The sequence below is a fragment of the Muscardinus avellanarius genome (assembly GCF_963383645.1).
Source record: "Muscardinus avellanarius genome assembly, chromosome: 4".
Lineage (NCBI taxonomy): Eukaryota > Metazoa > Chordata > Mammalia > Rodentia > Gliridae > Muscardinus > Muscardinus avellanarius.
The window spans coordinates 70,658,447-70,730,535 of NC_137789.1; the positions used below are offsets into that span (position 1 = coordinate 70,658,447).

General features: G+C 37.0%; 1 protein-coding gene across 1 annotated transcript; it reads left to right on the forward strand.

Annotated features, from left to right (window-relative positions):
- Positions 1-4,393: 4,393 nt before the first annotated feature.
- Positions 4,394-56,041, forward strand: MYBL1 (MYB proto-oncogene like 1; the record flags this gene model as incomplete). Its single annotated transcript, XM_080693536.1, has 16 exons — positions 4,394-4,429; positions 17,648-17,749; positions 18,064-18,135; positions 22,290-22,382; positions 31,938-32,158; positions 34,673-34,847; positions 39,303-39,374; positions 39,967-40,071; positions 44,233-44,466; positions 45,754-46,122; positions 48,899-49,041; positions 49,805-49,919; positions 51,657-51,773; positions 51,858-51,962; positions 54,399-54,578; positions 55,913-56,041. The coding sequence occupies 16 exons, from the start codon at positions 4,394-4,396 to the stop codon at positions 56,039-56,041; spliced, it is 2,268 nt and encodes a 755-aa protein (XP_080549662.1).
- Positions 56,042-72,089: the final 16,048 nt, after the last annotated feature.

Consider the following 72,089-nt stretch of genomic DNA (forward strand, 5'->3'; position numbering starts at 1 on the left):
TCAGTAGTGCTGCCCTGGGGACCAACAAATGAGTCTTTGGAGGATAGTCCAGATCCAAACTGTAGTATTTACCATACAGTGGTATTTGCTTTTAGAATTTTTAGCTATTTTTGGAATTTAGCATAAACTCAATTTTTAAGTTAAAAATTAATATCTGAGCTATACCCTCCAGCCCTGTTTTTTATTCTTTATTTTGAACTCAGGTTTTCACTCAGTTCCAAAGTGCCTCATTAAGTAGCCGAGCTGTCCATGAACGGAGATTCTCCTGTCTCAGACTCCCAAATGCTGGGATTACAAGCGTGCACCTGCACGCCCTGCCTATTTTGGTATATATTATGTCAATATTATGGATTGACCAACAATGAATTATTTTTTGTAAAAAATCTAGTATAATCTCCTACCTCTTGCCCTGCCTTTCTCATTGCATTTGTCATTGGCTGGTCAATTGATTGCATAAACTTGCAACACAATTCTAAAACAGTCAGATTAGAAAAATGCAGTTAATTTTTCGGACTCTTTCTTGTTGACAAAACGTATGACCCTGGAAATTGCTTTATATTTTTATTATAAAAAATAAAAAAAGTTGCTTTACTGAAAAAATTAACATCTGAATTCATATTTTTTAAAAGTCAAATAATACAAAACATCTAGAGTACAATATTAAAGCCTGGGGCAGATGCACACACACAGACACCTTGAGTTTCTACTTATGTAAATGACATCATAGTAGGTACAGTTCCACTAATATCTCTGCACTATGTCTTATTTTCACTGTACTACACGTACATTCTATTTGTGGTTCAGTGCCCATAGATATCAAGCAGGAGAGTGAAAGCTTGCTTCTAATTCCAATCTTAGTTCTGCAAATGTATGCGCTTAGACAAATTAACCCTTTGATGCCCATTTCTCAATTTATAAAGTGGATGGAAATAATAATACCTTCCTCATTGAGTTGTTAGGATTATAGAATTTGTGAATATTACCTAAGACAAATGTATAGGAAGCATCTACAGAGTCCTAGCAGTGTAATAGTTAGTTAATGGTATTTCCTCAGTTTTATGCAATTTTTTTTACTGGGTATATAATTATTCTTTCATGTTGATGAGCCTTGTAAACTAGTATAAAAGTGTGCATGCTTCCGAATTGGGCTCTAATCCATTAGATGTTTATACTACTATAAACATTCAATTACATCTTTTTTGCTTCTATTGAATTTTTTTTTTACGGTAAAATATCAAAGCTATGCAATTATTTGTGGGTTTTGCTTACTATTGCTTTCTAAAAACTATGCTAGTTTTCAATACTACTCTTAAGGAATTATTCAAACCTTACTCTCAGAATTTAGAAAAATTATGTTGCCTTAATAGTCATAAAATGGTGTTTTGAATCTATTTTAATTTGTACTTGTATTGCACCTTTGGGAGAGTATTTATTCAAATGCTTGTTTGTTATTATCTTTTCCCATTTATTCTACATATTTATTGAGCATTTGGGTTATGTTTCAATGCTAGGAACTGGGAAACTAGCAGTAAATAAAACAAAAACACCTTTATGGAAATAGCTATATATACGCTTCTGGTAAAAGTATAGTGTCTTAGGTACTGTATTAACCAAAGCTTTTCAAAGGAGCATAAACAAAAACCTTTGTGAATATTTGGCCCTTCATTGTAGGAGAATGGGAATAGTAGGTACAGGAATGTGAGCATACTTTTTTAACAGTGAATTCAGGCTTTCATGCATTCTAAGCAGTTTACCACATAGCTATACCCCCAGCCCTATTAAGCATTTTAAATTATTATTTTTTGTTATTTATTTATTTATTTTGGTGGTACTGGGGTTCCTGGAAGCCCTTCTACCTCCGGGCTACACTCCCAGACCTATTTTTACATTTTTATTTGGAAACAGGGTCTCCTAAGCCAGCGCCCGCGGCTGGCTTCGAACCTGCGTCATCCTCCTGTCTCTGCCTCTCAAGCGCGGGGATTACAAGCGTGTGCCACCACGTCCGGCTTTTAAATTATTTTCACAATACAAATTTGAATATTTATCATAGAGTAGAAAAATAACTTTAAATACTTTTTTTGTGGAGGTACTGGGGATTGAATCCAGGGGTATTTTACTTCCGAGGTATACCCCCAGCTCTATTTTTTTGTTCTTTACTTTGTTTTTCTTATTTTTTTTAAGTTAATGGTCTTTTTATTGGAAAAATGGTTAGATGCCACGAAGTAGGTGGTAGTGCCTTAACTGTATGCGTGTTGTCAGGCCCGAGGGCCTCTTCCATCTTTGTCAAGGGGAGTGCTAACCTTCTCTCCTTTCATACACCACTTGTTCTTTATTTTGAAACAGGGTTCTTTATTTTGAAAAAGTAGATGAGGCTGACTTTGAACTTGGATCCTCCTGTCTCAGCCTTTCAAATACTGGGATTATAGGACTATGGCACCATAGGCCTTAATTTGTATTTTTCTAATTATTTAATGAGGTGGGGCATTTTTTCATATACTTGTCACTTGCATATCTTCTTTGGTGAAGTATCTGTTCAAATTTTCTGCCTACTTTTTTTGTGTATGTGGTTACTGGGTATTGGACCCAGGGATATTCTACTTCTGAGCCACACTTTCCAGCCCTATTTTATGTATTTATTTCATTTTGAAATAGGGTCTACGTTGCAGAGGGCCTTGCTAAATTGCTGAGGCTTTCTTTGAACCTGTGACTCTCCTGTCTCAACCTCCCAAGTACAGACCAATGCCACAGAAGGTCTACTTTCTGTTCTAATCTAAATGGAAACTGCATGGTCCAGGAATAAATAAGAAAATTTCAAATGACATTTGAAATCTAATGAAAATTTGAAACTAATTTCTAAATTAGTTTTTTTAAAAAGTGAATCAGCAACCCAGTCAAGGATAGATTTGAAAGAAAATCTGCTTCACTTTCCCCGAATATGTATGTCCTGAGAAAAAGGAACTATAAGAAGCAAGTGTTTGACAGTAACGCATGCACGCTCCTTTTAATGTATATTTGCACCTGCATCTCTGATTTGCAAAAGATGATGTGGTAAATTTCAAAATAGCAAAATGTCTGTTTATATATTAACGTGTGGTTCAGTGCTTTATGCAGCAGAGCATGTTGTCTTGCAAATTTAGATTCTTAACCGTGTCGAATCATTACTGTAGTTAATCTACTTTAATGCTACTTGGACCGAGCAGTTCGTAGTTATCAGATTTGGGATCTTTGGTAGCTGCATCTTCTTGAAGCTCCTCTGGAGCAGTGTTCCCGGCCTCCCACTCTGGGGCGGGGGGCGGTAACCTCGGATTCCCAGTCCACTCCGACCCTCCGCCGCGCACAGCAGTTATTTTCCTGTACAGCCAGGTACGCGATCTTGAGGGCCAGTCCCTGGCAGAGATTACGTCTCTTTCTCGCTACAAAAACGTCTCCGGCTAAAAACGTTTCTCACTCGTCACGCTTATTCTTGAGGAATACAAGTGATACTCAGTTTCCTGCCACGGCGTCTTTTCCACTTTCACAGCTAGGATGTCTTGGGTAAAAATAGCTCACATTTTTGCTTAAAATACAACGGCTTCGCAAATTTTATGATAAGATTTGTTTCGAATGCAAAGACCGCGCCTCGTAATCACTGAGGCAGGAAACACCCCAGAAGCGGGCGGGGAGCTGCGGGAGAGGAGACGCCGGGCCGCAGCCTCGGAGCCTCGGCGCCTCGGCGCGGCGGGACGCGGCGCAGGACTCGCTCTCCCGGCAGGCCCCGCGCCGGCGCCCGCCCTCGCCCGCAGTTCGCGGCGCGCCCGGCCCCCGTCACCGCGGCCCGCCACCCTGCCCGCAGCCCGGCCCCGGCGCTGCTCCCCGCCCCGCGCCCCGCGAGTCCCAGCCTCGGCTCCCAGCCCGGCCCCGCCCCCGGCCCCGCCCCGGCCCCGCCCCCCGCGCGGCCGCCGCAGCCAATGAGGCTCCGGGCCGCGTGCGCAGATTCAAACGGCGGCTCCTGAGGGAGGCTGGGCGCGAGATTCGGCGGTGCGGACAAAACCCTGCAGAGGGCTGCGAGCGCTGCAGAGCTGCTCGCTGCGGGGAGAGGGCGGGATCGGCGCCCGCGGCGGGGCAGCGCCGGGACCGCGGCGACCGGGCAGGGGCGGCCGAGGGGCCGGCGGAGGGCGGGAGCGCGCCCCCGGTCATGTCGGGGGCTTCGCTGACCGGGCCGGGCCGGGGCTAGGAGCGGCGCCCGGGCCGGGGCGGGTCGGTCCGCCCCTCCGTCCTGCCCAGCCGAGGGCCTGCGTTCCGCTCTCGGCCGCCTCGGGAAGAAGCCAGCGGGGAAGCGGCGGGAGGGCCGGGAGGAGGAGCGTCCGCCGGAGGCTGGAGGAGGCTCACCTGCGTCCCCGCCCCGCCCGCGCCTATGCGGTACTTGAAGGATGGCGAAGAGGTCGCGCAGGTGGGTGGCATCCCGCTCGCCCGGCCTGTCGGCCACCGACTCGGGCCAGACTCACTTTCCTTTCCCGCTGTCCCTTCAGCAGAGCCTCCCACGCGGGCGGAGGCTTTCCCCTGGCCGCCCACGGGCGCTTCGCTGGCTGGAGCGCAGCCGCGACGCCCGGAGAGGGGGACCGCGTCAGACCCGAGCGGGCGCCCGAGTCGATGCTCCCCGCAGCCTCGCTCGGCCGCTGCTCGGAGGGAGGGCGCCTGTCAGTAAGTGTGCGCGCTCGGGGAGCACTGCTCCCGGAAAGGAGGTCGTGTCCCGCTTGGATGGCTTGACAATGGGGTTCTCTTCTTCTGAATTACGGTGCCAGTCAAAACAGGAACTCCCTGACGAACCTGGGAGAGCATCCCGCTGCCAACTCTACTACCATGAAAGGTTGTGGGAAATCCTCTGAGGATTTGCTAAGGAGAGAGGACCTTCTTACCATTCCTGTGTTCCCAATATGTGTATATATGTACATACATACATACACATTTTTTTCTGCTGGGAAGATGTCACATTGTTACTACTAATAGTTTAATCTTAAAATGAAACAATGTATTTTTTTCTTGTAATGTTGAGTGTTCATGTTTGACTCTGTTGCACAGAGGTAGAACACTTTTTTGTTGAAAAAATGAATGAGTTTATGCATCTGATTCTTACTTGTATGTCACTAATGGTAGCTACTCTTAAAGTGTGTGGACTAATTGCTTAGATGACAAAAATCTACAATGCATTTTAGTTCTTCAATATTATTAAACCTGAAAAGGTGTTTGGCAGTGTTTCTCTCTCTCTCTCTCTCTGTATATGTATATGTATATATGCATATATATCATATAAATATATTTATTTTTTGTGGTACTAGAAATTGAACCCAGGGGCATTCTACCTCTGAGCTACAACCCCAGGCCTATTTTATTTTTTATTTTTTTGAAATGGGGTCTCACAAAGATGTGGATGATCTTCAATTGCTGAGGCTGGTGATCAACCAAGTGATTCTCCTGTCTCAGCCTCTCAAATTACAAGTGTGCGCCACTATGCCTGGCTCAAATCTTTTTATTTATCTAGATCCACAGTCTCAGTCTTATCTAGAGTTGAATTTTCCTGATTTGAAATTCAGTACTGAGAATCATTTATTGAAGACTTTGGGTAAAAATTGGCAATAACTGCCCATAATATTCTTTGCTTTATTAATTTATTAAGCTTCTGTGTTGTGTGTAAGATAGTTCTGTAAAAATAAGCATAAAATACATTGTTTATAAGTAGCTTATTTTGTAGCAGCTACAGTGCTTTAGTTTATCCTACAGTATAGGATAAACCTTGAAGTGGAACAAATGTATACACACACATACACACACACACACACACACACCCCTTTTAGGATAGGATTTTCAACTTTGGTACTATTGACATTTTTGATTAGATAATTCTTTGTGGTGTGGGTATGTTTAGCAGTGTCCTTGGCCTCTGTTCAGTAGAAGATAGTAACACCCCACTATTAGTCATGACAACCCAGAATGCCCCTAGATATTGCCAGATAATTTTGTGGGATGCAAAATCACCCAGGTGAGGACTACTAGTTTAGAAATTCAAGGACCAAATTAATCTCTCTGTTTTCAAAAAAGATACATCATAGAAGATTCTTTAATTATGATTGCTGAATTAGTCATTTAGGCCTTTGAATTTTTAAGTCTAAATATTTTTTAAAAATAACTTCATGCAAAGTGACAAGCGAATAGGTCAATTACAGAATTTTGTTTATATTTAATGTGTGTGGCATTACCTACTTAGTACTGATGTTAATCTTATTTGAAATAGTTTCTTGTCTAATTCTGTCATCAACATTTAGTTAGATATGGTTAGACATTAATTTCTGAATTTCAGAACCTCTCCTTAGTTGGTTTTCTGTCTTTTCATTTCATAGTTGTGTATGTTTCATAATCATAAACTAAGAAGGGAGCAATGACTTAATAGTTTGCCTGTATAAATGATTAGATTGCCTGTGTAAATTATTAATTATACTGTGAACTTGAGATTTAAACATAAATTGTATGTCTTTTATTACTTGTCATCTCTGTACTGAAACATAGAATGATTTAAAAAATGCTAAGTCTGGAGTAATTAAACATAATGGAGTGAAGCTACACTCCTCTGGGGAGTTTATAGGTGGGGAATGTGGTGAGAAATTATCATTTCTCACCATATTTCTTAGGACCTTCATATTTGAGTGAGTTTCTTGCTCTAAATGTATTTCTTGTATATGTAAGTATAACATATATATGTATATATATAAGAAGATAATAGTGTGTTTTGAAGGAAAAGTTATGTATTCATTGGCAGAGTACTCCTTGTCTTTTGGCTAAGAATCTTAAAATATTTGAACCTACTTTAGCAGAGAGAAAGGAAATAATTCAATCAGTTCAAGTTGTACTGCAAGATTTCTAGTATGCATCCACTTAAGAATTTGAATGAAAACTATTTTGCTGTATATAAAGTTTCAAAGAAGAATATAGGCATAAATCCTGTTATATACTTTTTCTGTATGATCTGAAAAAAATGACATAAGAGTAGACAACTAACTGGTTTCTCAAGTGTGAAACAACTGAAGGATGTTGGCTCTTTTGATCTGTTTTGATAGCTGTAGAATCTCTCATTGAAATTTGCATAAATGAAAAGGCTTTTTTTTTCTTTTTCTTTTTGGTGGTACTGGGGTTCCTGGAAACCCTTCTACCTCCGGGCTACACTCCCAGACCTTATTTTTATCCTTTTTTTAAAATTTAGAAACAGGGTCTCTTAAGCCAGCATGGCTGGCTTCGAACCTGTAAGATCCTCCTGTCTCTGCTTCCCAAGCACGGGGATTACAAGCATGCGCCACCACACCTGGCCATGAAAAGTCTTTATAATTAAAACTTAAAATAGTTTTAGATCCCTCTAGGAGCGCCCCCCCCCCCGCCCCCGTGGTACTTGGGATGGAACCCAGGGGTTTTCTACCTATTTTTTATATTTCATTTGGAAACAGGGACTAAATTGCTGAGAGCCTCACTAAGTAGCTGAGGCTGGCTTTGAACTTGTGTGATCCTCCTGTCTCAGCCTCCCAAGCACAGGGATTATAGCATGGGCCACCATGCCTGGCCCCACTAGGAGTTTTAATGGCGTAATTTATAGACAATACTAAAATTGGGATATCTGTTATTAACATGTATTTGATTTCTAAGCATATTTATGTAATAATAGTTAATTTTAGTTTTTAAAGGACAGTTAAAATAAACCCTTAAAAAAAACTTTAAAAAATCATTTATATCCAGCATTTAGAGGGCTGAGACAGGAGGATCATGGTTCATGGACAGCCTCTGTGAGGCCCTTTCCAAAACTCAGTGAGACCTTGTTTCAAAAGAATAAAAAATAGGGCTGGGGTGTCGCTCAGTGGTAGAATGACCCTGGGTTCCATTCCCAGTACCACACACACACAAAAAAATTCATATAATCTCAATTATTTGGAAGACTGAGACAGGAGAATAGTGAATTTGAGGCCAGCCTAGACAAGGTAGCAAGACCCTGTGAAAATTTCAGAGCCTATTTAATAGTGACAAATGAAAATATTTACACTTGAGATGACCAAAGACTACACTAAAATGAAAAGATAAAATCCAATTCATATAGCTGAAGATTTTTTTTTAGGGGTGTGTGTGTGTAAATTTTGCTATAATATTTCTATCAAAATGGGTTGGGGTAAGAGTATACCAAAATATGAGAAATGATTTTTTAATCAGCTTTGTCATTAACTGGCAGTATTATTTTGGGAAAGCAGATAAACTCCTAGTTTTTAATCTGTTGATATAAGAGTATAGATTTTATGATTGGTAAGGTAGCTTATTCATAATGGGAATAAATAAGTAAAAACAATGTAAGAATATTATATATATTTGAGGGCCACAAACTTACATTATAGTATGACAAATTTTATGACAAGTCCCATTGTCTCTGATGTGGGACACTCTTAAACATTTAATTGAGCAATAATATCACTTATGGAATCTTTTGAAATGTTATATTTTTGGAGTTTTATTCTTTTGAGAAAAGTAATAAATGAGTGATCACTATTTAAAAAAATAAGTTTCCATGTATATATGAAAAAATATAAAGAATATTTGTGCTCTAGATTATGATTTCCAACCTATTTTAATGCATCTGTCAATTTAATATTTCATTGAAATATTTTAAGAATTGAAAACTTGGGACTTAAGCCGGGCGTGGTGGCGCATACTTGTAATCCCAGCATTTGGGAGGCTGAGATCAGAGGATCGTAGTTCGCAGACAGCCTCAGCTACTTAGCGAGGCCCTTTGCAACTCAGTGAGACCTGGTTTCAAAATAAAGAATTAAAAAATAGGGCAGAGAGTGTAGCTCAGAGGTCAAATGCCCCTGGGTTCCATCCCAAGACATGAAAAGGAAAAGAAAGAAAGAAAGAAAACTTGGGATTTAATGAATTGTTTATCCTATTTTATATACCTTTGTAATAATCTTATCTCACTTAAAAATACTCTGAGCTAGGTATGGTGGCACACATCCGTAATCCCAGTATTTGGGAGGCTGAGGCAGGAAGATCACAGGTTTGAGGCCAGCTTCAGTGAATTAGTGAGGCTCTCAGTTACTTAATGAGACCCTGTTTCAAAATAAAAATAGAGCTGGAGGTGTAGCTCAGAGCCCCAGTGCCCCCCAAATATATAGGAAATATTCTTACATTGTTTTTGTTTATGAATATGTAGGTAGAACACTATTAAGTATTTAAATATTGCAGTTACTAATGGCCAAAAGATTATGTGAAGTAAAATTTGTCATACCATAATGTTAGTTTGCACAGTCCAGATTTGGAAATAAATATTAATATATGCAGTACATTATATTGACCACTGGGTGGCCTGATTTCACTTTATTAAATCAATCTGGCATATTTTCATAACTTGAATGCAATTGGACTTAATGCTCATTTGCCTTGTTCTTAAGAAGTGTAATGAAGATATATTATTTGATTATGATAAAAATAAAACTTTTATACTTGAGGCAGTTATGATTAAGATTATGATAAAGATTTTAGACTTTAGGCATTTGATCATTTTTTATTTTAAGTTGAAACAGGTGTGTGTGTGTGTGTGTGTGTGTGTGTGTGTGTGTGTTGCATGTTGTTGAGGATGGAACTCAGGGGCTTTCTACCTCTGGGCTATACCCCAGACCTATTTTATTTGTTATTTGGAAGCAAAAGTCTCATTAAGTGGCGGGTAGCCTCTCTAAGTTGCTAAGGCTGCCTTTGAACTTGTGATACTGTCACAGCCTCCCAAGGACTGGGATTACAAGCGTGTACCACCATGCTTGGCAAGTTGAAGCAATTTTACCAGAATAGATTCTATAGAACTACTGATATTTCTCTAACTTCAAACCATTAGTACTACTTTTCCAATAAAAATAAAATTTGAAATTATTCCTTTTGTGATTTCTATTTAAATATAATAATTTGGTTACATATTAGGTGTTTATAGAAGAAATATTTTCTTTGATTTAATCTGGCAGAATAAGCAAGTCTTAGACTGGAGAGTCAGAGACCAAATTTTTTTTTTCTATTTTTGTATTGTGACTGGAGAAATAATTTTACCTTCTTTTGTTGTTCTTCTAGATTAGTCACAATAGGCTAGAAATGGCTCATTTATTTAACTACATAATAGAAAGCTAGATTTTATTGAATTATTATATGTTACCAGGGCCAAGTGCTATAATATAGAAATGCCAAAAGATGGCATAACCAGTAGAAAAATAGAGCAGATCTGTTTTGATAGTTTCTAACCATTTTTGAGCAATGGGGCCTTTTCATTGTTAGATGAAAGTGAAATGTTGGTGAGGTTACTTGAGATTTATCTTCTTTTTCTAGGAAAATTATAGGCTTTCTCAGGCATCTTCCTGTTGTAGCTAGTGATAATGATATACTTTTAGGGTCTTTTTTTCCTATCACACTTAACTTTTTAGAGTTGTCTTATTCTTTCAGCAGTCACTTGAATATATATATGAATAGATATAGCTCTGTAGTAGAGCACTTGCCTACTATGTACAAGGCTTTGGGCCCCATCCCCAGTTCTTTGAGGGGGAAGGGAGAAAAAAAGAAATAACCTGATGCCAAAGCTTAAGTAGATTAGTAGCCTGGGCGTGGTGGCGCACACTTGTAATCCCAGCATTCGGGAGGCGGACAGCCTCAGCTACTTAGCAAGGCCCTTTGCAACTCAGTGAGACCATGTTTCAAAAATAAAAAAGACTAAAAGTATAGGGTTGGGGATGTAGCTTGGAGGTAGAATGCTTCTGGGTTCCATCTCCAGTACCGGGAAAAAAAAAAAAAAAAGAAAAAGAAAAAGAAAAGAAAAAAAATAAGATAGACTCTAGGAATGTACCAGGCATGGGGAGATAGAAGATTCTAAGAATTCTACTTTAACCCTCTCTCAATACTTACCTACACAAAAACCCAGCTTTCTGAACACTGAGTGGGCTATATAGCTCATTGTCTGAAAGTGATGACCATGTTGAATGAAAAACAGAAACTTCTCACAACTAAAGGATATGGTTAAAAATGAATGAGTAGAGTTTTTTTTATTTTTATTTTTTGTGGTACTGGGGTTCTTGGAAGCCCTTCTACCTCCGGGCTACACTCCCAGATTTTATATTTTTTTTTATTTGGAAACAGGGTCTCTTAAGACAGCATGGCTGGCTTCGAACTTGCGCGATCCTCCTGTCTCCGCCTCCCAAGCACGGGGATTACAAGCGTGTGCCACCATGCCCGGCAGAATGGGTAGAGTTTTAAAGGTAAAATGACCAAGTTTTCAGGAAAATTACTCCTTGATGAGTACTAGTCTTTTTAACCAAAGTAACAGTTTTTTTTGGGGGGGGGCGGGGGAGGATGATGGTGCTGGGGATTGAGTCCAGGGCCTTCTACCTCTGAGCTGTACTACCAGCCCTATTTTATTTTTTATTTTGAAACAATTGCTTGCTAAGTTGCTCATAAGGCAGGCTTGAAACTTGTGATCCTCCTGTCTCAGCATCCCAGTTTCTAGGGTTATAGACTTATGCTACCATGCCCAGCCAAAGTAACATTTTTGGATGCATCCTTAAAATATTTCTATAAGGCTGAGCATGGTGTATTCCTGTAATCCCAGCCCTTGGGAGGCTGAGACAGAACGATCGCAGCTTTGAGGCCAGCCTTAGCAAAGTAGTGAGATTCAGCAACCGAGTGAGACTCTCAGCAATCTAGTGAGACCTTGTTTCAGAACAAAAAATAAAAATGGTTGAGTATGTAGATATTTTTTGTGAATACTGGAGAATTATTAATTTATTTTTGTGGTACTAGGAATAGAACCCATGAGCATTCCATCTCTGAACTGTATACTGCAGCCCTGTTTTTATTCTTTATTTTGAAACAGGGTCATACTAAGTTACAGAGGGCCTCACTAAGTAGCTGGGGCTAGCCATGAACCTGTGATCCTGCTGTCTCAGCCTCACATACTGAGAAGTGTGCACCATCTGGCTCTGGAGATTTATATAGGCAAATTCCCAAATTAAAAATTGCTTTGCCTTAGAAATAACCTTTCTTAAAAAATCAGTCTCATATCCGTATGGAAGATATTGGGATCTTAGTGGAAGGAGGAAAAGAGGGAGGGAGAAGAAAACCTGTGAGGAGCATGCATGAAGGCTATTTGGGTTTCAGGAAGTGGTAGTGCTCCTCGGGACATTTCTAAGAATGGTTAGGCAGTATAGTTGACACCCTCAAAGAACCCTTTCTGTACTGAATTTTTAAAAAATGTTTGCTTTAGCAGGTTTTGCTTCTTAAAATTCTGGCACTTGGAGGTGAATTTGGATTCTGAAAGTCCATTTTAACAAATGAGAATGCCTTCCACCTCCTCCTAGAGGTATTTTTTTTTTTAAGTTTTCATATCCACTTTGAGATCACACCTGTATTGAGGAAGGTGGAAGTTTGGATTGGGTTGGAAGGGAATGAGATAATTTTTGAAGATAAAGCACTTGGGGAGGTGGAAGGATAAGGAAGATCATTAATCTTATAAATATTTGAGTGATAGGTACTGTGCTGGGTCCTGAGAGGTAAATGTGGGAGACCTGGTCTATGTACTCTTGACCTTACTGTTTGGTTAGGAAGATTGGCAAATAATACAAGCATTAAGAAAAGAAAAGAGTAGATGATTTGAGTAAACTATAGTATAGAACTTTATCTGACTTAGTAGCTTACTTAGGAATTTACAAAGTTATTGAACTCTGAAAATCTCCAACTTAACAATTACTCTTGGCTAGTTAGGTGACATTTCTGATGGCTGAAGATGGCTGGCAATAAAAGGTATTTTCTTTAAATACCTGCTATTAAACTTGTGCTTTTTGGAACAGTTTAACAAAAAAAAAGCATATATGGAAGTTTATTGTTGCAAATTGACTATTGGTTTCAGGAAAGAGAGCACTGGAAATCAAAGTGCATTGAACTATAGAACTAGATAAATACCATAAATAAGAAAATAGGGAGCCAGGCGTGGTGGCGCACACTTGTAATCCCAGCATTCGGGAGGTTGAGACCAGAGGATCACAGTTTGCGGCCAGCCTCAGCTACTTTGTGAGGCCCTCCGCAACTTAGTGAGACCCTGGGCAGGGAGTATAGCTCAGAGGTTGAATAATGCCCTTGGGTTCCATCCCCAGAACCACCAAAAAAAAAAAAAAAAAAAAAAAAAAAAAAAAAAAAAGTAAAGAAAATAGGGGATTTTGATGTTTTGCTTGTTTAGACATGAAGAATTTTGGTCCTCAACAGGATGGAGAGGAAGTAGAGTTACTGAGGATTGAAAATGATCAAATAATGTTATATGCATATACCAATATACTATAAGACAACCATAATGGTATAATTAATATGTACCAATAAAAAAGAAATCGGGGCCAGGTGTGGTGGTGCATGCTTGTAATCCTAGCATTTGGGAGACTGTGACAGGAGGATCTGGGTTCATGGCCAGCCTAAGCTACTTAGTGAGGCCCTCTGCAAGTTACTGAGACCCTCTTAGAAAATAAAGAATAAAAAAAAATAGGGCTGGCAGTGTAGCTTGGAGGTAGGATGCCTTTGGGTTCAATCCCCAGTACGAAAGAAAGAAAGAAAGAAAGAAAGAAAGAAAGAAAGAAAGAAAGAAAGAAAGAAAGAAAGAAAGAAAATTGGGTCCTATGAAATTTGGCATCAGAATAAAGCTGGGCATCGTGGTGCACACTTGTAATCCCAGCATTCGGGAGGCTGAGACTGGAGTATCGCGGTTTGCGGACAGCCTCAGCTACTTAGGCCTTCCGCAACTTTGACCCTGTTTCAAAATAAAGAATAAAAAATAGGGGGAGGGGTGTAGCCTGTAGGTCGAATGCCCCTGGGTTTCATCCCCAGCCCTGCAAAAAAGAAAAAAAGAAAAAGAAAAAGAAAAAAAAAAGAAAAAAAGAAATTTGGCATCAGAAGAAATTAAAGTTTTTTATAATGGATCTATAGATTGTGTATGTGTGTTTATTAAATTTAAATCTAGGACTTTATTTTAAAGTTTTATAAAGATTGAGTTTATATAGTATATTTAGATATTAGAAACCACACATATGTTCTTAACTATATTGTAGTAAGGTTAGAAAAATCTCTTTTTTTGTGGTACTGAGGATTGAACCCAGGGTCATTCTACCTCTTGAGGCACACTTCTAGCCCTGTTTTTATGATTAAACATTTTTTTTCTTAAACAGAGTCTCACCCTAAGTTGCTGAGGTTGGCTGAGAACCTGTGATCTTCCTGTCTTAGTCTCCTCCCAAGTATGAGGATGACTATAGGCATGTTCTGTTAGGCCTGGTTCATTGTAAAGTTTTAAGAAATTTCATATGCTACTACAGTGTCTGATACTTAGAAAGTTTTAAATAAATCTTCATGTTATTTTCAGATATCCATGACCTCTAGTTACTCAGTCTTCTAATTTAGTTTATCACAGAGTCTTTACTGGGGTGAGGGTGGGGCAGGTGGTAGGAGGTGCTTTATTTTTGAACATTTCCTGTTTTTTTTCTTTATCAACCCATAAAAACTCAGGTTCTGAATTTGGCCCCTTTTCTCACTGTTAATTTTTCTAGGTCATCTCATGGCTTCAACTATTCTTCATGTCCTGGCAATTGCCAAAACTGTCTCTAGACCTTGTATCTGATCCATGTGTTCAATTGCCTTCTAAATCTGCTCATGTCCAGTAGTATAGCTACTAACCACAAGGCTATTGAGCTGTTGAAATGTGTCTAGTCTGAATTGTAATGTAACTACAAAGGCCACACTGGATTTTGAAGATTTTTGTAAGCAAAAAGAATATAAACTATTTCATTTATAATTTTTATATTAATTAACATTCTAAAATTATTTTACTTTTGAAATAGATAACTTTTGGTGTAGGTAATGTTTATTAAAATTCAACAATTTTTCTTTTTTATAAGAAGCATGGCTACTAGAAAGTTACATATGTGGCTTGTATTACATTTCTTTTGGACAGTTCTGTTCTAGACATATCCTTCTGTGTATTTCTCAAGTGTCTTAAAAACAACTAGTCTAAGCCGGGCGTGGTGGCACACGCTTGTAATCCCCGTGCTTGGGAGGCGGAGACAGGAGGATCGCGCAGGTTCGAAGTCAGCCGCGCTGGCTTAAGAGATCCTGTTTCCAAATTTAAAAATGTATAAAATAGGTCTGGGAGTGTAGCCCGAAGGTATAAGGGCTTCCAGGAACCCCAGTACCACCAAAAAAAAAAAAGTATAAAAAGTAGGTCTGGGAGTGTAGCCCGGAGGTAGAAGGGTTTCCAGGAACCCCAGTACCACCAAAACAAAAACAAACACAAAAACAAAAACAACTAGTCTAAAACTAATTACTTGCTCCATTATCTTCTTCATTCCAAAGTTTGATAGCTCTTTCATTTGTTCCTTTCCTTAGTGAATAGCTCTAGTTATTTCCCAAAGCCAGAAACTTTGGAATCACCTTGATTTTCCTTTTTTCATGTCCTTCATATCCATCAGTTGCAAAATTCTTTTGATTCTGTATTTTCAATATTAGTGAGGTTTTTTTTTTTTGTCTTTTGCAGAAATAGGGATTGAATCCATGGGTATGCTACCACTGAGCTTTACTTCTAGCTCTTTTTATTTTTTATTTTGAGACAGGGTCTCACTAAGTTGCAGAGGCTGGATTCGAACTTGTGATTCTCTTTGCCTAGGCCTCCCTAGTTGCTAGGATTATAGGCATGACCTACCATATCCAGCTATTTGTCAATTTTGTGTACTTCTTCCTTCCCTTTCTCCCTTTCATATGGGGAGGGACACTCTAGTGGAGGGGTGTGTGTGTGTGTGTGTGTGTGTGTGTGTGTAACTAGGAATTGAACCCAGGGGCATTCTACCTCTTAGCCACACCCCCATCCCTTTTTTATTTTGAAACAGGATCTCACTAAATTGCTGAGGGCTTCACCATAAATTGCTGCAAACCTGTGATCCTCCTATCTCAGCTTTCTAAGTGCTGGGATTACAGGTGTGCACCACAATGCCCAGCTGGTGTTCTACTTCTGAGTTATACCCCCGGCCCTATTTTATTTTATTTTATTTTATCTTGAAACAGGGTCTTGCTAAATTGCTGAGGGCCTCACTAAGTTGTTGAGGTTGATCCCAGCATTTGGGAGGCTGAGATGGGAGGATGGCAGTTTGCAGACAATCTCAGCTACTTAGTGAGGCCCTTTGCAACTCAGTGAGACCATGTTTCAAAAGAGAATTAAAAATAGGGCTGGAGGTGTAGCTCAGAGGTAGAATGACTCTGGGTTTCATTCCAGGTACCACAATTAAAAAAAAAAAAAGAATAAAGGTCATACTCATTTGAATGACATATAATGTTGCAGTTTGACTCCATCCTCCTCTCTTTGATGTCTTAACTGTATCTCTTCCCCATTTTATGACTTTATACTTTGAATAGTCTCATTAGGTATATATATTATGTAGTTTGAGTGGCTTTAGTTACACTTTCTTACACAGGTTGAATGACTGAATGCATTAATTTAAAATACAGTCCTCTCTCTACTTTTCTTGTGGTACTGGGTATGGAATCCACAGGGGCATTCTATTTCTGAGCTATACCCTACCCTTATTTTATTTTATTTTTTTAAACAGTCTTATTAAATTGCTGAGGCTAGTTTTGAACCTGTGATCTTTTTGTCTCAGCTTCCCAAGTACTAGAATTACAGGTGTACCATCAACCTGGCTTAAATATAATTTTTTTTTTTTTTTGGTGGTACTGGGTATGGAACCTAGGGGCATTCTACACCCCTGATCCTATCTCTCTCTCTCTCTCTCTCTCTCTCTCTCTCTCTCTCTCTCTCTCTCTCTCTCTCTATGTGGATATATATATATCCACATATATATATGTGGATATATATATATATCCACATACACACTATATATATAAATGTATGTGTGTATGTGTGTGTGTGTGTGTGTGTGTATGTATGTATGTATGTATGTATATATTGCTAACAGGGATGGAACCCAGGGGCATTCTACCTCTGAGCTGCATCCCTAGCCCTATTTTTTTTTTTTTTTTTTTTTTTGGTGGTACTAGGGGTGGAACCCAGAGACTTTCTACCTCTGGGCTATACTCCCAGACCTATTTTATATTTTATTTGGAAACAGGGTCTCACTAAGTTGCTGAAAGCCTCACTAAGTAGCTGAGGCTGGCTTCGAACCTGTGCGATCCTCCTGTCTCAGCCTCCCAAGTGCGGGGATTACAAGCGTGCACCACCACGCCCGGCTCCTAGCCCTATTTTTTATCCTTTATTTTGAAACAGGGTCTCACTGAGTTGCAAAGGGCCTCGCTATGTAGTAGCTGAGGCTGTCCGTGAATTGTGATCCTCCTGTCTCAGCCTCCTGAATGCTGGGATTACAAGTGTGCATCACCACACCTGGCTTAGTCTTTATATTTTTTTGAAACAGGGTCTTTCTGAGTTGCAAGGGGCCTCACTAAGTAGCTGAGGCTGTCTGCGAACTGCTATCCTCCGTTTTCCTCCTCCCAAATGCTCAGATTACAAGCATGTGCCACCACAGTTGGCTTGGCTTAAATATAATTATTTCACAAGTTGTATGTGTTTTTTTTTTATAGTGAGGATGAGGATGATGACCTTCAGTATGCTGATCATGATTATGAAGTACCACAACAAAAAGGACTGAAAAAACTCTGGAATAGAGTAAAATGGACAAGAGATGAGGTGATTATATGACAAGGTTTACTAATTTCATACTTGTATTTATCAATTAATACTATTGTAGCTACTAAAGATATTTCAAAATAAAATGTGAGTCTATCCATCAACTATCTTCCACATTCTTCAGTTAGAGCATGGATAACAGTTGATGTTGGAATGGACAGAAAAAGTATAGTAAATAGAGGAACTTGTTTAATAGTGGCTTTAGAGCTCTTAAAACTGGCCACCAGATAGGACTGGACAGAATGGAGAGTTATATTTAGGGGGAGAGGAAGAGAATGGGCGAAAGCTTTCTAATTTTTATATTTGTTTCAAAGGATGATAAGTTAAAGAAGTTGGTTGAACAACATGGAACTGATGATTGGACTTTAATTGCTAATCATCTTCAAGTAAGTGAAACATTAAATTACATTTCTGACAAGGCTGATTTAGGACATTGAGTTAAATTTGCTATTAAAAAAAAATGTGTCTACATATTTTAGACTTAGGTTTCTGGCCTAAAAGCATCCCAGTTTTTCTGGTTTGCTTATAGTTGGTTGCTAATGGCTTAGAAAGTCTGACTTTGCAGTGTATGTTTAGCATCCCTAATCCAAATATCTGAAATCCAAAGTGCTTAAAAACCTAAAACATAGCCAGTGTGGTGGCATACACTTGTAATTCTAGTACTTGGGAGGCTGAGACAGGAGGATCACAGGTTTGCTGCCAGCCTTAGCTACTTAATGAGTCCTTCCACAACATAGTGTGACCTTGTTTCAAAAAAAATAACAAAAAAATAGGGCTGGAGGTGTATTTCAGAGGTAGAGTACCCTTGGGTTCAATCCCTAGTACTGCAATAAATAAATAAAACTTTTTTTAGTTTTTATTTTCTTTTTGTGGTACTGAGGATTGGACCTAGGAGTTCTCTACTGCTGAGTTATGTTTCCAGCCTCTTCCTATAAAAAAATTTTTTTAAAGTTTTATTTTGAGGTAAAGTCTTGCTAAATTGACCCAAGCTGGCCTTGAACTTGTGATCATCCTGTGTCAACCTCCCAAATACTGGAATTATAGGCATGTGTTACCAAGCCTGACAAAATCTAAAACTTTGAGTGCCAACATGGATAATTCTATACCTGACCTCATGTAATAAGTTAAATAAAGAATAAAATTGGTCTGGTGGTGGGTGTATCTCAGAAGTAGAACGCCTCTGGGTTTAATCCCTAGTGTAAAACACACACACACACACACACACACACACACACACACACACACACACACACACACTTGGGTCTTACCTCTAGAAATCCTATTATAGATGTGCAATTATTCCAAAATAAAAAAAATAAAAATCTGAAATACTTCTGGTATTAAGCATTTTAGATAGGAGATACTCAGCCTATAAAGCATTTTATTCAGGGATCTACAAAGATTACAAATATAAAACATAAGTGACATCCAGGTGCTGTGGTGCACGCTTGTAATCCCAGAGTTTGAGAGGTTGAGTGAGACAGGAGAATCACACAGGTTTGAAGCTACTTAGTGAGGCTCTCAGCAACTTAGTGAGACCCTGTTTCCAAATAAAGTATAAAATAGTTCTGAGAGTATCGCCTGGAGGTAGAAAAGCTCCTGGGTTCCACTCCCAGTACCACCAAAAAAAAAAAAAAAAAAAAAAAAAACAACCCACAAAAAACAAAAACATAAGTGACATTAAGTGGGTACAGCTGTATAAATGTTTGTGATATTGATGAAAGGTTTGAGCCACTGCCCCGCAGGGGGCGGGGCCGGAAGCTAGGAGGCGGAGCCCTGTAATTCCCAGAGGAGACCATGCCCCTCGATTTAAGGGAGCCTGTCTGTCACCTCTAGAGAGAAGCCCAATAGAGACAGAGAGGCGCACTCTCCCCCACTAGCCCCCGTGGGCCGCGGGGGCTGACTCTCCACGAATAAAGGCATGCATATCATCTTATATCGGTGTCCTGCATTTATCTGTGCACCCACCTATGCCTACATCGTATATGTTGGTGGTTCAGACATTTGGAGAGAATTTAAATATTGAAATACTTTAATAGCTAATCAGTAAAGTTAGGAAAAACTGAAAAACAGCCAAAGTTTACCATATAATGCTTAACTTTCAAAGTGATACTGATTTTTTTTTAAAATTATGCCCATTAGCCGGGCATGGTGGTGTACACTTATAATCCCAGGCTTGGGAGGCTGAGACAGGAGGATCATGCAAGTTCGAAGCCAGCCTCAGCTACTTAGTGAGGCTCTCAGCAACTTAGTGAGACACTGTTTTCAAAGAAAATATAAACTAGGTATGGGAGTGTAGCCCGGAGGTAGAAAGCCCCTGGGTTCCATCCCTAGTGCCACACACACATAAAAAAAAATTATACTCATTGTTAATCATGCTCATATTCATATAATATTGTTAGTATGTAATTCTATAATCTGCAAATTATTTTTGCTTATACTCTTTGCATATACATACTAGGGTAGTACATATATAATAGGGATTGACCTCAGGTTTTATACCTCTGAGCTACACCCCCAGCCCTATTTTATTTTTTATTTTGAAACAGGATCTCACTGAGTTGCGGAGGGCCTTGCTAAATTGCTGAGAATCTGCAATCCTTCTGTCTCAGCTTCCTAAATTACTGGGATTACAAGTGTGTGCCACCATGCCCAGCTTTTATTTTTTTCTTATGTACTCTGAGTAGCTAGACAAAATACTCATATTTGAATTTGATATTGATTAACTATTTTGTTTTCAGACCTGTCTTGTACTTGTATTCTTTTTATATTATTATAATACCTGTCAACATAACCTGAAAAGTGAGACCAAATAATGGAAAGAGGATATGTTTTAGAGTTCCTGACACTTAGCAGATATTACATAAATGGAAGTTAAATTAGAAGAGTGATTTATATTAGCTTTAAATCCTTTTAGTTTTTATGTGCTACAAGGACATATAGGAACTACCTTAAAGAAAGTAGTAGACTTAAAATGGATCAGCACTGATTAACAGAAGCCATAATTGAAGAAGTTTAGTTTAAATAAATTGAAATCCATTGGTACAATGTCATTGGTAGACAAAATGTTTTATCTATCTCTTTATATATTTCTAGGTCATCTGTAATCTTGTATATCTTGTATATGATCTAGTGACTTTGTAAACTGTGAATCAGTAATGGAATATTAGGTATTATTGTTGTTATCCTTATAATGTACTTACCGGGTCATGAGCAGATTAAAATAAGGCCTCATTTATTAATCAGTGTTAATTTGAGATGTTTCTACATAAAGTTTTCTTATTTTGATAATTTTTTCTTTTAAGAGTCAACTATTAACCAATTTAATTGAAATTGTTTTTGTTTGTTTGTTGTTTTTTTTTTTTTTTTTTTGGTGGTACTGGGGGTGGAACCCAGAGGCTTTCTACCTCCGGGCTATACTCCCAGACCTATTTTATACTTTATTTGGAAACAGGGTCTCACTAAGTTGCTGAGAGCCTCACTAAGTAGCTGAGGCTGGCTTCGAACCTGTGCGATCCTCCTGTCTCAGCCTCCCAAGCTAATTGAATTGTAATGTACATCTTTTGTGTAGATATATTTAACATTTTCTTGGTAACTTGGGAGTCATGACATATAGATATATTTTTTAAACTGTTGAGCTTAGCGAGGGACTTTGCTACTCAGTGAGACCCTGCCTGTTTAAAAAAAAAAAAAAAGTAAAAAATAGGACTGGGGGTATAGCTCGGAGGTACAATGCCCCTGGATTCTATCTCCGGTACCACAAAAACAAAACATAAAACAAAAAAAAAAACTAGTTTAGTTATGCCTTTAGGGTTATTTTAAACTTGTACCATATGAGTCCAGATTCTGCAGTTTGAGTTCTTACGCCTACCTTATATAATTTTCTGTCTAATGCTTTTTATCCCTTGATCCTAGATCCTTTTATAAAATGGGAATATGTGTATTACGGCTTTGTTGCTTACTGTGTTGTAAGACACAGTGTAAAGAACATACTTTTTTTTTTTTGCAAAAAAAAAAAAAAGGATCAATGTTCCCGGAACAGCCTCAGCTACTTAGTGAGGCCCTTCACAACTCAGTGAAACCCTGTTTTAAAAATAAAAAGACTAAACCAGACATGGTGGGGATGGAACCCAGGGACAATCTACCTCTGAGCTACACCCCCAGCCCTATTTTTATTCTTTATTTTGAAACAGGGTCTCACTGAGTTGCGGAGGGCCTAAGTAGGTGAGGCTGGCTGTGAAGCGCAATCTTCCTTTCTCAGTCTCCCAAATGCTGGGATTACAAGTGTGTGCCACCACACCTGGCTGAGAATATACTTTATTTTTAAATATATATTTTTTTAAATTTATAGTCTGTTTTCTGCTTAATTCTAAAATCAGAATTGGGATATAGGCATATAAAGTAAATATTATATGTTTAAGATATTGAAATACACTATTCTTGGAGATTTTGCTTTTATAAGGGTGTGAGACATAAGTTTGGGTTGACTTGCTTTCTGGAAGAGAGTTGTTCAGTAACAAAATGATCCAAATTCTTTCAGAATCGTTCTGATTTTCAATGCCAACATCGATGGCAGAAAGTTTTAAATCCAGAATTGATAAAAGGTCCTTGGACTAAAGAAGAAGATCAAAGGGTAACATGTTTTTTTTATTCTTTATGTTTATTGTGTAGGTAGACCAGCTTTTTTTCTTATATATTATTTTAAAACATAATATATATTTAAATCCCTTTATTTTGTTTCTGGAGGCTGTTTGCTTAAGAATTGAAGGTCAAGTGTCTTGAAATGTAGTAGACCAGCTTTTTTTCTTATATATTATTTTAAAACATAATATATATTTAAATCCCTTTATTTTGTTTCTGGAGGCTGTTTGCTTAAGAATTGAAGGTCAAGTGTCTTGAAATGTAGTTTTTTCTGAATTGAGTAATATATATATATATATATATATATATATATATATATATATATATACATTGCTTTCCAATAGCTTGGTTTGCAGAAGGAAAAAGGCCTTCTATAGGCTTGGTCACCTATTTAAAACTTGGTTTAGGAATTCTTAATGTATATTTTTATGTCAAAAATTGAATTAACAGCTGGGTGTTGTGCACACTTGTAATGCCAGCATTTGGGAAGCTGAGACTGAAGGATCATGGTTTGCGCCAGCCTCACCTACTACTTAGTGAGGCCCTAACAACAACAAGCCTTGCAACAACAAGCCAGCTGCAATGGTGTATACTTATAATGCCATCTACTTGGGAGGCTGAGGCAGGAGGATCCCAAGTTCAAGCCCAATATCAGTAACTTAGCAAAAGATAAAAAGGGTTAGGGCTGTAGCTCAGTGGTAGAGCATCCCTGGGCTTCATCTTCAGCACCAAAAAAAAAAAATGTTGGAGACAATATATATAAAATATATATATTATATATAAAATATATATATTATATATATTACATATATATATATATATATATATATATATATATATATATATATATATATATATATATATATATATATTTTGGTACTGGGGATGAAACCCGGGGGACTTCTACCTCCAGGCTACACTCCCAGACCTATTTTATATTTTATTTGGAAACAGGGTCTCTTAAACCAGCTGAGGCTGGCTTTGAACCTGAGTGATCCTCCTGTCTCAGCCTCCTAAGCGCGGGGATTACAAGCATGCGCCACCACGCCCAGCTGGAGACAATATTTTAGTTGGGGATTTACAGCATATTTACCACCACTAGAAGCAAATAAAAAAAGTTATTTCACTGGGCTGAATTTTAATCTAATTTACTTGATGGCTGATGATAAGTTTTAAAATGTGAGATCTTACTGAAAACTACAATATGAAATTAATTATTTATTTTCCGGTACTGGGGATGGAATCCAGGGGCATTCTACCTCTGAGCTACACCCCAGCCCTAATTTTTAGTCATTTATTTATTTATTTGTTTGTTTGTTTGTTTTTGTGGTACTGGGGGTGGAACCCAGAGGCTTTCTATATCCGGGCGATACTCCCAGACCTATTTTTATATTTTATTTGGAAACATGGTCTCACTAAGTTGCTGAGAGCCTCACTATGTAGCTGAGGCTGGCTTAGAAATTCTGCGATCCTCCTGTCTTAGCCTCCCAAGTACGGGGATTACAAGTGTGCACCACCACGCCTGGCTAGTCTTTTTATTTATTTTTATTTATTTATTTGTTTGTTTGTTTGTTTGTTTGTAATCCCGCCCCTGGGATTATAAGCATGTGCCACCATGTCTGGTTTAGTCTTTTTATTTTTAAAACAGGGTTTCACTGAGTTGCGAAGGGCCTCACTAAGTAGCTGAGGCTGTTCCGGGAACATTGATCCTCCAGTCTCATCCTCCCGAATGCTGGGATTACAAGCGTGTGCCACCATGTCCAGCCTTTATTTATTTATGTATTTATGTATTTAGTTTTTGTAGGACTGGGGATGAAACTCAGGTACATTCTACCTTCAAGTTACACCCCTAGCCCTATTTTTTAGTCTTTATATTTTTTAATTTTTTATTGGTGCATTATATTCATACATCATAATGGGGTTGTTCTTGTGTGGACATAAATGTATGCATTGCCCATTTAGCCCCTACCCAATTCCCACCCCATCCCCTCCTTCCCATGCTTGGCCTAGTGGTTAACTTTAATATGTTTAAGTACATTGTATGCTTTAGAGAATTTCCTCCCCGCCCCATCACCCCTACCCAATTCCCACCCCATCCACTCCTTCCTATGCTTGGCTTAGTGGTTGACCTCGATATGTTTAAGTACATTGTGTGCTTTAGAGAATTTCCTTCTCCCCTCCCCACCCATCCCCTCATTTAGGTTGTCTTGTTTGCTCCTCTATAGGATTTCCTTTTTCATCTAGAGTTCCTCCTATGACCCATTTCTCCTTAGCTTTCACATATTAGGGAAAGTATCCAATTTCTTATTTTTTGTGATTGACTAATCTCACTTAGCATAATGTCCTTCAGTTCCATTCATTTCCCTGAAAATGATGTAATTGTGTTTTTTTTATGGCTGAGTAAAATTCCATTGTGTACATATCCCACAGTTTTGTAATCCATTCATCTGTTGATGGACATCTTGACTGGTTCCATAGTTTGGCTATGGTGAATTGTGCAGTTATGAACACAGATACACATGCATTAGTTTGGTAGTTTGTTTTCTTTCGTTTGGGTAGATATCCAGAAGTAGTATTGCTGGATCAAATGGTAGATTTGTTCTCATTCTTCTGAGGATTCTCCATACTGTTTTCCAAAGTGGCTGCACTAATTTGCAATCTCACCAACAATGTTTTAGAGTTTCCACTTCTCCACATTCTTGCCAGCATCTGTTGTTGTTTGTGTTTTGAATGATTGCCATTCTAGTTGGAGTTAGGTGAAATCTCAGGGTAGTTTTGATTTGTATCTCTCTGATTGCCAGTTATGTTGAGCATTTTTTCATGCATTTATTGACCATTTAAATTTATTCTTTTGTGAAGTGTCTTATTTAGTTCGCTTGCTCATTTTTATAGTGGATGATTTGGTTTCTTAGTGTTGAGTTTCTTGAGTTCTCTGTATATTCTAGATATTAGTCCTCTATCGGAGGTGTAGGTGGTAAAAATCTTCTCCCATTCTGTTGGCTCTTGATTTAGGTTCTTGACAGTTTCCTTTGCTGAACAGAAGCTCTTCAGTTTCATGCAATCCCACGTATTGATTCACCTTTTAATTTGTTGTGCCTTTGGGGTCTTGTTGAGAAAGTATTTATTTATCTGTGCTTGTGTGTTGCAGTGTTGGACCTATGCCCTCTTCAAGGAGCTTCAAGGTCTCTGGTTTGATTTCCATGTCTTTGATCCATCTTGAATTGACTCTTGTACAGGGTGAGAAAGTAGAATTAATTTCCAATTTTTTGCATATGGTTAACCAGTTTTGCCAACACCATTTGTTGGACAGGCTATCTTTTTCCCAGTGTATGTTTTTGGCCCCTTTGTCAAAAATCAATTGGCTGAAAGTGTGTGGACTTGTTTCTGGGTCTTCTATTCTGCTCCATTGGTCTATGTATCTGTTTTTGTGCCAGTACCATGCTGTTTTTATTACATTGACTTTGTAGTATAAAGTCTGGTATCGTGATTCCTCCTGCATGGTTTTTGTTGCTGAGAACTACTTTGGCTATTCTGGGCTTTTTGTTTTTCCAAATAAATTTAAGGACTCATTTTTCTATGTCTGTGAAGAATGATCTTGGTAGTTTAATGGGCATTGCGTTGTATCTGTAGATCACTTTTGAAAGGATGGCCATTTTAATGATATTTATTCTGTCTATCCATGAACATGGAAGATCTTTCCATATTCTAAGATCTTCGATTTCTTTTTTCAATATTTTATAATTTTCTTTGTAGAGATCTTTTACCTCCTTGGTTTGGTTTATTCCTAAGTATTTTATTTTTTTTGTGGGAGATCCTGAGTGGAAGTGTCTTCTGAATTTCTTTTTCAGTGGATTTATGGTTGGTGTACAGAAAAGCTTCTGATTTTTTAAAATTGATTTTGTATCCAGACAATTTGCTGAATTTGTTGATCAGTTCTATAAGCCTTTTGGTTGAGTTTGTTGGGTTTTCTAAATATATTATCATGTCATCTGCAAAAATTGAAAGTTTGAGTTCTTCTTTTCTTACTTGTACTCCTTTGATTTTCTTTTCTTGCCTTATTGCTCTGGCTAGAGTCTCTAGTACTATATTGACGAGAAGTAGTAATAATGGACATCCTTGTCTTGTTCCTGTTTTCAGGGGGAATTCTTGAAGTTTTTCCCCATTTAATATGATGTTGGCAGTGGGCTTATTGTAGATTGCCTTTATGATGTTGAGATATGTTCCTTCTATTCTAATTCTCTGCAGTGTTTTTTTTTTATCATAAGTGGATGTTGGATTTTATCAAATGCTTTTTCAGCGTCTATTGAAATGATCATGTGATTTTTGTCTTTGGTTCTATTTATATGATGAATTACATGGATTGATTTTCATATTTTGAACCAGCCTTTCATCCCTGGGATGAACCCTACTTTGTCATGGTGTATGATTTTCTCTATGGTTTTGAATGAGTGTTACTAGTATTTTGTTTAGTATTTTGCATCCAAGTTCATCAAAGATATAGGCCTGTAGTTTTCATTCCTTGAACTGTCTTTATTTGGTTTTGGTATTAGTGTGATGTTGGCTTCATAGAATATATTTGGGACAGTCCCAATTTTTTCCTATTTCATGAAGTAGTTTGAAGAGTATTGGGGTTAGCTCTTCTATAAAGGTTAATAGAATTCACTTGGAAAACCATCTGATCCTGGGATTTTCTTTAATGGTAAGCTTTTTATTGTTGTTTCAATCTCTTTGATTGCTATTTGTCGGTTTAAATTTTCTGTATCTTCTTGACTCAGTTTAGGAAGGTTGTATTTATCTAAAAAGTTGTCGGTTTCCTCCAGATTTTCCACTTCGTTGGAGTATAGTTTTTTCAAAGTAGTTTATGATAATGGATTTCTACACTGTCAGTAGTAATGTCTCATTTTTCATCTCTTATCTTCATAATTTGGGTTGATTCTCTTTTTTCTTAGTTAGGTTGGCTAGTGGTTTATCTACCTTGTTAATTTTTTTAGGAAACCAGCTTTTGGTTTTGTTGATTTTCTGTATTTTTTTTATTCTCTACTTCATTAATTTCTGCTCTAATTTTAATAATTTCCTGTCTTCTACTGGCTTTTGGGTTAGATTATTCCTGTTTTTTAAAGGCTTTGAGATGTGTCGTTAGGTTATTTATTTGAAGATTTTCTATTTTTTTATGTGAGCTGAGTCTCAGTGCCATAAATTTCCTCTTTTTTTTTTTTTTTTTTGTGCTTCCGGGGATGGAACCCAGGGGCAGTTGACCTCTGAGCTACACCATGTGCCCTATTTTTTATTCTTTATTTTGAAACAGGGTCTCACTAAGTTGCAGAGGGTCTCACTAAGTAGCTGAGGCTGTCTGCGAACCGCAATCCTTTTGTCTTGGCCTCCCAAATGCTGGGATTACAAGCGTGTGCCACCATGCCTAGCAAATTTTCCTTTTAATACTGTCTTCAAAGTGCCCCAGAGGTTTTGATATATTGTATCTTTATTTTTGTTTGTTTGTAGAAATTTCTTGATTTCACCTCTTACATCTTCTGTGACACATTCTTCATTCAGAAATATGGTGTTCAGTCTCTACATGTTTATGTTGTTTCTCTGGGTCTTCTTATAGTTGATTTCTAGTTTCTTTCTATTATGGTCTGAAATGACACAGGGGAAGTATGTATCATTTTTTGAATTTGCTAGTGCTCACTTTGTGGCCCAGGATGTGATCTATTTTGGAGAAGTTTCCGTGAGCAGCTGAGAAAAATGCAAACTCCACTGTACTTGGGTGAAATATTCTATATGTGTCTAACAGGTCCATTTGATTAATGGTGTTCTCTAGTTCTGAGGTATCTTTACTGACCTTTTGTCTGGAAAATCGGTCTAATGGTGTGATAGGTGTGTTGAAATCTTCCAGTATTATTGTATTGGGATTTATGTGACTTAATGTCACAAAGAGTTCATTTTATGGAAGTAGCTGCACCTATGTTTGATGCATAGGTGTTGATTATTTTTATTTCCTCTTGCTGGATTATTCCTTTTACCAGTAAAATATGACCTTCTTTGTCTCTTCTAGTAAGTTTGGGTTTGAAGTCTAACTTGTCTGATATCATAGTTGCTACTCCTGCTTGCCTTCAAGTTCCATTAGCATGAATTACCTTGCTCCAGCCCTTTACCTTAAGTTTTTTTGCTATCTTCACTTATAAGGTGTGTTTCTTGTAAGCAGCAGTTGGACGGATTCTGGTTTTTAATTCATTTTACCACTTTATGTTTTTTATTGGGGAATTGAGGCCATTTACATTCAGTGTGATTATTGAGAGATAATTTTTAATTCTTAACATGTTAAAATTTTATTTCTGTTTGAAATACTGTTTATTCTTCTTTGCTTAGTTGTCCACTGGATGGAAAATCTTGTTTTCCTGGTTCTGGTGTGTATTACCTATTTCTTCTTTGTAGTTAATTTCTTTTAGTATTTTCTCTTGTGCTGATTTTGAAGACATAAATTCCTTGAGTTTCTGTTTGTCATGGAAGCTTCTTATTTCCCCATCTAATTTGGTAGATAGTTTTTCTGGGTAGGAAATTTTGGGCTGGAAGTTGTTTTCTTTAAGAGTTTGGAATATGTTACTCCAAGCCCTTCTGGCTTTCATGACTTGAAGGTTTAGGAAGTCTGAAGTGATTCTAATTGGTTTGCCTCTGAATGTTACTTGTCCTTTTTTTCCTCTTTCTTTCTTTCTTTCTTTCTTTCTTTCTTTATTTATTTATTTATTTATTTATTTATTGTGGTACTGGGGCCCTTCTACCTCCAGGCTACACTCCCAGACCTATTTTTTGGAAACAGGATCTCTTAAGCCAGCATGGCTGGCTTTGAACCTGTGCCATCCTCCTGTCTCCGCCTCCCAGTCGTGGGGATTACAAGAGCGTGCCACCATGCCCGGCTTGTCACCTGGTCTTTTGATTTTGTTGCCTTTAAGATTCTCTCCTTGGCTTCTACATTGGTCATTTTGACAATTATGTGGTGTGGGGAACCTTTTCTCTGATCCTGTCTAAAGGGAGTTGTATAAGTGTATCCACCTCTTGCTCTATGTTTGAAAATTTTTCTGCTATTACTTCTTTGAAGATATTATTGATCCCTTTGGTTTCACCTTTTTTTTCCCTCCTCTATTCCGATTATTCTTAGGTTAGCTCTCTTAAAATGGGCCCATATTTCTTCAATGTCTAATTCCTGCTGTTGGATTTTTTTTCTAAGTTATAAACTATGCATTTGTTTTTGGAGTGATCATCTTCTAGGAGCGAGATTCTATTCTCCATGTGGTCTAATCGATTGTTTATACTTTGAATTGATGCCTTTATTTCAATTATTGCATCCCTTATTTCTTTTAGACTCTCTCTAAATTCTTTTCCAAGGTCCTGTATTATTTCTACAGTTATATTCCTGATTTGATCTTCTGGAGATCTCTGCATTTCTGTGTTATTAGGTTCTAATATTGTGGGGTTGCAGGTGTTCATTGCTCCATTATTGTTCCTCTTTCCCATAATTTCAGAAATTTGTGCCTTCTTTGGGTTCTTCCCTGGGTCACCATGACTTCACCTAGGGTGTTCTGGATCTCTGGAGTTTGTGGTAATCTCAGTCGCCACTATTCCTTTACTGGGTTGTATCACAAAGTCTCAGACCCAGGGAGTTAATCAAGGCTGCGTGAGACTGTGGGGGTGCTGGGCTGGGCGTTTTCTCACTGGGAGCTGCGACTAGGGTGTGGTATCTCTGCTACTGCTACTCCTTCATTTGGTTGGACTGTAAAATCTTAGACCCAGGGAGATTATCAAAGCTACGCAAGTCCCTGGGGGTACAGTGTTGGGATTTCTCCTTTAGGGGCCGCTATTTCACTTATGGTTGTTGTGCGTGCTGGATCTTGAGCTGTTTTGGGTGTGATGAACTCTCCACCACTACTGGCAATATGGTGCCGCTGCCATGCCCTCGGCCATGAGGCTGGTCTATTTCTTTTCTGGTTTTGAGCACTGTTCAGAATCCCTGGAGGGCATGATGTGCTTGGCCACTAGAAGGTTTATATGTTCTTTGCGCTGAAAGAACTGCTGAATTATACCCGAATAATCTACAGGTGCTCACTTCAGCTCCTTGTTTACCTTTCCTCTCTGGAGCCTGGTGCTGTGAGGCAAGATGGCGCAGGTGCACTGTCCGCTGCTGCAATGAGAGCTGGTTTCTTTTCTGGTATCTGGTTGTTCTTCTAGTCTTCTTTTTCTCTGTACCTTGTATTTACAGTTTTTATTTCTCTACTGATTGTGTTTTCTGGCCATGTAAAGCACTGATTTTGTGGCAATAGAGATTGAGTGTTAGCAGGACTCGTAAACTATGCTTTTCTCGGTTGCCATCTTCCCAGAAGTCTTTATATTTTTTGAAACAGGGTCACATTGGGTTGCGAAGGGCCTGGCTAAATAGCTGAGGCTGTCTGTAAACCTTAATCCTCAGGTCTCTGCCTCCCGAATGCTGGGATTACAAGTGTGTTCCACCATGCCTGGTTTATTTCTTATTTGAAAACAAAGTCTCACTAGGTTGCTGAAAGCCTCTTTAAATTGCTGAAGCTGGCTTTGAACCTGCATCCTTCTGTCTTATCCTCCCAAGTGCTAGGATTACAAGCATGTAATTACAAGTTGTAGAAGGCCTCACTAAGTAGCTGAGTTTAGCCACAAACCTGTGATCCTCCTGTCTCACCTCCCAAATACTGGGTTTGCAAGCATGTACTACCATGCCTGGCTGTTTGTTTATACAGACACACACACATACACACATGCACACACATGCACACACACACACACACACACACACACACACACACACACACACACACACATATAGACAGACATTACCTGGCTTGAAATTTTGATATATATTAAATTCAAATATTTCAACAATATAAAGTGTTTATGAAACCAAGCATGGTGGCCCACGCTTAAAATCTTAGTACTTGAGAGGCTGAAATAGAAGAATCTCAGGTTTGCAGCCAGCCTCAGCTACTTAGTGAGGTCCTCGGCAACTTAGACCCTGTTTCAAAATAAAGAATAAGAAAATAGGGCTGGCGCCGGGCATGGTGGCACACGCTTTTATCCCCGCGCTTGGGAGGCAGAGACAGGAGGATCGCGCTGGTTCAAAGCCAGCCACGCTGGCTTAAGAGACCCTGTTTCCAAATTAAAAAAAATATAAAATAGGTCTGGAAGTGTAGCCCAGAGGTAGAAGGGCTTCCAGGAACCCCAGTACCACCAAAAAAAAAAAAAAAAAAAAAAAAAAAAAAAGAAAAGAAAGAAAGAAAGAAAAAGAAAATAAAATGCCCCTGGGTTCAATCCTCGGTTCCAAAGTAAATAAGTAAATAAATAATAAATAAATAGGTTTATGACGTGATATTTTAATCATGAGGTAAAGTGGTCTGGGAATAACACTTCCTACAAATTTAGGTAAAATAAAACAAACTTAAAATTTGGAAAAAAGAATGGTAACCCTGAGCCCTAACAATCTTGAGTTATGTTTTAAAATGCTTTTTCAAATTTTGTTTTTGCTTTTTAGGTTATTGAATTAGTCCAGAAATATGGTCCCAAAAGGTGGTCTTTAATTGCAAAACATTTAAAAGGAAGAATAGGCAAACAGTGTAGAGAAAGATGGCATAATCATCTGAATCCTGAGGTAAAGAAATCTTCCTGGACAGAAGAAGAAGACAGGATCATCTATGAAGCCCATAAGCGGTTAGGAAATCGTTGGGCAGAAATTGCCAAACTACTTCCTGGAAGGTGCTTATGTAAATGTATCTACATTTTTCTGTACTTAAATATGACCTTTATTACCTTACTATTAAATATATTTTCAAGTTCCAAGTGTCTTTTATTATAATTAAAATTTAAACTGCATAAAACAAGCATCTACCTGAGATCATTTGTAATGAATTGTGTGTTAAATAATGTTACTTTTTTAGTGAAATATTTTATTGCAGTAATTTATGCAATAAAATGATAGGCCTTAAGATTATGTAAATACCTATGTTTACATATTATTGCCAGGCAGGTAGGCCCTCTTTATGTAAACTATTGAAATGGAATCTAACTCAGATTTCTTTCTTATTGGATACTATGCATGAGAGTAGAGAATTACAAATAACACTAGCAAAAATAAATTGCTATGAAAGTGTGTTAGGAAAACTTAATTCTAAATTAATTGTGGTATAACTTAAAACCATGGGAACAGTATATATATATATATATATTTATGTAAGTAATTATAGCATTTCCCTCAGAGGCAGTGAGTGCTAGTGGTTTAAATGTTTCATAACAGTCTTTAGTATAACAGACCAACAACCTTGGGGTGTTTCATACCTCAATCAGAAACTATGCATTTGTTTCTTATTGCTATAACCTTTATATAGTATTTCATAGTATATAAAATGCCTTTATATGTATTCTTAATCTTTATGTACTTGGGAAATAATTCATAGGAAACATAATTGCTTTGTTTTATAGATAAGGAAATTAAGGCACAGTGTTAATTTTTATCCAGGTTACCCTGAACTAGGAACTTCTGATGTTTTCAAGTCTTTTACATGTCTTTTTACTTTCTGTAGAATATAAGCTTAGTGTCTTAACATAAAAACTTTTTCAGTAAATGTATATTTTATGCTGGATGAAATTTACACTAAAAATAGCTATATGTTGATGATTTATATATATTTTAATTAATTAATTAATTAAGTTATTTAGTTATTTTTGGTGGTACTGGGGATGGAACCCAGGGGCCTTCTACCTCCAGGCTACACTCCCAGACCTATTTTATATTTTATTTAGAAACAGGGTCTTTTAAACCAGCTGAGGCTGGCTTCAAACCCGCGCGATCCTCCTGTCTCAGCCTCCCAAGCACAGAGATGATAAGCGTGTGCCACCACACCCGGCTGATTTATATATTATTTATTTATTTATTTATTTATTTTTAGTGGTACTGGGGTTCCTGGTAGCCCTTCTACCTCCGGGCTACACTCCCAGACCTATTTTTTACATTTTTATTTGGAAACAGGGTCTCCTAAACCAGCGCGCGTGGCTGGCTTCGAACCTGCGCAATCCTCCTGTCTCTGCCTCCCAAGAGCGGGGATTACAAGCGTGTGCTACCACGCCTGGCTGATTTATATTTTTTAAAGGGAAATTTAGATAAAATGGGAGCTAGTGAGTGTTTTCTTTCTTTCTTTTTTTTTTTTTTTTGTTACTGTGAATTGAACCCAGAGGCATTGTACCTCCTAGCTACACCCCCAGTCTTATTTTTTATTCTTTATTTTGAAACAGGGTCTCACTAAGGTTTAGAGGGCCTCACTAAGTAGCCAAGACTAGCCAGAAACCTGTGATCCTCCTGTCTCACATCCCAAATACTGGGTTTACAAGCATGCATTACCATTCTCGGCTGTTTGTTTACACACACACACACACACACACACACACACACACACACACACACTTCTAAGAAGTGAAAAGAGAACACTAGAATTCTTTTATTTTTTTTTTTTTGTGGTACTGGTATTGAACTCTTCTACCTCCGGGCTACACTCCCAGACTTATTTTATATTTTATTTGGAAACAGGGTCTCTTAAGCCAGAGAGGCTAGCTTCGAACCTGATCCTCCTGTCTCCGCCTCCCAAGCGCGGGGATTACAGTTTGTGTCACCACGCCTGGCAGAACACTAGAATTCTATAATTTGTGGTTTGCTTGCATATTTCTAGCTTAAGACCTTTGCCTTTGGTTTCTGTATCCTTTATCTAGAATGCTCTTTTTTTTTCTATCCTCATATGACTGGTTAATGCGCATCATTCAGATCTTAGCTTTACTGTCACCCCCAGAGGCCTTTCTGGACCACGCCTTTCTGGACCACTTAACACAAATTATTCCAGTTACTCACTTTTCTCATCCTGCTTTAAATACCTGCATTTGCATTGTACACACACACACACACACACACACACACACACACACACACACGTACAATTTTTCTCTTCTTCCTCCTTTATTTTTCTGTTCTTCTCTACTGCCATGCTTCCAATGAGAATGTAAACTCCATGAAAACAGGGATGGTCCTTGTCTTATTTACTATATTATGTCTGGTGCTTGGAACTGTGCCTGACAGAGACACATAAAGTTTATCTTTAGATTTTTTAAAAGGTAAATACTTTTATCAGTTGTGAAAACTTGTTTTAAGTACTTTGTGCAAGTTATACAGTATTAAAATTTGTGGAATCTTTTTTTCCTTTTTAAATTATATACTTTATTTCTTAGGACCGATAATTCTATAAAAAATCATTGGAATTCTACTATGCGAAGAAAAGTGGAACAGGAAGGCTACTTACAAGATGGAATAAAATCAGAACGATCTTCATCAAAACTTCAACACAAACCTTGTGCGACTATGGACCATTTGCAAACCCAGAATCAGTTTTACATACCTGTTCAGGCACATATTTTTAATACCTTTATTATTTAAAAAGCTTCTTTAATTGCTATATGGGAAGGTGTTTGACTTTTTAATAGGACAGTATAACATATATTAAGGGGAATTGGCATTTAAATTTCCAAACTGAAAAAATATGCCATAACTTTAAGAAATATTTTTGGAACAAACTCATTAAAATGTTTCCTCTTATATGTAATTTTTATATTAAGAAATATAGTATGTACATTTCATAATCTAATTCTTTACATTTTCATTTGTGTTTTAGTTATCATTTAACTAAATGTTAGATGCTTTAGCATCTACTGTAGTTTCCACTTAAATGTTGGGTATAATTATAGTCTTCTGACCTTATAAATGTGTTTAAAATAATTTAAGGAGGAAATAGTAAATCATTCAAGCCATGATTTGGGGTACAGTAAATAATTGGCCTTTGATTTTTGTCAACTTTGCTTTTCTCCTTATTAACCAATAACTTGGGTAATTTCAGTCCTTGTTTAGACAGATTGATTAGAGAGTATCCAAGCTCAAAATGGGGCAAGCTCTATGTTGTTCCTTAAAGTACATTTTCCTACTTGTAAGAAATTAGTTTAGGAGTCTTTATATAGTTTGCTTTAACTTTTTATGCATACTTATTTATTAGTGCCATTTTTTGTGATGAGTAATTCTTGGTTATTTTCACATAAAATATAAAGATTAAATAAGGACTCATTAGTATCTTTCCAAAGATAAAATTGGCCAACGTGTTAAAAATCCATGCTTACTATACTTCAGATTTTATTTTACATTTTATAGACATTATAAAGTTTTTTTTTTGGCCGGGCGTGGTGGCGCACGCTTGTAATCCCCGCGCTTGGGAGGCAGAGACAGGAGGATTGCGCAGGTTCGAAGCCAGCCGCGCGTGCGGGCTTAGGAGACCCTGTTTCCAAACAAAAATGTAAAAGTAGGTCTGGGAGTGTAGCCCGGAGGTAGAAGGGCTTCCAGGAACCCCAGTACCACCAAAAAAAAAAAAAAAGTTTTTTTTTTGTGTGTATGTGTTACTGGGGGTGGAACCCAGGGGCTTTCTACCTCCGGGCCATACTCCCAGACCTATTTTTTAATATTTTATTCAGAAACAGGGTCTCACTAAGTTGCTGAGAGCCTCACTAAGTAGCTGAGGCTGCCTTCGAACCTGTGCGATCCTCCTGTCTCAGCCTCCCAAGTGCAGGGATTGCAAGCGTACACCACTACACCTGGCTCCTTATAAAATTTTTAGGCATAGTTTAAGAAGAATCATCTAAAGTAATGGCATTTTAATTTTTTAAAATTATTTTTATTTATTTGGTGGTACTTGGGTTCCTGGAAACCCTTCTACCTCTGGGCTATCCTCCCAGACCTATTTTTATACTTTTTTTTTTTTTTTGAAACAGGGTCTCTTAAGCCAGTCATGCTTATTTATACATATGAATGTAGCTCCTCTATTAATCAACCCCAGCCTTCTTCCTCTCCTACTCTTCTTTTCTAGCTTTGCTGAGGTTTCCCCTCCATTATATGGAGCCCCCCTCGTATCCCTAATACTCCCTGGATTGGGCATATTAGAGAAAACATATATCCCTTCTCTTTCTGTGCTTGGCTGATCTCACTTACCATAATGTTCTCCAGGTCTTTCCATCTTCTTGCAAATTACATGATTTTGTTCTTCTTTATTGCTGAGCAGAATTCCATTTTGTGTATTTCCCATAATTTTGCAATCCATTCATCTGTTGATGGAGACCTAAGTTGGTTCCATATTTTGGCTATTACGAATTGTGCTGCTATGAAAATGGCTATGCATATGTTACTGTAGTTCTGATTTCCCCTTTGGAAAATACCCAGGAATGGTATAGCCAGATCATATGGTTGATCCATTTCCAGTTTTCTAAGGAATCTCCACACTGATCTCCATAGCGGCTGAACTAGTTTGCACTCCCACCAACAATGTAAAAGAGTTCCTCTTTCCTCACATTCTCACCAATATTTGTTATTTGACTTCTTTATGCTTGCCACTCTGATTGAGATTAGATGGACTCTCAGGATAGTTTTGATTTGCATCTCCCTGATGGCAAATGATGTTGAACATTTTTTTCATGTATCTATTAGTCATTTGTATCTCTACTTTTATTTTTTGCAGTACTGGGGATGGAACCCAGGAGCATTGTACATCTGAGCTACTTCCCCAGCCCTATTTATTTATTTATTTATTTATTTATTTATTTATTTATTTATTTATTTTGGTGGTACTGGGGTTTCTGGAAGCCTTTTATATATTTATTTGGAAATAGGGTCTCTTAAACCAGTGCGGCTGGCTTCGAACCTGCGTCATCCTCCTGTCTCTGCCTCTCAAGCATGGGGATTACAAGCATGCGTGCACTACCACACCTGGCCTAGTCTTTATTTTTTGAAGCAGAGTTTCACAGAGTTGCTAAGGGCCTCACTAAGTGGCTGAGGCTGTCCATGAACTGTGATCCTCCTGTCTCTGCCTCCTGAATGTTGGGATTACAAGCTGCACCCCTCCTCCCCCTGGCTGTATCTCTTGTGAAGTGTCTGTTCAATTCAGTTGCCCTTTTTTTGGGGGGGGGTGGTATTGGGAATGGAACCCTTCTACCTCCAGGCTATACTCCCAGACCTATTTTTTAATATTTTTATTTGGAAACGGGGTCTCTTAAGCCAGCAAGGCTGGCTTCAAACCTGTGCGGTCTTCCTGTCTCTGCCTCCCAAGCATGGGAATTACAAGCGTGTGCCACCATGCCTGGCAGTTGCCCATTTTTTGATTGGGTTCTTTGTTTTGCTAGTGTAGAGTCTGTTGAGCTCTATGTATATTCTGGACATTTTAATATACAAATGAAAAATATGAAGACAGTACAGTTATTTGCTGATTCTTGAAGACCTTAAGGTTTTTATTGTCTGGTTTTTTTTCATTTTTCTTTAGAGTCTGAACATTTCTGCTTCTATCTTAGAATCTCAAATTAATTTTTTAACTTATATGAAGAAAAGTTTAAAAATTACTTGGGACAAAGGGATTGTTTAGCAGTCTCAGTTAAAATATTTGGAAAGATATATATATTTCTTGTACTTTAAGAATTGTTTTCCTTTTAATAATTTTAGAAAGATTTATATATAGAATAATTTAAACTAGCAAGAAAATTAATTTTATTAAGTGTGTTTAAAGATAAATACATTGGTTTGAAATGCTGTCATAGCTTTTCATGAAAAGTTTGAGAAAAATAAGTTTCTAATTCATTAGAGTTACTGAGTTGAGTGAAAAGTGACACTAGTTGATGAGTATTTTAAGATTTAAGTTCTAGGTTAGATGTTATATATAATAACTTTGCATTATTGATTTAGGTAGACCACTATAGAAAATAGATAATTTCAAGTTTATATATATGTATTTTTTGGTGGTACTGGGATTCCTGGAAGCCCTTCTACCTCCAGGCTACACTCCCAGACCTATTTTATATTTTTAAATTTGGAAACAGGGTCTCTTAAGGCAGCGCAGCTGGCTTCGAACCTGCACCATCCTCCTGTCTCAGCTTCTCAAACGCGGGGATTACAAGTGTGCGCCCCCACGCCCAGCTATATTTCTTTGATTTTAAATGAGGTTTTAAAAGTGCCTTCTCATTTATTTATTTATTTATTTATTTATTTATTTATTTATTTATTTTGGTACTGGGGATGGAGCCCAGGGGCATTCTACCTCCAAACTATACCCCCAGCCCTATTTTTATTCTTTATTTTGAAACAAGGTCTCAGTGAGTTGTAAAGGGCCTCACTAAGTAGCTGAGGCAGTCCGCAAACTGGGATCCTGTCTCCACCTCCCAAATGCTGGGATTACAAGCATGTGCCACCATGCCTGGCTATATATATTTTTTACTACTACTAAAACGCAACTTCACAGTTCTTCATGTTTTAGAAATGAAGCAAAATAATACTTAGTCTATTGTGAAAGTGATCCTTGCGTTTTCTAAGTGATTCTTGTTTTTCTAAGACAAATAATAGGCAAAGCCCATTTTTCTATTTCTCTACTCAGATTGACATTTGCTTTAGTCTGCATCCTTGTGAAAGCTTCATATGGACTAGTTTCTTCCTCTGATAAGCAGGAACACAGATGGCATTGTCTTCTCCATGTGACAGAGCGACTCTTTTATATTTTTAAAATATTTGGTGGAAAATGTTGATAGATTTGTTAATAAAACTAGGCTAAGTAATTCTCATATTTCATCTAGGAGAATTTGAGGGTTGATTCTAAGTGTTAAGGCTTTCTCAGTAGGTCCTAGGAACACAGATATAGTTATTAGATAAAAAACTGTTGTAGGTATGAATTTTTAAAATGAACAGAGATACTTTCTAAGATTTTAATTTGGCATTTTATCACAAGTTTTTATTTTAAAACTTTTATAGCATTATATGCATAATACTAATGCTTTAATTTCTTTTTAGATCCCTGGTTATCAGTATGTATCACCTGAAGGCAATTGTGTAGAACATGTTCAGACTTCTGCCTTTATTCAGGTAAATTTTTTTATGGAGATTTTTTTTTAATCAGGTAACTTATTTATAACAAAAAGCAAAAGCAGTGCTTTCAAAAGTATTTTAAAAAGTTGAATAGTGCCTATTTTTCCTCATCTATTAAACTAGGATAAAAACAGTATCTGTCCTGTTTACTTTGAGTATTATAACATTGAAGGAAAAAATGTGTAAGTGAATTTGAAAAATGTAAATTGTACAAAAAAGGATTGACAATACTAGTATAGTGATTAATTCTTGCAATTTTAAGCATTCAAACATTTGCTAAATTATATAGAATATGTATTTTATAATCCAATAAACTAAAATATTCCAGACATAAATTTTCCAGTTGATATAGATAATACAAATTTTTCAATAAATTCAAGTTTTCCCAAATCTTTTCTAATAAATTAGAAATATTTACCAGCACATCTCCAGTGAGATTGTGATATGTTGAGTCTTTAGGATTTTGTAGTATTAAGCTTATTAGAGAAAATATATTTTAGGTTATATAGAAGAAAAAAATTAGAATGCTACTAAAAATAAAGCAATGGTGTAAGTAGCCTATTTTTTTCTTTTATTTAACTTACTTTAGCAACCCTTTATTGATGAAGATCCTGATAAGGAAAAGAAAATAAAGGAACTTGAATTGCTTCTTATGTCAGCTGAGAATGAAGTTAGAAGAAAAAGACTTCCATCTGTAAGAAATAAGCCTGTATTTAGATATTTTATTATTAGAATTCTTTATATATATGCTTTTATGATTTTCATCAGATAACAATGCATATTCACTTTGACTTCAGATTTTATTTACGTGTGTGTGTGTGTGTGTGTGTGTGTGTGTCTGTGTGTGTGTGTTACTGGGAATTGAAACTGGGGGCATTAAGCTATCTACCAAGCCTAACTTTTATTTTGTGTTTTGAAACAGAATGTTGTTGAGAATCTCACTACATGCTGAGGCTGTCCTTGAATCTGTGATCCTCTTGTTTCAGCCTCCCAAGTATTGGGATATAGGCATGCACCACCATGCCCAGCTTGACTTCAGATTTTAATATATAGCAAAAATCATTTTTAAAATTTTCAATTTCAAGAGCTGGAGATGGTGGCACATGCCTGTAATTCCAGTATTTAGGAGGCTGAGACAGGAGAATTGTAGTTTTGATGCCAGCCTCAGCAACTTATGTGTGCGCGCTTACACACACACACACACACTTACTTTGAAGTTGCGTGATTTTTTTTTTTTCTTTTTGCAGTACTGGGGATTGAACCCAGGAGCATTCTACTTCTGAGGTACTCCCCAGCCCTGTTTTTTTTTTTCTTTCCTATTTTTATTCTTTATTTTGAAACAGGGTATCACTAAGTAGCTGAGGTTGGTGGGGAAACCTACGATCCTCCTTTCTTAGCCTCCCAAGTACTGGGATTACAAGCATGCCACCACACCTGGTTGAGGTTGCATGATTTTTATATGCATGTTTGAGCATATTTTATAATGTTCTGTATTAGGGTACTTCTTTTTTTTATAACTTTTGAGTGATGAATGTCAAACACACTTAGGGTGAAATATTTGCTTAATTTCATTTCATTGTTTTCAGTGGCTTCTGGCCAAAAAGAAGTTTAAATCTTTTTCAAGTGCCTTGTAAAGAATTTTTATAATTAAAAACAATTCCTTTCTGCCGGGCATGGTGGCACATGCTTGTAATCCCAGCATTCAGGAGGCTGAGACCGGAGGATTGCGGTTTGTGGACAGTCTCAGCTACTTAGTGAGGCCCTCCGCAACTTAGTGAGACCCTGTTTCCAAATAAAGAATAAAAAATAGGCCAGGGAGTATAGCTTAGAGGTTGAATGCCCTTGGGTTCTCTCCCCAGACCCCCCCCCCACAAAAATTCATTTATTAAATAAGCTTTAGCCGGGCGTGGTGGTGCACGCCTGTAATCCCAGCACTTGGGAGGCAGAGACAGGAGGATCGTGCAGGTTTGAAGCCAGCCGCGTGCGCTGGCTTAGGAGACCCTGTTTCCAAATAAAAATGTAAAAATAGGTCTGGGAGTGTAGCCCAGAGGTAGAAGGGCTTCCAGGAACCCCAGTACCATCAAAATAATAATAATAATAATAATAATAATAATAATAATAATAATAATAATAATCTTTATAAGTACATTAGAGAAAATTGGAAACTAAATAAAACTGTAAAGAAGAAAATTAAAATCCCCAATATATCCTGAGTTGATAGTTTGATGTTTTCTGTTCAGTCTCTGTTGTGTAAGTAGAGAACACATATGAATGTTAAATATATCCTTATACATTGTTTTGTGGATTTCTTTTGTTTTCTACTTATATCATGAATATATCTTTTTTAACGTGTGTGTGTGTGTGTGTGTGTGTGTGTGTGTGTGTGTGTGTTTTGCTGGGGATTGAACCCAGAGCATTCCACCTTTGGGCTGTACCTCTAGCCCTATTTTATTTTTTGTTTTTAAACAGGGTCTTACTAAATTGTTTAGGGCCTAAGTTGTTGAGGCTGGCCTTAAACACTACGATCCTCCTTTCTCAGCCTCCCAAGTATTAGGATTATAGGTATGTACCACAATGTCCAGCTTACATTTTTATTATCTGCAAACAACCTCACTTCATGGGTTGAAGAAAGAGCTAGCTATAAGTATACTTCTGCACTGCTTAATTAAAAAAAAAAAACTATAGATATTTCTGTTTCTTCCCAGAATTTGATAACCCTTCTGTTTTAGCCTCCTTAGTACTGGGATTACAGGCATGCACCACCATGGGGATTGAATCCTAGGGCATTTTATCTCTGAGCTACACCCTTAGTCCTATAGTTTCTATTCTTTAATTTGAAATAAGATTTCACTAAGTTGTGGAGGGCCTCACGAAGTAGCTGAGACTGGCTACGAACCTACCATCCTCCTGTCTCTACCTCCCAAGTACTAGAATTACAAGCATGCACCACTACGCCTGACTGCCCATTTATTCTTTATACTTAATTTTAGTGGTTTTATAGTATTCCATCATATAAATTTAAGAAAATTTATTTATTCAATATGAATCAGTTTTAAAATTCAAAATTCAATTCTTCAGCTGCACAACATACATTTTGCTTGTTCATCTGTCTCCTGGTTCCATTATTGAACAGCTGCAGATATAAAACATTTTCATCATCTCAGAAAATCATGTTGTAGATTGCTGCACACTTTACATATTATTTTTCATTCATGACTTTTCAGAGTCTTTTTTTTTTTTTTTTTTGAGGTTTGGGGATGGAACCCAGGGCCATTTGACCTCTGAGCTACACCCCCTGCCCTATTTTTTATTTCTTATTTTTGGTGGTACTGGGGTTCCTGGAAGCCCTTCTATCTCCGGGCTACACTCCCAGCCCTATTTTATATTTGGAAACAGGGTCTCTTAAGCCAGCGAGGCTGGCTCCGAACCAGGCAATCTTCCTGTCTCCGCCTCCCAAGTGTGAGGATTACAAGCGTGCACCACCACGCCCGGCCTCTTTTTTATTTTTGAAACAGGGTCTCACTGAGTTGCAGAGGGCCTTGCTAAGTAGCTGAGGCTGTCCGTGATCCATGATCCTCCAATCTCTCTGTCTTCTGAATGCTGGGATTACAAGCGTGCACTACCATGCCTGGCTTCTTATTTTTTTTTTTTTATTATATTAGGAAGCTATGCTTACAAGATAAAGTGAATTGCCCAACATCTTTTTTTTTTTTTTTTTTTTTTTTTTTGGTGGTGCTGGGGTTCCTGGAAGCCCTTCTACCTCAGGGCTACACTCCCAGACCTATTATTTTTACTTTTTTTTTTTTTTTTTTTGGAAACAGGGTCTCCTAAGCCAGCGCATGAGGCTGGCTTCGAACCTGCATGATCCTCCTGTCTCTGCCTCCCAAGTGTGGGGATTACAAGCGTGCGCCACCACGCCCGGCTAACATACATCTCTTAATTGATAAAAATGACACAGTCCCTAATGTCAGAGGATTTACTCTATAAAGGGAACATAGATGAGAAACATGATTTAGTGTGATAAAACAAGTTACAATGTTGTATGAGAGTTCATAGGAGAGGTGCCAAATTTAGATTCATGTATTCAGTCTTGGGTTCCTGGAAGAAGTCCTATTTAAGCTCAGTATTAAAAGGAAAGATTATATATTAGAAAGACAGATGAATTAGAACATTATAATTGGAGCAGATATTGTAAGTAATTATAAGGAGGACTTCCCAATATTTGAACTGTGTCTTCAATGAAGAATAGGAGTTTCCTGTCAGTAGGTTTAGGGAAGAGTCTAAAGCAACAGTATATGCAAAAGTACTCACTTCAGGTTAAAAACATTTTTCATTAGGGAATTGCTAGTATTGTGCTGAGTATGTTGGGGAATGAAGTTTGAAAGGAAAAGAGATCTGTCCTGCTTGCCTTTCTTTCTGCTTCTTTCCTTTCTTGGTACTAGGGTTCTACCTCTCAGCTACACCCCCAGGTCTTTGTATTTTATAGTAAGTTCTCACTAAGTTGCTGAGGCTGACCTTGAAACTGCAATCCTCCTGTCCTTGTCTCATACTATGGGCATGTGCCAGTATGCCTGGTTAATAGAGGTCATATTTTAGGAGTCTGAACTTTTGTCATATATGTGCTTATTTTATCTCACTATGATTTTTTCGCTAAAAAATTAGAGAAAATAAATATAGTCAAGGTATAAGGTTTAATGAGAACAAATTTTATATTAATTTTGAGGAAAGACTATATTTGCTTATATTTTTAGCTGGTATGATATGAATTATATTGTTCTAGAAAAATATTACTTAAAATATGAACTTATGCCTACATTGAGAATGACAAATATTCAAATTTCTTTTGTACTTTTAGCAACCTGGAAGCTTTTCTAGTTGGTCTGGTAGTTTCCTCATGGATGATAGTATGTCTAATACTTTAAATAGCCTTGAGGAGCATGCTACTGAGTTTTATGGTGTGGATGAAAATCAAACTGCGACAGCTCAGCAGAATTCGCCCACGAAGTTCCTGGCCGTAGAGGCAAATGCTGTACTGTCTTCTCTACAGACTATCCCAGAATTTGCAGAGACTCTAGAACTTATTGAATCTGTAAGTTTGAAATTGTGAGATTTCTTTCTTTCTTTCTTTCTTTCTTTCTTTCTTTCTTTCTTTCTTTCTTTCTTTCTTTCTTTTTTTGCAGGTCTAGGGATGGAATCCAGAGGCATTTGACCTCCGAGATACACCCGCTGCCTAATTATTTATTTTTTATTTTGAAACAGGGTCTCACTGAGTTGTGGAAGGCCTCACTAAGTAGCTGAGGCTGTCCAGGAACCGCGATCCTTAGGTCTCAGCCTCCCAAATGCTGGGATTGCAAGCATGCGCCACCACGCCCGGCTTGAAATTGTGAGATTTTCAATAGCTCCATTTTAGATATGGTTTTATGTTCAGAAACTCAATTGAATAGACCTTGACCAATTTTAAACATTATTCTGTATGGCATACTTAGTTCTATTTTGCAGTGGTTTTTTTACCCTTCCCCCCAAAAATTAAAATTTTTTTTCAAGTATGTGCCTTTTAAAGAATTTTTATGAATAGAAGGATTCTTGTTTAATTAAGCTGTACAAGTACATTAGTGAAAATTGGAAACCAGAGAGAAGAGTAAAGAAAATTAAAATCCCCCTTATAATCAGAGTTGATAATTTGATCTATTGCCATTTTTAACATGTTCCATATTATATCACACACACACACACACACACACACACACACACACACACACACATATATATCCAAATGATTATACAGACTTTGATAATGTTTTCCTGATGTCAAGTAGAAAGTGAAGTTTTATGATAAATGGTACTTTTTTTTTTTGGTGGTGGTACTGGGGGTGGAACCCAGAGGCTTCCTAACTCCAGGATATACTCCCAGACCTATTATATTTTATTTGGAAACAGGGTCTCACTAAGTTGCTGAGAGCCTCACTAAGTAGCTGAGGCTGGCTTCGAACCTGTGCGATCCTCCTGTCTCAGCCTCCCAAGCCCAGTGATTACAAGTGTGCGCCACCACGCCTGGCTTAAATGGTATTTTTTAATAATAACAAAATAATTTGTTCTTTTATATAAAATACTTTGACAGTAAGTTTTAGCTGCTGAATTAGATGAAATATTATTTTGGAATGTTCTAGTTTGGTATTATAGTTGTTAATAATCTGTTCTTCTCAGATGATCTTACTTAAAGATATCCAAAAACCTGTTTCTACTGATAAAAATGAGTAGTTAAATAACTTGGTAGAAATTGTCTTGTATTCAAGATCATATTTAACTTGGGATTTAAATCCCAACGTTGTTAACATTTAACAACATTAACTTTAGTTAAGAATTTAATTTATTTCAGGATCCTGTAGCATGGAGTGATGTTACCAGTTTTGATCTTTCGGATGCTGCTGCTTCTCCTGTCAAGTCCACCCCAGTAAAGCTGATGCGAATTCAACACAATGAAGGAGCCATGGAATGTCAGTTTAATGTCAGTCTTGTACTTGAAGGGAAGAAAAACAGTTGTAATGATGGAGACAGTGATGCTGTTCCTTTAACATTCCCAAATGTGCCCAAGTTTAGCACTCCACCAAGCATCCTCAGAAAGAAGAGAAGACTACGAGTAGGTCAGTCCCCAGGCAGTGAACTTGGCGATGGCTCATGCAGCGATGGCAGTAATACAGCACTAAAACACACACCGGTGAAAACACTACCATTTTCTCCTTCACAGGTAGTAATGTTTTTATTTATGATCCCAAGTGTTGATGAGCTAGATTCAATTAGACCTATAGTATCCTTATTAGCAGTTTGTTGTTTTGATAACACATAAAAATAGGTAATGTGTTTAAATGTATACATGAGAATGCAAACCTCAGATCAGAGGGTATCTCATACAGTGCCGTAGCTGTATTATAATGTCCTACAACTTTTATAAAAGCTAAGTTCTTTATCATGTAGTCCCACATATTTATAGGACTCATCAGCCCAGAAACAAACTGGCCCAGAAATGTAAAGTGATTTGCCCAAAATTATTTAATACAAGTAAGACTGAGATTCAGTATGACTTCTTGATCCTTTGCTGTTCATCTTATCAGATACATCTGATAAGATGGAAGGAGATCTCACCTACTTAGAATAACTTAGATTTTAGTTACCTATTAAGTTTTCCCTCATAATATTAATTGGAAGAAAGAGCACTATTTACTGTAAGAGTCTCATGTCAGGAGGTTTTCTAGGATGCCCAGAATGACCTGCTTTCTCCTTTAGTAACATCCTGAGCAGCATATGTTTATATTACAATAGTTTCTTACTGAACACTTGTTGTTTTCTAGGCTATGTGCCAAACACTTTCAACATCTCAGTTAATCTTTCAAAAAAACTTTAAATGTTTGGCAGAATGAAATTCTGAAGTTGAGCAACATGTCCTAGGTCACAGTAAGAAATGGAGCTGTAGCTGGGTGTGATGGCACACACTTGTAATTCCAGTACTTGGGAAGCTGAGACAGGAGGATCACAGGTTCATGTCAGTCTCAGCTACTTAGTGAGGCCCTCTGCAACTTAGTGAGACCTTGCTTCAAAATAAAGAATAAAAAATAGGGATAGCTTGGAGGTAGGATGCCTCTGGGTTCAATCCCCAGTACTGCCAAAAAAAAAAAAAAAAAAAGAAAAGAAAAGAAAAAAGAAAAAGAAATGGAGCTGTGGTTTGATGAAAATGTTTTGATAGAGGTTAAAAAGTTTTAGAGAGGAAGTAGTAGTAAACATGGGGAATGCTGGTACATTATTGGAGGTGTGTTTTGAGGCTGTGAAGATGAATAGAATCTGGCAGTATACAGCTGCTGTGATTTCTGGATTGTGTCTCCATACTCCAGGAGTACAATCTACATAGACTACAATTCAAGCATCCTTTTACTCCCTCCCCAGCCCATAAAGTTAAAGAGCATCTCAAGGAAGGTAAAATAGGCATGGAAACACTAGCAGTTTTCCATTTCTGGAGTTTTGAATGCTAGCAATTTTTTAAAGTACAAATTCTAAGGTGGAAAGTGGCTAGAAGGTGTTTTTATCCTACTGCAAAGAATTTGGATTTAATCCTACAAAAGAGGGTTTTATTGATAATCTTAGGATAAAGTAATTTAAATATTAGGAAAAAGGACTGATAGTACAAGAATTAACAAGTAGCAATCTTGAAATAATGTCTGCTTCTTCCTACTACTGCTCTTAATCTGTTGGCTACAAAAATAAATTAATATTTCTTAACTGTATATAAAATAAGAGTTAATAAGTACACTGTATACTTTTCAAAGGGTACTCCATGATATGAATTTTGTTTCTTCAAAGGTTCTACATTATGTTTTAGATAGACAAATTGGCCAAATAGCTGTATTTCTTATGAGCAAAGCATTATTATTATGTTATCTTTTTCTTTTCTTTTTCTTTTTTTCTGTCTCTTTTTCTTTACTTTCCTTTTTGAGGGGAGTAGTCTCACTGTGTTGCCCAGCCTTTCCTCAACTTCCTGGGCTCAAGTGATCCCCTTGCCTCAGCTTTCATAGTAACTGGAACTATAGGCATGTACCACCATACCCAGTCCATTTGTATATAATATATGATTCATGGTACTCACATAGAAAAGACCACTTAAAAGCCAGGCATGGTGGTTCATGCCTGTAATCCTAGTAGTTGGGAAGCTGGAGATTTGAGGTCAGTCTCAGCAGTTTATTGAGGCCCTACATTAAAATAAAATAGAGATGGGGGTATAGCTTAGTGGTAGAACACCCCTGAGTTCAATCTGTAGTACCACACACACACAAAAAAGAAAGACTGCTTCAAATCATTTATTGTACTGAGGATTGAAATTGAATGATTTACTATTGTGCTGTATTCTCCAGCCCCATATTTTTTATTTTTATTATTTTATTAATTTATTTATTTTTTGTCGCACTAGGGAGTGAGCCCAAGAGCATTCTATCTCCAAGCTACATCCACAGCTCTATTTTATTTTTATTTTGATACAGGGTCTCACTAGGTTAATGAGAATCTTTTTACTTGCTGAGGCTGTTCTTGAATCTGTGATCCTCCTGTCTCAGCCTTCCAAGTACTAGGGTTACAGAGTGTGCATTTACCTCCAGCTTATTTTTGTTATTTTAAAATAGTCTTGCTAAGTTACTGAAATTGATCTCAAACTTGCAATACTCTCCTTTCTCAGTCCCCCAACTACTGGAATTACAGGTGTATATTACCATGCCTAGTCTCAAAATTTGGTTAAACAACTTTTTTTTTAGTGCCTATTGTGTGCTAAACACTTTTGTGAATGGTGGGAAACAACAATGAACAAAACAAACAAAAACCATGCCCTTATGGAGCTTAATTTCCATGAAGTGGAATGTGCATGTAATATTGAGAATCTTTTAGTAAAGCAAATGAGTAAATAATTGGAAAATCTTATTAGTTTAATATTTGAGTGAGGATTTTGATGTTCTAAAATTCAATTGTAAACTTTCTTCCCTTTTTAGTTTTTTAACACATGTCCTGGAAATGAACAACTTAATATAGAAAATCCTTCATTTACATCAACTCCCATTTGTGGGCAGAAAGTTCTTATTACAACTCCTCTTCAGAAGGAAACAACTCCCAAAGACCAAAAGGAAAATGTAGGGTGAGTAGGAGTTAAAAATTGTATTAGAGAAAATGGGAAACATAATGTCAAGGATAGGTTAGCTTTTTAGTCCAAGTAAAATGGCATATATCAAAATCCCTATTCATGCAGGATTGAGTGCTTTTTTTTTTTTTTTAAAGTAACCTTATGTCCTTGGGATACTGAAAACTTAAAAAAAAGTCATAACTGTTAAGTTGGGTCCTGCACTCATGTGACTTTGTGTCACATGACCTCTGCAGGGCAAGGGAGGGGCTGAAACCCCCGCGAGAATTGGGCATTCCCGCGAGTAAACCCCCATCTCGCGAGATGCATGCCTTTAAAAGGAGAGCCCGCGTCCTCTAGCTTCGGACAGGCGCGCGGGCCCCACGGTGCCTCGCCCTGATCCCCGGGAGAGCCGTGCCATTAAAACTTTACATGCCGCGTGTACCGGACCTCTCTCGTGTTTTTCACACTCCGCCGTACTCACTTATTTTTGTTTTACTCGCATTTAATTTTTTATTTTACTTATCAATAACCTCATGTTTTATTTTTGGGACACTGAAAAATGGCTAAATGTAGTATACAACTTTGATGCAAAATAACTTTTTTAGTATTTTTTTCTAATATTAGGACTTTTTTCTAAAGATGATTGATTGGAATAAGAATTAATTTAGGCAAACATACTTTATGATAGCTCTAAGGTGTTTAAAATAAACCATGTGCTTCCTAAACTTGTATAAAATAAAATTGTGACTATACTATAAATATCTAAATGATTGAATAGGTTTAGGACACCTACTATTAGAAGATCTATATTGGGCACCACACCAAGAACTCCTACTCCTTTTAAGAATGCGCTTGCTGCTCAGGAGAAAAAATATGGACCTCTTAAAATTGTGGTATGTATACTCTTTATTTTTAAAAACTTTCTTAATATTAATTATACAGACCAATTTTTATCATTGTGAATTTTAACTAAAAAGATACTCACTGAAAATGAAAGTTTTACCTCTTGATTAATAAGCCTTAATTTGGCCTAATCTTTTTCCTTGCCCAGTAAATAAACCTTTGCTTGATTATTTTGAATTTTTATTTTCTTTATATCATCTAGAGAAAGAAAAACAGTTGTCAGTTTTAATATTAAAACCTACATTTACCAGGCATAGTGTCACACACTTGTAGTCCCAATACTTGGAAGGTTGAGACAGAAGGATCGCAGGTTTGCAGCCATCCTCAGCTACTTACGGAGACTCTGTTTCTAAATAGTTTAAAATATGGCAGGGGTATAGCTTGGAGGTAGAATACCCCTGGATTCAATCCCAGTACCTCAAAAAATTTACATTTTAATTTCTTTAGCAATTACCTGCAGTGGAATAAAATAACTATCATTTTTATATACTCAAGTAATAGTATTTAGGAAACAGATTGATTGAGGTACCTCTCTGAGGCTGTTTCCTTCCTCTTCTATTCCCAGGAGATTATAAAGTACATCCTGAATTTTATAGTGAAGCTGATAGAGACTAGAAATAAAGAGGCTTGTCTTGAGTTTCAAAGTATCTTGTACCTAGTTGCTGCTGCTGTTATTCTCATTGTAGTCGTAGCAGTAGTTCACAAATGAATAGATCTTGGAAGTGTTCTAGTTTTCTGTGCCCTCATAAGTATTGTCACATTTGAAATACTTTAGGAAAAACATGGGCATTATAGGCAGATACAGGAAGATTTTTGACAAGTTCATTTTTTTTTAATGGTACTGAGGATTGAACTCAGGGATGTTCTGCTTTGGAGCTACACCCTCAGCCCCATTTTATTTATTATTTTGAAATAGGGTCTCACTAAGTTGCTAAGGCTAGTCTCAGCTTAGGAGAGACTTGATCCTCCTCTTCCAAGTACTGGGATTACAACTGTGTCCCACCATGCCTGTCTTAAAATATAATTTTAAAAATATTGTTCATTTCTAGGGTACTTTAGTTATGTTCTTCTATTTTAGTCACTTTTTGGGTGGATTCATTAGTAAGTTAATTTTTTTTTTTTTTTGCAGGTCTGGGGATGGAATCTGGGGGCATTCGACCTCTGAGCTATACCTCCTGCCCTATTTTTCTTTATTTTGAAACCTGGTCTCACTGAGTTGCAGAGGGCCTCACTAAGTAGCTGAGGCTGTCCGCGAACCGCGATCCTCTGGTCTCAGCCTCCCAAATACTGGGATTACAAGCGTGCACCATCACGCCTGGCTGTAAAATAATATTTTAAATAATTATTTGTAACCAGGCATAGTGGCACATGCTTATAATCCTAGTACTGGGGAGGCTGAGACAGGAGGACTGCAGGATTGAGGACAGCTTCAGCAAGTAGTGAGATTCTCATCAACCTATCAAGACCCTGATTCCTAATAAAAATAAAATTGGGGTGGGGGTGTAGCTCAGAGGATGAATGCCTCTGGGTTCAATCCTTAGTGCCACAAAAAATTAAATATTTATTTTTTGCCATAAAACTGATGAGTGAATTAATTTATATATCTATAAGAAATGGGAGAGGATTTTGCCACTAATGGAAAAGTATAAAAGATAGGTGTTCTATATATAGGGGGAAAAAGGAATTATTAGCATCAACTTTTTAAAACTCTTTTATAAACAATTTAGTCCCAGCCACTTGCCTTCCTAGAAGAAGATATTCGAGAAGTTTTAAAAGAAGAAACTGGAACAGACATATTCCTCAAAGAGGAAGATGAACTTGCTTACAAAAGCTGCAAACAAGAGGTACTCATTTAGTGATATTGTTAATAAAAGTTCTTATATGTCCAAGCAACTTAGATATGTTTCTTTGCAAATAATTCATTCTAGCATACTGCTTCTGTGAAGAAAGTCAGAAAATCACTAGTCCTAGATAATTGGGAAAAAGAAGAACCAGGCACTCAACTATTGACTGAAGACATTTCAGACATGCAGGTTCGTAAAGGACTAACATTTTTTTTAACTTTTTATTGTTACTCATACATCTTAATGGAGTACAAGATGGTAGAGGCATACATGCACACATCACCCAATTCCTGCCCCATTAATTCCCCCTCCCTCATTCTCATGATTGGCTTAGTGATTGACTTTGATATGTTTGTTAATGTGCATCATAAACATTAGAGAATTTCCCTCATCCTCCCTCCCATACCCTCAGCTCACCTTATTTGCTCATCTATAGTGTTTCCTTCTTCATCTAGACTTCCTCCTATGACCCATTTTCTCCATAACTTTCGCATATTAGGGAGAGTATCCGATTTCTTATTTTTTGTGACTGACTAATCTCACTTAGCATAATGTTCTACAGTTCCATTCATTTCCCTGTAAATAATGTAATTGTGTTTTTCTTTATGGCTGAGTAAAATTCCATTGTGTACATATCTCATAGTTTTGTAATCCATTCATCTATTGATGGACATCTTGGCTGGTTCCATAGTTTGGCAATGGTGAATTGTACAGCTATGAACATATATACACATGCATTATTTTGGTAGTTTGATTTTTGGGTGTTTTTTTTTTGGTAGCAATACCCAGAAGTGGTATTGTTGGATCATATAGTAAGTTCGTTCCCATTCTTCTTAGAATCCTCCATACAGTTTTCCAAAGTAGTTGCACTAATTTGCAGTCCCACTTGCAATGTAGTAGAGTTCCCACTTCTCCACATCCTTGCCAGCATTTGTTGTTTGTTTTGAATGATTGCCATTCAAGTTGGAGTTAGGTGAAATCTCAGGGTGGTTTTGATTTGCATCTCTCTGATTGCTAATGATGTTGAGCATTTTTTCATGTATTTATTGGCCATTTGAATCTCTTCTTTTCTGAAGTGTCTATTTAATTCACTTGCCCATTTTTTGATTGGGTTATTTGTTTTCTTAGTGAGTTTCTTGAGTTCTCTGTATAGTATAGATATTAATCCTCTAGAAGAGGATAGATGGCAAAAATCTTCTCCCATTCTTTTAGCTCTCAGTTGAGGTTCTTATTAGTTTTCTTTGCTGTACAGAAGCTCTTCAGTTTAATGTAATCCCACGTATTGATCCTCCTTTTAGTTTCTTGTGCCTGTGGGGTCTTGAAAGTTTTTGTCTGCGCCTATGTGTTACAGTGTCTGACCTATGCCCTCTTCAAGGGGCCTCAAGGCCTCTAGTCTCTGATCCATTTTGAATTGACCCTTATGCAGGGTGAGAAACTGGGGTTTATTTTAATTTTTCTGCATATGGTTAACCAGTTTTGCCAACACCATATGTTGAACCGGGCTATCTTTTTTCCAGTGTATGTTTTTGGCCCCTTTGTCAAAAATCAATTGGCTGTAAGTGTGTGAATTTTATTCTGAGTCTTCTATTCTGCTCCATTGGTCTCTGTGTCTGTTTTTGTGCCAGTACCATGCTGTTTTTAATACTGTGGCTTTGTAGTATAGTTTAAAAGTCAGATATAGTGGTTCCTCCTACATAGTTTTTGTTGCTGAGATCTACTTTGGTTATTCTTTTTTGTTGTTGTTGTTTCAAATGAATTTAAGGACTGATTTTTTTGTCTGTAAGGAATGACCTTGGTAATTTAATGTATATTGCATTGAATCTGTAGATCACTTTTGGAAGTATGGCCATTTTGATATTTATTCTGCCTATCCATGCACATGGAAGATCTTTCCATCTTCTAAGGTCTTCTTTGATTTCTTTTTTCAATGTTTTATCATTTTTTTTGTGTAGAGGTCTTGTACCTCCTTGGTTAAATTTATTCCTAAGTTTTTCATTTTTTATTTTTGGATATCCTGAGTGGAAGTGTTTTCTTTCTCCGTGAATTTATGGTTGATATACAGAAAAACTTCCAATTTTTTAAAGATTGATTTTGTACCCAGACACCATGCTGAATTTGTTGATCAGTTCTATAAGCCTTTTGGTTGAGTTTGTTGAGTCTTCTAAGTATAGTATCATGTCATCTGCAAATAGTGAACGTTTTAGAAGAAGTAACATTTTTTTAAAGGTTGCTTTAAATCATAGTAGTTCTAGTTTCTTGTATGACCAGTTCATTAGAGATTCACAGAGATTCCTTAAGGTATCATTCTGCCTAATTCAGAGAGAAATTATAACTATAAAGAATATTTTATTTACTTTGTTTTTATAGTTATTTTATTTTGAGAGGAGATAGTTCTCTTATATGATATCAAGAAATGGTAATTTATAAAACTTTCAACTTCTGTAATTATCTTTGGTTAATTCCACAAATATTTAATATTGCTACATTATTGGAAATTTCACTGGAACCAAATATTTTCTTGGAGGGAAATTAATAGAGCTTCCATTACCACTTACTCAGTAGTCCCTCTATTTGTCTCCAATTTTGGATTAGTTATCCTATTTTCCTCTTTCTTTTTTCTCTTAGTCAGAAAATATATTTACAACATCTTTATTAATGATACCATTATTGGAAATACATGACAATAGGTGCAACTTGTCTCCTGAAAAACAAGATATAAATTCAGCCATCAAAACATATACACTTACTAAAAAGAAACTAAACCCTAACACTTCCAAAGTTGTCACATTGGAAAAGAATGTTCAGGTATGGATTTATAAGTTTCTTTAGTGATTTTTGTTGTTGTTTATTCAATGATCACTTTAGACTTACTGATCACAATTATACTTTTTCTTTTAAATTTAAAATTGACTATAACAGTAACTAAACATTCCTCATTATTTTGTCACTCAAAGTAAATTTGAGTTTGAGAGACTCATTTATCAGGGCACATACCAACTATACAATTCAAGTTATACTGAATGACTCTTGATAATTTCTTAAGCACTATTTCGTTTTAAAAGTAAAGATAACTAAATCCACATCTGGCACCTCTTCTTTTATAATAAATATGTATAGCCTTAATTGCTATTCTGAAAGAGTAAGTGGTTGGAAGCAGTTTCAGCTTGATTTTGTTAGTATAATGGTTCCCAGTAAACTTCTTGGCTCAGAAGTTGTGAAACAGCTCTTTTTCTGTTGCTGTGTTGCCAGTGTATAGATGCAAATGAAAACTAGAAAAATTTTTACTTTATAATCTACCAGTTAACCACAGAGAATGTAAGAGTTAATTGAAGAGGAAGATTTCTTTTTTATGCCATAATGACTGCAGCATAGTATTCCTTAGAAAAATTTTTAGCAATCAAATATGGCCATCTCCTATCTATCTTGAGCTGCTGCTTTCAAAGGACCATGTAGGTTATTATCTTAATCCACTTAAAATGTTTTTAGCTCCCACTCTTTATCATAGAAATTTAGGGAAAGGTTCATTATATAGCATATCCTACCAATAAAACATGTTAGTAATCTTTACTCTTTCAAGGGGAAGAAAACAAATCCAACAAACTTGATTTTTGTATGATGAATATTTCCTAATTTGTAAGACATAAAACATCTGTGGTTCATTTTTTGACATTACATCCTCCCTTTAAGTGTGTGTGTGTGTGTGTGTGTGTGTGTGTGTGTGTGTGTGAATGTGTGTGTGTTGCTGGAGATCAAACCCAGGTTGTCACCTATGTTAGGCAAGTGCTCTACCACAGAGCTACATTCCCAGTCCCTGTATCTTTAAAATTTTTGCAAACTTTTTGAGCAGTGAAGGCTAACATTTCATTCCATGTTGAGATTGATTTGATTTGGGAGGAGTTTGAGTGTACAAAACTTTTATACTACCCTTTTAGGCCTATGAGCAATATAGTTACAATAGTTGATTTTAAAAATTGATCATAAATATTTTAGTTATGTATTCTTAAAAAGAAACACAATGCAATTATCCAAACATCTTGCAGTAATCACTTATAAAATAGTATGATTTTTAAAGTTAATTGTAAAGTAGTATAGATGTTATTTTAGCAATTTTCATATTGCTTTTGATATTTCCTTTCTAGTCAAATTGTGAATGGGAAACAGTGGTTTATGGAAAGACAGAAGACCAACTTATCATGACTGAGCAAGCAAGAAGATATCTGAGTACTTATACTGCTACCAGCAGCACTTCAAGAGCTCTAATACTGTAATTGTTATTAAATCTGATGAAATGCTCCATTCCCTTACTGAATTCTATACTGAATTAGGTTGCAGTGAAACTCTTCTCAACTATTTTTAAAGTTTTAATACAGCCTTAAAATGGTTTGCATCTTTTTTCTATATTGGGCAGGCAAAAAGATAAGCCACTTAAATAAGGGGTGTACAGATTCTTTGTTTATTTTTTAAGAGATGAGATTTTTAAAAATTGTTTTTAAAGAACAAGATGGGAAAATAAGAATGTTTATGGATATTCCCAAAGTAAATTATCACATATTTTTTCACAAGGTATATGTTCTCTTGAGCCTGCAGTTTTGTTAATAGGCAGGTGCATGAGTACACATGATCTCTGAAATTAGCCTATGAGAAACACATGTTTTTTAAAGTACTTAGGCTACCATTTACAAAGAAACAGTGGAAGGAGTCTAAAGGAAGATAGAAAGTTGCACTACTAATTTTTGCTATTTTTCAGAAGCAGTAACATTAACTACAGTGTTAAGTATATTTATTTCAGCATAGTACTAAAAAACAAAAAGCATTGAAAGGGTTTTTTTCCTTATTAGTGAAGAGTCAGTATTTCCATAAATCTCAGAGAAGAGCTGAGACTTTTGTTGAATGTATTGTACAGTATGTAGAGCAGGAAAGCTTTGTATATTGGACAGAAGTCTGTTTTTATAATTTATTTTCATTTTTAAAGCTTAAATGTAGATATTTATATGTATACAGGGTGTTTTGAAGCCAGTGTTGTTTCCTGTCATTACAGCTAATATAGTAAAAGAACAGTTTTGACATTTAAGTATGAAATGGTAAGTTATAGCTGCAAAGAGTATGATATACTGTATGTCACATCTACCTAAATATTGCACTATGCCCTTTAAATCATGTTGGTTATAAAGTAGTTCTAAAAATTTACTAAATAATAACTTAATATTTTCTTTTTAAATTATATGGGAAGTCATATAAATTAATCTGGTGATTTGTATATGTGTTCGAAATTTTTCATTTTGTTTAAAAAATATGGTTCCTTGGTCCTTAAGAACAGTCTGCACTTAGAAATTTGTTATATTTACTCAATGTTTCAGAAGTAGAGAATATTATTTTTATTTATAAAATTTTTTGTCCTTTTATAAATGTTTATGTTCCTCTACAGGTTACAACAGTTGCTTCAGTTACCTGTTTTAGGTGTTTGCACTTATTTTATTTCTTCTTGAAAGAATGTCTTTATTTGCTTTGTGGTAGAGTTTTTATGTAATTTTTGAGATACATAATGGTGTGCTGTCAATGTAAACACTGACAGGCAAATAGAATTGTACACTGTAGTTTGAATTATTTATAATTGACACACTCTCTCCCTCTCCACTCCTGAAGTATGCTGCTATAGAAAATAGCAGAATCGGCTTGCTGCTATGAGAGATGGAAAGAGCGACCACCACTTACACTGTGTGAAAAGATAAAAAGCAAATGATGGCAAGTTCTCAAGTTAACCTAATGGAATCAACCATTACCAGGCAAATTCTTACAAATACCAAAATACTATGCCTTTAAAATAGAACAAAAACAACTTAAGATTTTCTGATCTGTTTTTATGTTAGTAGAAATGAAAATACTAAGTATTTAACGCCTAGCTAGCCCTTGAACAGTAAACCTAAAGGTTTTAAGCTATTTAAATCCATTTGCTAGTTTTTGCATACTATATGTTAGTGAGAAGTAAAGAGTATGACTAGTACTAAGATTATGCCTTGTTGATAACAAATAGATAAAACCAATTTGAATCTTCTTAGCATGTTTGTTAAGTATGTTGATTGCTTTCTAATTAATGAACTTCTCACAGAAATTTCACTTTATCTAACCAATGATTGTTATAAAATCATACTGGATTATTTCAGTTACCTTTAGTTAATAGCACATGATGACTTTTTCTTTTTTGGTGTTTAAAAAAATATAGCCCTTAGCTGGATTGGATGCACATAGTCTCCAACCACCAACATATAATATCTTGGGAGAGCTATATTTTTTAAAGTATAATTTTTCTTGAGCATTGAATTATCCAAAATGGTGATATATTGTGAATAAGACTGGGCTTATTGGACATAGTATATCTTTGGATTGGTATTGGTTGAATCCTCCAGTTAACTGCTTTGTTGCTTTTTTGCAAGATTTTTAATCAAAATGTGTCAGGCATCTTAGGTCACCATTTTTGCTGTGATGTTCATTTTAATTTCTTTCAGTATGTTGTAAAGATGCCAGATATACACATAGCAGCCATACTTGCATGGAAACTGACTACACATTTATCATACTGCATTTTGTTTTGTAAGGTTTTCACATTAATTCAGCAATTATCCTGACTAAATTGAGCTTTTTGATATATGAGGAAACTTTCCATTGTAAGAGAATCTTGCATACAATGTTGACATATATTAACATCCAAATAAAGAATCTGTGTACAAGCTGACTTGGCATTGCTCATTTTACTCTGGTTTTTTGTTTTATAGACCTGATGAACTCTGAAGGACTGAACTAAACATTCTGTTCTTGAGCCCCCCCCCCCAACCCCTTAGGACTCCCTTTACAGGTGATTTTATCTGTTTATACAGCATGGCCTCTTCACTGAGCCTCATTCAGAACCTATTTTCAGCTACCTTTTAGATACTTTCATGTGACTCATCAGCATCTTAAATATGACATGTCTAAAACAAATTTACTTTTTTTCCCCCCAATTTGAACTTGCCCTTCCATTGTTCTGTCTCTAGAACAAAAGGAGTTGCCTTCCCTTCCTTCACCTACTGAATAATCTCCTACCCTTCTTCACCCTGTATATTGAATCTGTGATAAATTTTCAGCCTGCATAATGACATCATTCTAATTCTGTTCTTTCCTCCCTCACTCGGATTATTGTACTAATTGCTCTGAGCTTTATTCTGCTATGTATTCTACTATATTTATTAAGAAACTGCAGTGGCATCAGGGTGTCTCTGGGAAAGGCCAACTAGACACCAGGTCAGGTCTTGGCAGCGTCACATCACCTTGGTGAATTCACCATTACCTTTATTTAGGCATTCAGGCTTAGAAGTATTAACTCACTGAAAATGAGTTTACCTCTTAGTAAAAGACATATCAAGTTTATAAGACAAAATCAGAATGCCAATCTCCATTCTTATATGTAAGCAGAAATATATAGTAAGCACATAGATACAATCAGATCTCATCTCACTTTCACGGTGTTCTATTGCCTAAATAACAATAATTTTCCTTCTTCCCTTCCTTAATCTTGACCTGGCCAGTCTTTCTGCACTTGACTTTTCAATAATGCTGTGTCTTAGATCCCCTCACAAGAACATATATGTTTATACCCCTATTGTCATGACTATGTTTACAATATTCTCTCCCCTACATGGTGGCTTTTCTTTCTCTCTGGACTGTTAAAATCTCACTCAGCCTTCAAGGCACAGGGCTGTGAATCATTTCCTGAGTATCCTAGTACTTCCATAAAACCTTCCCCCTAGACTTTGTTTCTAAAGAGTAGAAGTTGCTCTTTATAACCATTTCTGTGTCTAACATTATCCTTAGAAAATCTTGGAAAATCTTGTTAAGTGTTAAATTGAAAGAACCTTAAAAATTAGTAATGTCAATTATAGGGAATATTAAATTTATTTTACACAATAAATTATAAGTAGCTTTATTAGTTATCTGTACGAAACCAATTTTGCTTTATATCTAAGAAACTGTTACTTTATTAAAATCGTCTTACTTTTGTAATCATGTAATTTCCTGTTTGACTTACCTAGTTATACAATAATAGGCCTGCCAGTAATCAGACCTTTAATTTTTATTGTAAAACAATATTTGAAGGGCTGTTTACTACTCTGAGAGGTGAACATTAAGTAATAGAGAATGAATTGAACCAAGTAAAATTCCATTGGAATAATATACTTTCTTCAGTCTTTAAAAAAAAAAGTACAGATACAGTCAAGAATATTTGAAATAAATTAGAAAACCAAGATAAAGTACACTTGGAAAAAATTATTTGTGGCTGATGTGCTAGAAAGTGTTTTTGAAAACTTTTTAGTATCTTGACATAGTCCTTTAAAAAGCTGTTGAATTTGAGGCAAACTTAAAAGTAGTGTAATGTACGGCTCTTATTTCTGTAGTTCTCAGACCTGGTGTGCTTATTCAAGTTCCAAGTACAGAATGTGCTCAGTTTGATTGGATTTTCCTAGCCAGCACAGGGAAAGAAGGAGAGAGATTTCACTTTACTTTCAACTGTAATAATTTTGCTAACCATAGCACAAGTTTTGAGCAAATTCTGACATAATTTCCTGACTCCTAATACAGTTAGCATTTATTTATTTATTCAGCTTAGCTGATTTTACTATGCCTTGTACTGTACCTAGGTACTGGGGATAATATGGTAAACTTACATGACCCTTCCTTTAAGAAATCTGATATTCTAGAAAGGCAAATAAGAATGTAACAGATTTCTTCTCCTGTGGCCAAAAAAAGCAAGATGAATAAAAAAGCCAAGTTCCTTATTAGGCATATGGCTGCTCATTGGTACATAGAGGAAAGGTTGACTGCCCAAAGAGGGTGGAATTTTCCTCCCTCTAGTATGCGTAATTGGTTGGGTTAGGTGGTTCACTGGAATCTTGCACAGATTAGAAGTTTGAACCAATGTAGCAGCTGCAGCCATATGCCAGCCTCTATAGTAAACCCTTTCCATACATAATCTCATTTAATCTTCACAATAATCCTATGAGGTACACACTGTTGTAATCTACTTTAATGGGTGTGGGAACAGGCTTAGGTTAAGAGGCTTATCCAAACACAATAAAATGTTGAAGCTTGGATTCAGTCACCTGAGGTTTGACTAATTCTTTAAGTATAGGACATAAAAGACTATATAGTATATGGTTTCACTTTTATAAAAGTAGAAAAACAGGCAAAGCTGACATATACTATTAGAAGCCAGGATAATGGTAACCCTGCTTGGAGATTGTTGAATGGAGAAGGAGGGGATTTTGTAGTGTTGCAATGTTGTATTTCTTGCTCTGACTGCTGATTTCAGGGATATATTCAGTTTTTTTTTTAAAAAATCAAGCTCTGTTATTAATGATAAGTGTACTTTTTTCTGTGTGTCCATTATGCTTCAATAATAAGTTTTTAAAATTAAGGCTAGGTTAGATAACAGGGAAATAAAAATACTCAGCCAGAGCAAAGCATAATAAATTGTTCCTGTACTGTTTCATTTATATGCTTGCTTCAGAGTCTTCTACAAAGCCAGCACTCAGCTTATTGCCATTATTCTCCAGCATATTTTGGGCTCATTTCTCTGGGTAAGCTAAATGAACGCTGAACTTCTACATGGCATACATGATTATTTTCTGAAGCAGATACGTATTATATTTTTATGTATAAAAGCTTACTCTGCTCCACATTCCTTATAAATACTCCGCGATTGCCCTGCTCTTAACCTTTGTCTACCCTTTTCTCTCCACCTTGAAGTTCATGCTTTCTCTTCTGCCCTCACTGAAATATTAATAATCACCAAGTCACTTGTCACCAAAGAGTCATCTACCTAATGCTCACTGATTGCTTTCTATGTTAACTGGGTTTCTTTATGCCACCATGTGTTACTATGTTGTTTATTATTTAGAGTGGACATTCTCTTAACCATTATTCACTTAATTTAGTTTTCTGAGTAACCCACGATCTTTATTCCCAAGGTTCCTTGTTTACCTATGGCTAGTAAGCTAGAGTAGGCCTCTCCCCAGTTTATTGAACACTTTTTCTCAGTTACCTATAAGTGCAAATAATGTCAAAGAAAAAGACTTCTTCATTATTAAAGTTCAATAACCAGGTAGAGAAAAGTATACTTTCAACATGTGCTTAATATACATCATTATCAATGAAGTATATTTTACATTCTATCTTTGTAAGTCTTTGAAATCCAGCATGCATTTTGCATTTACAATATATCTCAATTCTTTTTTTATATTTTTTATTTTTTTATTGGTGCACCATATTCATACATCATATTGGGAAAAAAAACTTTTGTAGACATACATGCACACATCGCCCAGTTAGCTCCTACCCCACACATTCCCTCCCCCTCCCTCTTTCCCATGCTTGGCTTAGTGGTTGACATCTAATTTTATAGCAATTTATCCAAAATTAACAATAATAATCTCACATAACAGATTCGTCTGATATCAAACTTTTGATCACTTAGAGATAACATTTCAATATTTCTTTTTGCTTTCTTTCTTACCAGAGGATATTTTTCTCTCTTTTTTTTTTTTTAGGTGAAACTATCATACATTTTTTTCCAGAAAAAAATCTATCCTAACATGAAATATGAACTCTAAATACCCAAAACAATCTCAAAAAAGAACAAAGCTAGAAGATGTACATTTTCTGATTTCAAACCTTATAAAGCTACATTAATTGAAACAGTGTAGTACTGCTATAAAGGCAGATATATAAACCAGTGGAGTAAAATAAAAAGCCTAGAAATAAATTCTTCCCTATATGGTCAAGTTATTTTTTACAAGGTTTCCAAGAACATTTGGTGAAGGAAATAATGGTCCTTTCACTAAATATTGTTGAAAAATAATAATTACATAAAAAAGAATAAAGTTGGACCCTTACCTAACACCATATACAAATAGTAACTCAAAATACATAAAAGACCTAAATGTAAATCTTAAGACTATAAACTTTTAGAAGAAAACCTGGGTCATAACACTTCACAACATTGAAACTGGAAATGATATCTTGGATATGATTTCAAAGGCACAGGAAACAACAGAATAAACAAACAAACTTCCTAAAAAAATAAAAAAATATTGTACATCCAAGGACAATGTAAACAGAGTTAAAAGTTACTGACAGAATGGGGTAAAATATTTCCAAATGCTATATCTGAAGGTATATTAATATTCCAAATAGAAATCCTAAAAATTAGCAACAATACAAGCAAACAATACAATTTAGAAATAGGTAAAAGACTAAAATAAATAATGAATCTCCAGAGATTTTAACCAATAAACACATGAATATATTCTTCTTTGCTTAGTTATCTGCTGGATGGAAAATTTTGTTTCTCTGGTTCTGGTGTGTATTACCTATTTCTTCTTTGTAGTTAATCTCTTTGAGTATTTTCTCTAGCGCTGGTTTTGAAGACATAAATTCCTTCAGTTTCTGTTTGTCATGGAAGCTTCTTATTTTCCCATCTAATTTGATAGATAGTTGTGCTGGGTAGGAAATTTTTGGCTGGAAGTTGTTTTCTTTCAGAGTTTGGAATATGTTACTCCAAGCCCTTCGGGCTCTCATGACTTGGTTTGGGAAGTCTGGAGTGATTCTAATTGGTTTGCCTCTGAATGTCACTTGGCCCTTTGGTTTTGTTGCCTTTAAGATTCTCTGCTAAGCCGGGCGTGGTGGTGCACGTTTGTAATCCCAGAATTCGGGAGGCTGAGACCTGGAGGATCGCGGTTCGCGGACAGCCTCAGCTAGTGAGGCCCTCTGCAACTCAGTGAGACCCGGTTTCAAAATAAAAAGAATAAAAAATAGGGCAGGGTGTGTAGCTTGGAGGTCAAATGCCCCCTGAGTTCCATCCCCAGACCCGCAAAAAAGAAAAAAGAAAAAAGATTTAGAGAACACATGGGAAATTATATATGTTACCACCCACTCTCTAAAATTAGCTAATTGATACCTTGCTTTCTCTTTCTAGCACTCCTATGTTGTATGTGGCCCATTTTCCTGTTCTGTTGCTCTAGGTCTGCTCAAGACCTGGTTCCCAGCCTCTGTTTGGGCTTTATCCCTCCTGTGCGCTTTGCATTTCTCCTCCTCCATTCCATCTTCCACCAGGATCACATCACCACCAACATCATCATTTTGCGGCAATAGGGGTTGAATCTAGGCGCACTTTATCACTGAGCTACATCCTCAGCCCCATTTGTTTGTTTATTTATTTGTTTGTTTGTTTGTTTAAATGAGGTCTCACTTGGTTGCCCAGGCTGGCCTCTAACTTGCAATCCTCCTGCCTCAGCCTCCCTAGAAGCTGGGATTATAGATGTGTGCCACCTTGCTTGGCCCTTTCTTTCATTATTACAAAAGAAGCCAACTCCAGACTGAGACTGCAATAACTGTAGTTGCAGAAGTATTTCTTTCACAAAGGTGGAAATAAAACTGAGGCTCATTGTTTTAACTGGAATGAGACAACCTGGCACTGCTCTCTTGTCAGGCTATCAGTACCTTTTTCATGCTTACATATTATTTTTTAAAGTCGATGGATACCAGGTAAAATACAGCCACATGAAAATGGTTCTTAGAGGGATCTATTTGTAAACTGTAGAATAAATGATTTAGGGACAACTCCAGTGATCACTTTAAGAGTCTTCATAGTCTTTTAGAAAAGTTACTGCAGCCGGGCGTGGTGGCGCACACTTGTAATCCCAGCATTTGGGAGGCTGAGACCGGAGGATCGTGGTTCATGGACAGCCTCAGCTACTTAGTGAGGCCCTCTGCAACTCAGTGAGACCTGGTTTCAAAATAAAGAATAAAAGATAGGGCAGGAGGTGTAGCTCGGAGGTTGAATGCCCCTGGGTTCCACCCCCAGACCTGAAAAAAAAAAAAAAGAAAAGTTACTGCAGAGCCACATGTGGTGGTGTATGCTTGTAATACCAGTACTTGGGAGCCTGAGACAGGAGGATCATAGGTTCAAGGACAACCTATGATTAGTGAGGTTTCATCAACATATCATGACCCTGTTTCAAAATAAAAACAAAATATGGCTGGGGATGTATTTCAGAGATAAAATGCCCCTCAGTTCAATCCCCAGCAAAACACACACACACACAGAGTCACCTCAGAGAAAGATGTCTTTCATGGTTAGAAAGCAGTAACAGGAAGCAATTCATTGAAACACTTTGGGTTCATTATAAAAGGAAGGCATTGGTTTCCCAGTGATATGAAGGCAAGTGCTTATGCGTTGCCTATGCTTGATTTGGCTTGTAATGATTTGTAAAAACAAAATTGAGGGGGGCAGCCCCTCTGATGATGGCAGGCCTCCAGAGAGGCCAGCCCTGGGCAATGTAAACCTCCAGTGGGGTGTGAAACATATGTCTCCAGGCTTTTGTTCCATACAAGGGCCAGCTTAGGTGGAAAATCCATCAGAGACTGCTCCAAATTAGAAACCACAATGTTATGAATGGCCTGTCTGCTCACAGGTCAGAGCCGTTGACTCTCTGGAGTCCCTTAACTTCTCTTCTAGTTGCCTCATAAATCCATGAAAAAAGAAGCAGACAGCTGGGCGTGGTGGTGCATGCTTGTAACTCCAGCATTTGGGAGGCTGAGACCAGAGGATCGCAGTTCGCGGACAGCCTCAGTTACTACTTAGTGAGGCCCTTTGCAACTCAGTGAGACCCTGTTTCAAAATAAAGAATAAAACTTAGGGCTGGGAGTGTAGCTCAGAGGTAGAATGCCCCTGGGTTCCATTCCCAGTACCGAAAAAAAAAAAAAAAAACCAACAAACATGTCACATAGTTTATTTTTTCCCAAGGCATTGATATCTCATTATTTTGGTAGAAGAAGGAAGATAGAATTTTATTTTCAAATACCACTGGTTGCACTTATTTTGCAGCAAATCTTTGATCTTTACTGTGCTTACCTTTTATAGACTAAAGTTAATGTTTATCCTTCTTCCACATTAAGTTTCATTTGTCAATTTACAAACTTTTTAAAAATTTTGCTGAACTAGGATTGAATTCAGAGCCTTTCCCATGATTGGCAGATGTTCTACCATTGAAATACAACCCCAGCCCTTTTTATTTTGTTTTGAGCCAGGATGTCACTAAATTGCTCAGGCTGGTCTTGAATTTATAATTCTCTTACCTTAGCCTCTTGAGCAGCTGGGATTATAGGTGTGTGCCATGACACCTGGCATTAAAAAATTTTAAACTGGCCTCAGCCTCCCACATGCTGGGCTTATAAGCGCGTGCCAACATGCCTGGCTTTAAACTGGTACTTAAAAACACAAAAGTTTTACATATTATGGAATATCAAGCAATGTTTGACACATGTATCATGCATAATATTTATTTTTAATTGTTTTATGGTGCTGGGGATTGAACCCAGAGTTGTTCTACCTCTGAGCTATACTCCCATCCCTATTTAATTTTTAATTTTTATCTATTTACGCTATTTTACTGGAAGCTTTCCTCATTTACCCTTTTGTTTCCCAATCTTCTCTAGCTTCCACATGTGAAAGAAAACACAACCCTTCATTTTCTGAGCCTGGCTAATTTCACTTAACATAATATTCTCTAGTTCTATCCATTTTCCTGCAAATGACATAATTTTGTTCTTTCATTGTGTATACATACCACAGTAGCTGAAGTAAGATAATTCGTGTGTATGTTCTATTAACTATGGAATTGTCTAGGAAGAAAGGCTGACCAAATGACCGACCATTGTATTATTATATCAGGAAACAAGTCATTGTAAATAGAAACCTTGGCTCAGATTCTCAGAACAGAGAATCCACAGAGCAGAGGCGAGGATGATTAAGAGGACAGGGAACCGTATCTGTCTTGTTCACTACCATAGTTCAAGCGTGTAATACATTGCTGGCATATAGTAAGTGGTCAATAAATATTTATGGAATAAATGTGTACATGTATGTATGCAAACTCTAGGCAGATGTGACCAACTCTAATACGGGGCTCCAAAGTTAGGACAATTTTGATCAATGAAGATGAAAGAATTGCATTTTAGGTGGAGAGAACAAGAATGGGTAGAGGCTAGAAAATGGAAAATTAAGGATATAGAGAATGAGAAGTGGATCACTTTGGTTTGAAGAAAAACTGTGAAAATGTACATTAGAGCCAAGATGCTTTTAGAGTCATCTTTTAAAGTCAAAGGGCCTTTAAAATCTTTTAAAACCCTGCTAAGAGATTGAACTTTTTTTCTGAAGGTATTTGGGAGCTTACATATATCTGAGCATTATCAAATAATTATTTTAAAACACTTGAGCATGCGTGTTAATACAATATGAACATGTACTATTCCCACCAAAGAATAGATAAGTTTGTCCTGGTAACAGATGAGAAAGTCACAAGGGCGTTTGCCCCAGGCTGAACCGCAGCTAATAGTTAAAACTTATTCCCATTTGGTCTGTCAATGAATATTCATTGGGTCGCTCCTGTGTGCGGACCATGTAGCAATCACAGAAGCATAAAACAAAAGTGAAGATTCATTTGGCAGAAGCTTCCCCAAGGAGATGGACACACACATAGGAAAAGATATAAAAAATACATGGTAGATGCTAAGACCAAAAGAAGGGATATAGTCAGTATGCTTTTTTTTTTCTCCTTACAGTGCCAGGGATCAAACACAGGGCCTTGCACATGTTAAGTGCTTGCACTAGTTAAGTGCTCTACTACTGAGCTATATCCCTATCTTTATTTTTTTATTGTGTGTGTGTGTGTGTGTGTGTGTGTGTGTGTGTGTACTTGGGGGTTCAAACTCAGGAGAATTCTACCTCTGGGCTACAACACCAACCCTATCCTATTTTATTTTTTTATTTTGAAACAGAGTCTCATTAAGCTGCCCAGGATGGCCTCAAACTTTTTGATCCACCTTCCTCCTCCTGAATAATTGGGACTATAGGTGTGCACCACCATGACTGGCCTTGGACAGAGTGCTTTAAGAGTTTGGCAAAGATTAGGTTTGGGTTAAAAAAATTGCTATAAGGACTTTATTTGGACTGGGTGGCTTAAGCAACACATGCTTCTCAAAGTTCTGGAGCCCTGGAAATCTAAGAACGAGGTGCTGGCAGATTTGGTATCTGGTGAAGACTCTTCCTGTAAACAGTCGTCTTCCTGCTGCGTCCCTGCATCACTTTTCTTCTGTGATGTGTGGAGGCAGGAGAGCTCTCTGGCATCTCTTCTTGTAAGGACACCAGTTCTCTTGGGTCAAGGTCCACTCATGAACTCCTTTAACCTTAATTATTTCCTTAAAAGTCTCATCTCCAAATATGGCCATGCTGGAGTTTAGAGCTTTCAACATTCAGATTTTGGAGAGACACATTCAGTCCATACAATTAGCAACATGAATAAAGTTCATAAGTTAGATCATGGTATTATATCAGTATTAAATCTCATGATTTTCATAGTTGTATGCACCATGAATATTTAAATGAATACCTTTGTTCCTAGGAAATATTCACTGAAACATTTAGGGATAAAGAAATGTTAGTTTTCCCTTGCTGTGACAAAATACCTGAGAAAAACACACTTAGAGGTGGAAAGGTTTATTTTGGATCAGAATTTGAGAGGTTCCAGTCCACAGTTGGCTGGCTCCATGGCATGGGCCTGAGAAGCAGAGAGCTGGAGGAAGGAGCCAGGAACAAGATATAGTCCCCGAGGGCACAACCCCAAGGACCCACTCCTTTCAACTAGGTTCTGCCTCTTAAAACTTCCAACACCTCCCAGTCATGCCATCAAGTTCTGAATCTGTGAGTGGATGAGTCTACCCATGAGGCTAGAGCAGAACAGTCACTTCTTAACGCCCTGCCTCTGAACACTGCTGCAGTGAGCCTTCAATACTTGAACCTTTTGGTGGACATTGTACACTCAAATGATAACGCAAAAGATGGCCAACTCTCTTAGTTTTTTTTCAAAGAAAAATAGTGTATGCATATGCATATGCATATGTGTATGGGTGTGTGCATCGTCTATAGGGATGCAGAGAGAGGGAAAGAGGATGCTAAAGCAAGTATGTCTAAAATGTTAGCAATTAGTGAACCTAGTCAGAAGGGCTCTTTGGAAATTTCTTGTACTACTCATTACATTTCTTTTAGTGTGAAATCATTCTAAAATGAAAAGCTAAACCAAAAGTGCCCGAAGAGGCAAAAGAAGGCTGGGGTTATGAAAGAGATGAGGACAAAACTTTGCCCCTGTTCTTTTTTTGGGGGGGAGGTTACCAGGGGCTGAACCAGAGGAATTCTACCTCTGAGCTACACCCCCAGCCCCTTTTAATTTTTTGCTTTGAAACAGGGTCTTGCTAGGTTGCTGAGAATCTCGCTAAATTGCCGAGGCTGGCCTTGAAACTGCGATCCTCCTGTCTCAGCCTCTCAAGTAGTGGGATTACAGGTATACACCACGGCGCCCAGCCTCCCTGTTCTTTTTCATGTCCTACCTGTGGCCTGGCTCAGCTCCAACTAGCTCTGAAAGCTGCACTTTGTGTCCTGTCTTATCTTTCTTCTTAGAGACAGTAGATTTGTCTTCCCCCAGGATCTGGAGAGGGCTGCACACTACTCAGGGTTGATAAATCTTCCATACACTTAACCAGTTTGAAGTAGTGAGCATAGATTACACTTTTATATTTGGTTTACTGTCCATTTTCCAAAGGAAAAAGTAGATGTAACCAGGGGAGCCACAAACAAATTTGGGGCACAATGACCATAATAATATCCACATCTGCTATGATTTCTGTGTACTCCCAATAGTGGTAGTTTATTTGTGTGCTATGGGTCCTTTAATCAATTTCTCTCACTAAAACTGCTTAATGATATAGTTTTATTTTTTTTTTTTTTGGTATTGGGGATGGAACCCAGGGGTCTTCTACCTCTGGGATACACCCCGACCTATTTTATATTCTATTTGGAAACAGGGTCTCACTAAGTTGCTGGGAGCCTCACTAAGTAGCTGAGGCTGTTTGCAAACCTGCGATTCTCCTGTCTCAGCCTCCCAAGTACTGGGATTACAAGTGTGCGCCACCATGCCTAGCAATGATGTGTTTTTTTAATTAATTAATTAATTTATTTATTTTATTGGTGCACTGTATTCATACATCATAATGGGATTAAAAAAAAACTTTTGTAGACATACCTGCACACATCGCCCAGTTAGCCCCTACCCGATCCCCACCCCGTTCCCTCCTCATCCCTCTTTCCCATGCTTGGCTTAGTGGTTGACATCTAGTATTATAGCAATTTATCCAAAATTAACAATGATAATCTCACATAACAGTTTCATTTGTCTGATACCAAGCTTTTGATGACTTAAAGATAATATTTCAATTTTTTTTTTGCTTTCTTTCCTTTCTTTCTTACCAGAGAATATATTTTTCTTTTTTTTAGGTGAAACTATCATACATTTAATTATTTATTTTTCAGAAAAAAATCTATCCTAATATAGAATATGGACTCTAGATACCCAAAACGATCTCGAAAAAGAACAAAGCTAGATATATATTTTCTGATTTCAAACCATATAAAGTTATAATAATTGAAACAGTGTAATACTGTTATAAAGACAGATATATAAACCATTGGAGTTAAATAAAAGCCTAGAGATAAATTCTTCCATATATTGTCAAATTATTTTGACAAGGTTTTAACGAACATTTGGTGGAGGAAATAATAATCTTTAACTAAATATTGTTGAAAAATAATAATTACATGGAAAAGAATAAAATTGGACCCTTACCTAACACCATATACAAATATTAACTCAAAATAGATAAAAGACCTAAATATAAATCTTAAGACTATAAACTTTTAGAAGAAAATTTGGGTCATAAAACCTCACAACATTGAAATTGGCAGTGATTTCTTGGATATGATTTCAATGGCACAGGCAACAAAAGGGTAAACAAACTCTCTAAAAAATAAAACAATATTGTATATCCAAAGACAATGTAAACAGAGTTAAAAGTTACTGATAGAATGGGATAAAATATTTCCAAATGCTATATCTGAAGGTATATTAATATTCCAACTAGAAATCCTAAAAATTAACAACAATAAAAGCAAACAATACAATTTAGAGATATGTAAAAGACTAACAAATAATGAATCTCCACAGATAACCAATCTTAGTTGTCTGTTGGATGGAAAATCTTGTTTCTCTGGTTCTGGTGTGTGTTACCTAATTCTTCTTTGTAGTTAATCTCTTTGAGTATTTTCTCTAGCACTGGTTTTGAAGACATAAATTCCTTCAGTTTCTGTTTGTCATGTAAGCTTCTTATTTCTCCATCTAATTTGATAGAAAGTTTTGCTGGGTAGGAAATTTTTGGCTGGAAGTTGTTTTCTTTCAGAGTTTGGAATATGTTACTCCAAGCCCTTCTGGCTCTCATGACTTGGTTTGGGAAGTCTGGAGTGATTCTAATTGGTTTGCCTCTGAATGTCACTTGGCCCTTTGTTTTTGTTGCCTTTAAGATTCTCTGCTTGGCTTCCACATTGGTCATTTTGACAATGATGTGGCGTTGGGAACCTCTTCTCTGATCCTGTCTAAAGAGAGTTCTATAAGTTTCCTGGACCTGTGTATCGACCTCTTGTCTATGTTTGCAAAATTTTCTGCTATTACTTCCTAGAAGAGATTGTTGATATCTTTGGTTTCACCTTCTTTTCCCTCTTCTATTCCAATTATTCCTAGGTTAGGTCTCTTAAAATGGGCCCATATTTCTTCAATGTCAGATTCCTACTGTTGGATTTTTTTTTCTTAATTAGAAACTATGTGTGCATTTTTGGAGTGATCATCTTCTAAGAGTGAGATTCTATTCTCCATGTGGTCTAATCGGTTGTTTGTACTTTGAATTGAGGCCTTTACTTCATTAATTGCATCCTTTATCTCTTTTTGGCTCTCTCTGAATTCTTTTAGAAACACCTCTATTATTTCTACAGTTATTTTCCTGATTTGATCGTCTAGAAATCTCTGAATTTCTGTTCTATTAGGTTCTGATGGTGTGGGGTTGTGGGCATTCATTGCCTGATTTTGGAAGTTTGTGCCTTCTCTGGGATCTTCCCTTGGGTCACTAAGACTTCACTTAAGGTGCTCTGGATCTCGAGTCTGTGGTATCTCATTCCCCACTATTCCTTTACTAGGTTGTATTGCAGAGTCTCAGACCCAGGGAGTCAATCAAGGCTGCTTTAGACCACGGGGGTGGGGGGTGCCAGGCTGGGCGTTCTCCTATGGTGTGATATATCTGCCACTGCCACTTCCCCACTGGGTCAAGTCCCTGGGAATGCAGTACTTGGAT